This window comes from Azolla caroliniana, unplaced genomic scaffold (assembly GCF_043228905.1).
Source record: "Azolla caroliniana isolate FFs.n. ecotype wild unplaced genomic scaffold, voAzoCaro1.0.p SCAF_14, whole genome shotgun sequence".
NCBI classification, from domain to species: domain Eukaryota; kingdom Viridiplantae; phylum Streptophyta; class Polypodiopsida; order Salviniales; family Salviniaceae; genus Azolla; species Azolla caroliniana.
Genome location: NW_028230449.1, coordinates 1,202,607 through 1,274,695, shown reverse-complemented (window position 1 = coordinate 1,274,695; position 72,089 = coordinate 1,202,607). Strand labels below are relative to the sequence as shown.

At 39.8% G+C, this 72,089-nt stretch overlaps 3 protein-coding genes across 4 annotated transcripts; 2 read left to right on the top strand and 1 right to left on the bottom strand.

Annotated features, from left to right (window-relative positions):
* Positions 1 to 29,551: 29,551 nt before the first annotated feature.
* Positions 29,552 to 35,845, top strand: LOC147855121 (uncharacterized). Of its 2 annotated transcripts, XM_087330554.1 has the most exons (10): positions 29,556 to 29,687; positions 29,778 to 29,826; positions 30,702 to 30,970; positions 31,071 to 31,120; positions 31,202 to 31,292; positions 33,643 to 33,695; positions 33,776 to 33,819; positions 34,285 to 34,585; positions 34,745 to 34,998; positions 35,607 to 35,845. In XM_087330554.1, the coding sequence occupies exons 3-10, from the start codon at positions 30,916 to 30,918 to the stop codon at positions 35,767 to 35,769; spliced, it is 1,011 nt and encodes a 336-aa protein (XP_087186680.1). In that variant the 5' UTR covers positions 29,556 to 29,687; positions 29,778 to 29,826; positions 30,702 to 30,915; the 3' UTR covers positions 35,770 to 35,845. The 2 variants fall into 2 exon arrangements, with proteins under 2 accessions (XP_087186679.1, XP_087186680.1); XM_087330553.1 differs by lacking the exon at positions 29,778 to 29,826 and having other exon boundaries at positions 29,552 to 29,687.
* Positions 35,846 to 37,199: 1,354 nt separating this feature from the next.
* LOC147855120 (uncharacterized) lies at positions 37,200 to 44,421 on the bottom strand. Its single transcript, XM_087330321.1, has 7 exons — positions 43,682 to 44,421; positions 41,897 to 42,094; positions 40,305 to 40,577; positions 39,019 to 39,121; positions 38,816 to 38,934; positions 38,505 to 38,696; positions 37,200 to 38,361 (listed from the first exon to the last, which is right to left on the bottom strand). The coding sequence occupies exons 1-7, from the start codon at positions 43,982 to 43,984 to the stop codon at positions 37,468 to 37,470; spliced, it is 2,082 nt and encodes a 693-aa protein (XP_087186447.1). The 5' UTR covers positions 43,985 to 44,421; the 3' UTR covers positions 37,200 to 37,467.
* Positions 44,422 to 58,835: 14,414 nt separating this feature from the next.
* Positions 58,836 to 62,738, top strand: LOC147855119 (uncharacterized). The gene is made up of 3 exons (XM_087330128.1): positions 58,836 to 58,951; positions 59,561 to 60,255; positions 61,412 to 62,738. The coding sequence occupies exons 2-3, from the start codon at positions 59,632 to 59,634 to the stop codon at positions 62,585 to 62,587; spliced, it is 1,800 nt and encodes a 599-aa protein (XP_087186254.1). The 5' UTR covers positions 58,836 to 58,951; positions 59,561 to 59,631; the 3' UTR covers positions 62,588 to 62,738.
* Positions 62,739 to 72,089: the final 9,351 nt, after the last annotated feature.

The following is a 72,089-nucleotide window of genomic DNA, read 5'->3' as shown; positions in this document are numbered from 1 at the left end:
CCGATCAATCGTAGTAGTCAACAGAGAGGGAGTCGTGGAAGTGGGACTTGGAGTTAAATTCGACTCATCGGTGGGAAGGCCGAGGGGGTGGGAGTTATGAGGAGGAGAAGAAAAATAGGAGGAAGTGGTAATGGTGTTTTTTGGGTTTCTTCACACCTCTAAAGCTTTTTTGTCCCAATCCAGTTCACAAAATGGTTTAGCCTAAATCGGTTCAAGGATCGGTTTGGTTTGGTTTGGCTTAGGTTTGAGAACCCAAAAATGGTTTAGGCTTATCCTAATCGAACTGTTGCCAATTCCTAATCATATCATGGAATTCTCTCTTACCCGTAGGATTGTACGAGGCGCTATAAGTGTAAAACATGATAAAGGGGTTGTTGTATATGTGTAATGTATACGAGTGTGCGCGAGGATGAATATGTGTATGAACACATGCACATAATTATGTGCATATGTACAAGAATGTAACGATCCTTTTGTAACGGTCATATTATGTAGCCGTTATATGATGTACTATATAAACCCCCTATGGGGCATGTAAAGGATATAGAACTTTTCCCTCTCATTTCTATGTCTCATTGTTTCTCTCTCTCTCTCTCTCTCTCTCTCTCTCTCTCTCTCCCTCATGCGTAACTCCCTTGGGAGGGGGGTGGAGCCAAGAATAAACACTTGGCACACCTGAATGACTAACCCTCCCTTGAGAAGATGTCTCACTCTGCGTCTTTGCTCCTCTGTGTCTGTGTGTTGGTGCAGCCGAAGAAATGGTGGGTGTTCCATGAGAGGAGCTTCTTTAGTTTCCCCCACCCCACCCTCCCCTTGAGAGGAAGTCTCTCTCTCTCTCTCTCTCTCTCTCTCTCTCTAGGGTCATACCCCCTCTTGAAAAGAATTCTTGTGCATGTGTCTAAATGATATTCTCTCTCCCTCCCTCTCCCTCTCCATCACCGATCTCTATCTATAAATTCAAATATGAAGAGTTCAAGCATAGCAAGAGGAAGAAACATACATCTATGAGCAATGAGGTTTTCATGTTGTAAGGTGTTTTTAACCCCAATGAAGTAATGGAGAAATGTGGTAACTACCTCATGTTCACAAAGAGATATTTATGGGTTCACAGTCGGAACTCATAATCTAAAATGCTACAAAGAGTATGCTATTATTTGTGAGAAATTAGAGGCAACTTTGTCTACACAAAAGAAGTTCTCAACAACGTGGGAGAGAAGGGCTAGAGAGCTAGGTTGGCGTGATAAGCCAAGTGCTCATTCGAATTTCTTCGACAGGATTGGGCTTTCTGGTGTTGTCGTTGTTAATGTGTCCAAGATTGGATTGGGCTTTCTGATGTTGCCGTTGTTAATGTGTTCGGTCACTATTTTGTTCTTTTTTCTTTTAATAATATTTATTATTAGTAGTAGGTAGTAATATAAAACAAAACGAATGTTTTGTTTCTTTAGTAATTATTACCCTTACATTATTTCTTGAAAAGGGTAAATGTAAGTTACGTTTTTAGTGTGTAAAGAAAAAAAAAAGGAAAGGGAAAACAAAACAAAACAACCATTTTGTTTTGAGAGGTATAAAGAGAAGAGAGAGTGGAAAGGAGATATAGATGGTAAAGAGGATAGAACGGAAAAATAGCTAAGCTTGGTGCTCGACTCATCTACCTTCCACCTCCACTATTCAACGTGAGATCTACATGCTTACTACTTCGACTTGTGGGCTATCTTATCCAGGTTTTATTCTCTCTTCTCTTTCACTCATATGCTTGTGAGTTAGCCTCATTTCTTTGGATTATTGTACCATCTTTGTCGGTAGTATTTTGCTACATATCTCTACTTATCTCTAGTATATCTAGACGTAGAACTTGTATTTGTGTTGTATCTCTTTGGTAATAGTGGATTGGTTTTGGACTTTGTCCCGTGGTTGTTTCCTCATTGAGGGTTTTTCCATGTTAAATCTTGTGTCATCTGTATTGTGTCATTATGTGTGTTTTGTGGTCTTTTTATTTGATCGTTACCTCACTATAATCGAGCATAAACGTGACGATGTTACACCCTTACGTGTCTATACCCCAACAAGTGGTATCAGAGCGGAGGTTGTGTTTTCTACTCAATTATAAATGGAGGCAAACACATCAACAATGGTTGTTTTAAATGGCACGAACTATCAAAAATGGAAAGGAAAGATGAAACATTTACTTTTCGTTAAAAACTTGCATTTACCTGTGTTTGCGAAGAATAAACTTGAAAAGAAAAATGATGAGGAGTGGTGTTTTGAAAACGAACAAGTATGTGGTTTCATTCGTCAATGGGTAGGAGATAATGTCTTGAATCATGTTGTGAATGAAACAAATGCAAAGACGTTGTGGAATAAATTAGAAACCTTATATGCTTCTAGAACTTGTAACAATAACTTGTTTTTACTTAAACAAGCAATGCATTTAACGTATAAAGAAAATAACTCCATTTTTTATCATTTAAATGAATTTCAAGGTTGTTTTGATCAATTGTTTAGTATGGGTATAAAATTTGAAGAAGTTGTTTCTTTATGGTTGCTAAATACTCTTCCCGAGTCATGGTAAATGTTTAGGGTTACTCTAGCTAGTGCGCTCCTAAGGGAGGTATGACAATGGAATATGTGAAGAGTGGAATTCTAAATGAAGAAATGTGGCGGAGGGCGCAAGGAACAACATCAAACTCGGAAGTTTTGGTTGTTGAAAATAGAGGAAGAAGCCAAAACAGAAGTGATGGCCGAAACAACAAAGGTAGAAGTAGAAGTAAGTCAAGGTCTAAATATAAAGATTTAGTTTGTCATTTTTGTGGTAAGATAGGTCACATAAAGAAATATTGCTTCAAATGGAAGAAGGAAAATAAAGTGTCGAACTACATGAAAGATAAGAAGAATGTAAATAACAATATTGATTCTGTTAATGTTGTTTCCTCTAATGATTTACTTGTTGTATGTAATAGTTACAATGAAATTAACACAAGTAGCCATGAAACCACTTGGGTTCTTGATAGTGATGCCTCCCACCATGTTACGTCTAGAAGGGATTTTTAATCATGGCAATGCCCCTTCATCCATGACTTCACAGGGGTGCCATAATGTACCAACAACCATCTAAACAAGATTACTTTTCTAGGAATTTGCATGGCCCATAGCCATTTCCAATAAGCATTTAACCAAGAGTGTCCTACATTACCCAAGTTCCAAAATTTACATGCTGCTGGCGTAACAACCACACACCTCCTTAGCAATTCTCTACCCATTTTTAATGGGATTTGCTTGCCTAACATTCCTTGTGGTAATATGCCTTGTGACAAATGAAGTTTTTATGCGATATTCGAACATTTTAAAGGGGCCTTTAAATTTGATGTTTCAACATTTTTGGGATTCTAATCATATGCCTCAAGCTTGGAAGGTTAGTCTAATTAAATTAGTTCCAAAGGTGGCATCTCTCGATTCATTTCATCAATGGAGACCTATTTCTTTGATGGGGGGGTTGTATAAGATATTTACAAAGGTCTTGGCAAATAGATTACAAAAACATTTGCCAAAGTTGATACATCCCATCCAATATGGTTTTATTGTAGGTAGGAATATATTGCATAATGTGTTGAATGTTCAAATGGCCATGGATTATGCTCGAAACACTCATTAAGAATTGATTATGGTGCAATTAGATTTGGAGAAAGCTTATGATCATGTTAATTGGTCCTTTGTTTTTGGGTTAATGCATACAATGGGCTTTGGACCTCGTATGTCTCACCTCATATTTTTATTAGGACAAGATGCGGTGTATCGAGTAATGCTCAATGGGGGAGTTACATCAGATATTGCCCTCACAAGATCCGTTCGTCAAGGATGCCCTCTTAGCCCATTGTTGTTTGCAATCGTTACTCATCCCTTGTTAGTGATGTTATCAAGGCTTGCAACAAATGGTGACATTCTAGTTCTACACCTTCCGTCTAGAGGGCAACTAGTAGCACAAGCTTTAGTTGATGATTCTTTCATGTTTCTACAAGCCTCACGAGAGAATATTGAGAAGCGGGTGCTTGTATAGAACCAATTTGCATTGGCTTCCGAATTATATATTAATTGGAAGAAGTCTAGTCAAATATCATGTACTGAAAGGGATTTGGAATGTTTAGGATGTATAGAACCAATTTGCATTGGCTTCCGAATTATATATTAATTGGAAGAAGTCTAGTCAAATATCATGTACTGAAAGGGATTTGGAATGTTTAGGATGGCAAGGCTCCATGGTGAAGAAAGACTCTATTTTTCGACATTTGGGCTATCCATTAGGAATGTGTCATGATATGGCAAGACTCGAACCCATGACCTTAGGTTATATGGGTCAAGCTCTTGACCATTAGACCATCTATTGTAATACGTAAGATATTATTTTCATTTCCATTTTATTATAGGAAATTAGTGTATATTCCAGATTTCTCTGGAACATTCTAGAAGCTTCAGGATTACTCCTGAAAACACTATAAAAGAGGGCACTAGGCATTATGTTGAACCAAATTGGTTCAACGCCAGTCTTAAGCCTTTTAGCCACCATTGTATATTCTCTTCATATAATACATATCTTTCTTATCATCACACACACACTCTCTCTCTATCTCTCTCTTTCTCTCTGTCTCGCTCACTTCTTCCTTCTCTCGAAGAAGTTCCACACCTCTCATAGTACTAATCCTTCGTTACTACTAATTCCTTCTTTGTCTCAGTAGTGTTCATGACAGTTTGAACCAATTTTCCCTACCTTTTGTCTCTCTCATTTCCTACTAATCTTTCATTCCTCTTTTCTTTCATCCCATGGACACTGTTAGCGCTGAAGAATATCAATCTGTTTTCTCGGAATTTCAATGCTTGAAGGAGAAGTTCCATGCTTTGGAACAAGAAAACCAACAGTTGCTGGGGGATCTTCAGCAAATCTCCTTAGAAAAGCAGCAAACGCAACAACAACATGGGGAACTTGCGTTACGCGTGCAACAACTTGAAGCCACCATCATAGCAATGCAATAACAAGGGCCCGGAACACAAGGGATTCATAAAGAACCTAAGATTGGCCTTCCCACGAAGTTCGATGGAACACGATCGCATTTTAGAGGGTTCCTTAACCAGGTACGATTAGTTATTCAAATGCATCCTTCCCGATATCCCACCGATGCATCACGAGTGGGTTTAGTAGGCACTTTGTTAAGTGGCTCAGCGTTGTCATGGTTCGCTCCACTATTAGAAAAGGAGTCTCCGTTACTCAACAATTTTGAAGAGTTTCTAGGTGAGTTTAAAGCATGTTTTGGAGATACTGACAGCATCAGGACCGCAATCAACAAAATCCGGCGATTACGCCAAGGTGACCATCCAGCCTCTGCATACGCTGCAGATTTTCGCCTACTCGCCGCCGATATCCCTTGGGATGATCAAGCGTTGATGGAGCAATTCCGTTATGGTTTACGCAACGACGTCAAGGATTTACTCTTGACCTTCCTCGAAGAGCCAAAGTCCTTAACATAAGCAATCAGTCGCGCGGTGAGATGTGACAACCGCCTCTTTGAGCGACGTTCGGAACGACAGCTACAGATGCTGAGGGCAAGATAAGAGCCCACCTACGCCTCAGTGGTAGCAAGACCTTTTCCGAGGGAGTCATATAATGCGCCTCCAGCGAATACTCCGACTCCGATGGAGATTGACACTACACGTCGTCGAGGGCCATTATCCGAAGAAGAAAAGCAACGACGCCGTACAAATCAACTATGTCTTTACTGCGGTGGACCAGGACATATCGCAATAAATTGCCTCCATAGGCCAAGAAGACAGGTAAACCAAATAGTCGCTAGTTCTAGTTGTACTAAATCCGAGCCTATTTTAGTAGGGATATCTGATAGTCCTAATAGTACTAATATCCCAGATCTAGCAAACAAATTTGATGTCCTTAGTCAGTTAGAAGAAGAGTTAAACGACTAAGTCCAGCCAAAATAGGAGCCGTTTGGTTGGATAGCCCTAGATCTGTGCAGCCCATTAGTGGTTCCATTCCCTCTAAGCAAATTAGTGATGTGTTCGTAGCCCAAGTAATAGTTAGTACTAAAAGTACCCCTCCACTACATGTCCTAGCACTCCTAGATTCCGGAGCTAACTCTTGCTTTATGGATAAGAAATTTGCTCAAGCTCATAAGATATCCCTAAGAAAACTCCAATGTCCAGCCTCTGTAGTAGTCATTGATGGACGTTCCATTGCTTCCGGAAATATCATAGAAGAGTCAGAGCCCATTAATATTGTCCTAGATAACTTAGCATGTGTAGTATCATTTAATATTATTAGTATCCCAGAACATCCTATAGTTTTAGGACTACCGTGGTTCGAGTTACATAACCCAGACATAGATTGGAGAACAAGAGAAATCCGGTGTCAACAAACCGAAGGGTCAACTCAGAAGATGGCAACCATTTCGCTACGTCAGTTGCGTAAAGAAGGGCACAAGGAGGAAATGTTCCTCTTTGCAATATCAGTAAACCCCTCCAGCACCACTAAAGAAGAATCCACCGTTCAACTTCCTGAGAAGTATCGTCATTACGCCGATGTGTTCGATAAAGTACAAGCCAACACACTTCCTCATCATCGACCGTACGATTGCCCCATCGATTTACAACCGAGAAAAGAGCCGCCATGGGGACCGATCTACAATTTGTCACCAACCGAGCTAGAAGTCCTTCGGGCCTATATAGAGGAGAATTTGGAAAATGGTTTCATTCGGCAATCGAAATCTCCAGCCAGCACGCCCATTTTCTTCGTCAAGAAAAAAGATGGATCGCTTGGTCTCGTTGTAGATTACCGTGGCTTGAATAAGGCTACAATCAGGAATAGGTATGCTCTTCCCCTTATCTCAAGTCTTTTAGAACGGATCAATGGTGCCAGGTTCTTCACGAAGATCGACTTACGGGGAGCATATAACCTCGTACGGATCCGACCAGGAGACGAATGGAAGACCGCGTTTCGCACCAGATATGGGCACTTTGAGTATACTGTCATGCCGTTCGGCCTCACTAATGCGCCGACAGTCTTCCAGCACATGGCTAATGATATATTCCGAGATCTATTGGATGATTGTTTGATCATCTATTTGGATGATCTACTGGTTTATTCAAAGACCCAAGAAGAACATGATTCTCATGTACTATTAGTACTAAAACGACTTCGAGAACATGGCCTGTATGCAAAGCTGGAAAAATGTAGTTTCGGGTGCAACCAAGTGGAATTTCTCGGCTACATCATTTCGTCAAAAGGCATCTCCATGGACCCAGCTAAGGTCAAAACGGTGGTAGAATGGCAGACTCCGCGTTCGGTGCGGGATGTGCAATGCTTCTTAGGCTTTGCCAATTTTTACCGGAAGTTCATACAAGATTACTCAAAGATCGTTCTACCTCTCACACAACTTACCAGGAAGGGACAACCATTCATCTGGTCTGAAGAAACGGACATGGCTTTCGAGAGTCTTAAAAAGGCATTTACATCGGCTCCAATTCTAGCTCATGTCGATCCGGAAAAACCATTCATTATCGAAGTTGACGCATCGGATTTTGCATTGGGGAGCATTCTGTCACAACAGGGGAATGATGAGAAGCTACATCCTGTGGCTTTTCACTCACGCAAGTTTGATGCCGCCGAAATCAACTACGAAATTCATGATAAGAAGCTATTGGCAATAGTGGATTCTTTTATGCAATGGAGGCATTTTCTGGAGGGATCCTCTCATCCAGTCACCGTATTTAGTGACCACAAGAATCTTGCCTACTTTCAGGATGCTCGTGTGTTGAATCGACGTCAAGCTCGGTGGGCCCACTTCCTCACGCGTTTCGACTTCAAAATTACATATCGTCCGGGGAGGCACCAAGGGAAGGCAGATGCATTATCACGGCGTTCGTATCTAGCACCCCGTCCCGGCGAGCCAACTTTCGATAACCAAAAACAAGTCATCTTGGGACCGGCACGACTACAAGCAACACAAATCTTTGACATGCCTATGGATTCCCACGTTATCGATACCATACGTGAAGACTTGAAGACAGATGCGTTCGCCCAAGCTATACTAGCACAAATTGATCCCTCTCGAGCGTCGTGTTCACAGTCGCAACCACCAGGTACGGACTATCGGCAATTCAAATACCATGATGGATTACTCTTCTTTAAAGAACTTTTGTATGTTCCTAATGGTTCTTGCCGCCTTCGAGTTGTACAAAACTGTCATGACACATATATAGCTGGGCATTTTGGTAGTACTAAAACATTACATTTAGTACAACGATCATTCTGGTGGCCTTGTATGCGACAATTTGTCGAGGATTTTGTTCGGACTTGTGATACATGTTGCAGAGCGAAAATGCCAAGGCATCATCCATATGGTTTATTAGAACTTACCAATTCCAAGCAAGCCATAACAATCCATTGCTCTAGACTTCATCACAGATCTTCCAGTCTCTAAGGGGTTCAATACGATTCTAACGGTGGTCGATCGATATACGAAGATGGCTCATTTCTTGCCATGTACTAAGGAGATCTCCAGTGAAGACACTGCCAAAATTGTCATGCGTGAAGTATGTCAGCATCATGGACTTCCCGATAGTATCATCAGCGACCGTGGACCCCAGTTCGTGTCAAAATTCTGGAAGCACCTTTTTAACATGCTCAAGGTCACTTGTAACCTCTCCTCCGGCTACCACCCACAAACCGACGGCCAAGCTGAACGAACAAATCAAACGCTGGAGCAGTATCTGCGGTGCTTTCTCAGCTATCATCAGGATGACTGGGCAGATATTCTCCACTTCGCCGAATTTGCCTATAACAACTCTATCCACGCATCCACTAAAGTTACACCATTTTATGCTTATACGGGATGTCACCCCCGGTGGACTGTACTTGAAACCCCAGAGGTGTCCACAAATCCGTGCGCGGAGGATCGTTTGGAGCAGTTACGCAAGATACAAGCGGATTTATCTACTCATCTCCAGCAAGCTCAACAAACACACAAGGTCTACGCGGATCGTCATCGACTTCCATCCAGTTTTAATATTGGAGATTGGGTGTGGCTGCTACGACGACACATCAAGACTACTCGCCCATGTGAGAAGTTGGATTATCGGCGATTAGGTCCTTTCCGTATTATTGGAAAGATTAATGATGTCGCTTTTCGTCTCGATCTATACCTCCTCAACTTCGGATACATCTGGTGTTTCATAGTTCTCTCCTCGAACCCTACCATGAGAGCACCATCCCAGGACGTCTTATCCAACCTCCACCCCCGATCAAGCTTGAAGATGGGCTGGAGTACGAGGTTGCCGCCATCCTTGATTCCAAGATTGTTCGCAACAAGCTCTACTATCTAGTCGATTGGCTAGGCTATAGCCCCAGCGAATGTACTTGGGAACCGATCGAGAATGTAACCAATGCTCGTGCTCTTCTTGAAGACTTCCATCGTCAATATCCACATAAACCGGGTCCTCAATCCAAGACGACTCGTGACACTCGTCGTTTTAAAGGGGGGATAGTGTCATGATATGGCAAGACTCGAACCCATGACCTTAGGTTATATGGGTCGAGCTCTTGACCATTAGACCATCTATTGTAATACATAGGATATTATTTTCACTTCCATTTTATTATAGGAAATTAATGTATATTCCAGATTTCTTTGGAACATTCTAGAAGCTTCAGGATTACTCCTGAAAACACTATAAAAGAGGGCACTAGGCATTATGTTGAACCAAATTGGTTCAACGCCAGTCTTAAGCCTTTTAGCCACCATTGTATATTCTCTTCATATAATACATATCTTTCTTATCATCACACACACACTCTCTCTCTCTATCTCTCTCTATCTCTCTGTCTCGCTCACTTCTTCCTTCTCTCGAAGAAGTTCCACACCTCTCATAGTACTAATCCTTCGTTAGTACTAATTCCTTCTCTGTCTCAGTAGTGTTCATGACAGAATGAATGTTACAAATGGTCAATTGATTGAATGAATGTCTAGTAAGTTGAGGGATAAGTTCATGTATTGGAAGTCGAGGGGTGAATGAACTTGAAGACAGATCAAGGATCCAACGAGGAGCACACGAGCAAGCACGAGCAAGAAGCGAACGAACAAGCCGATTCGGGTGACAAGCCAAACACATACTAGCTGAATAAGGTTAGAGCTTGACATTACCTCTGCAAATTCGGTTGAATGCCAACAACCTTGTGTGTATACTTGTAACCATAGAACGTAATATTCGTGTTCGTGCAAGCATTCAAACGTTTGGAAACGAACACGTTTGAAATGGGAAAAATACGTGCTGATTTTTTTCCTGTTTTTCATTTATCATCATTATAATTCAACTCACCCTAGTGGTAAGGAGTCATGCTATTTTTGTCTATGTCTTGGGTTCGATTCCCAATTTTCTCATCTTTCTCTCTCTCTCTCTCTCTCATTAGTACCATTTTTATAGCAAAATTTTATATTAATGTTATAATACTTTTTTCTTGTCTATTTTTATTAGTAGAATTAAGCACAACCTAGTGGTAAGTTGCTATGTTACTATTACTTGTGTCTTGGGTTCAATTCCCAACTTTCTCATATCCTCTTGTTAGTGTCATGGCAAAATTTTATGTTAGTGTCATGTTCCTTTTTCTTCTTTTTCTTTCTTTCTTTGTTATTAGAAATTAGGTCACCCTAGTGGTAAGTTGTTATGCTACTACTACCTATGTTATGTTTTCTTCATATTCTTAAATATACGTTTTATGAGTTTTTGATCGTTTCTTTTTTCTTTTCTTTTTTTCTTTCTTTGTTATTAGAAATTAGCTCACCCTAGTGGTAAGTTGTTATGCTACTACTGCCTATGTCATGTTTTCTTCATATTCTCGAATATACGTTTTATGAGTTTTTGAACATTTGATTATAATTTATAATGACATATTTTGATTCAATCCCTATAGTTCATACTCATTTTTTTGTAAAGTTCTAAAGTGAGGATGATAGAGATGTCTTGATTCTTAAGAAGCATCCCAAAAGTATGCATGTGATACAATGCAAATATTGCAACCATACTTATGTTGGTGGTTCACAATGGATTAGAGTCCACTTATTGGGATTGAGAGTGAATCAATATATAATATAGACCATAATCAATCCAATCCAACTTTGAGATTATTTACCATACACGTTTGATTGATTCATTCTCGAATGCGAATGCATGTATGATACGTATGGTTCATTCTATGCTTGTAACCATAGATTGACATATTTGCATTTGTGGGGTTTCCCATTCGAATGCAAACGAATACGAATACAAATGGGTGGTCAAGTATTCATATAACCCCAAAAAAAAAAAAAGCACATGAACTTATCTATTTTAATTTCTTAGGATAAAAAAAAGGAACTTGACAATAAACAGGGATAATAAAAGAGGGACTTGACACTACTCAATTTTTATAATAAATGTGTAACTTATAGCTATAAGTATTCATTTTATTTTTAATAAATAAAATAAAATAAAATAAAGGCTCATTAATTTTTCACTTTTTATTCCCTCAAAATTAATGGTATTTTTATCTTGACAGCAAAAATAAGACTTCAAAGTTCACAATAATCATATTTTTATAATAAATATAAAAATATTTATTTTTTAAAAATTAATTAATTAATTAGTTAATTAAATAAGTTTCATAAACTCTCCTAAAGGTTGACACAATAATCTTGTTGGGAGACAGGTCCCTCCGGATGGGAAGGGAGAAGAACAGTGCCGATGAACAAACTCGGCCGAGGCCGATAGGCCTCGGCCGAAACCGTATGAGGAGGACCCGGCTACGAAGAGCCGGATGGTGCAGACCCGGTATGAACTGGATGAGGAGTACTTGGCTACGGAGAGCCGGATGGTGCAGACCCGGTGTGAACCGGATGAAGAGTACCCGGCTACGGAGAGCCGGATGGTGCAGACTCGGTGTGAACCGGATGAAGAGTACCCGGCTACGGAGAGCCGGATGGTGCAGACCCGGTGTGAACCGGATGAAGAGTACCCGGCTACGGAGAGCCGGATGGTGCAGACCCGGTGTGAACCGGATGAAGAGTACCCGGCTACGGAGAGCCGGATGGTGCAGACCCGGTATGAACCGGATGAAGAGACATATTAGTAAATATGTTTCTGTTAGTCCATTGCGGCTACATTTGTAAATAGCTGAAAAGTCATATTAGTATAAATATGACTTAGGGCAAACTTTTAGTCATGATGGTTGTCATTCTTGTTGGTGCAAGAATAGAGAGTGTGCGTAACTGTACAGAGAGAGAGAGTGAGAGAACGAGGTCGTTGCCTCCGTGAACTCACTGATTGTACATTCCAACATAGTGATAGTTTGCAGCCTGTGGGCTGCCGTGGTTTTTCCCTCAGTTTGGGTTTTCCACGTAAACATCCTGTCTACTTTTTTCCTCTCCTTTGTGTCGTGCATTTGTTTCCCGTTTTCTGTGTATGAAAAGAATCTCGGTTGTGGCCGAGCGTTGCGCATAAGGAGCGTTGAGTTCCTGTCAAATCTATTAATGAATAATTGTTTTTTTTTTGGTGAAATAAATTTATTTAAATTAATTAATTAATTTTTTTATATTTATTTTGCAAAACGAATGGTTTTATAATATTCTTGGGGTGATTTTGTATTCTTGAATATTGCGAATATCACGCATAAAGAATATCACGAATATCACGCATGTGTCAATCTATGCTTGTAACTATAGATTAGATTTGTAATCTAGGTTCATGGGAGAGATAACCCCAATTATTTGTATACATAGGAACGAGTAGCCCTTCTATGGGGGAGTTTGTTGCCATAAAAGGCCGACTCCACTTTGTATCCGTAGTGTGAACACGTCCTCTAGTTAGGGCTTGAGTATATAAGCTCAAACCTAACATTGTAAAGATATAATCGGAGTGTAAGAGTTACAGAGTGAGAGAATAAGAACTTCCATTAAAGCTCTAAAACCATGTCCATCTTTTGTCTCTCTTCTTATTGTATATCTGTGTTGTTTGTTGTACATCATCTTGAAGGTCCTCATACATATTCTTCCACATATCTATTCTTATACTTTCACCAGTATTGTCTTACGACTAGCAATGGACCCGGTTTGGTTCGCTTTCTTTGCCTTGAAACCAAACCAATCCAAACCAAACCAAACCATTTAGGAACTCTCAGGTGATTTAAACCAAACTGTTTAAGAAAAGGTAAACCAAACCATTTAAACCAAAATCGTTTATGGAAAAGTTGAAACCAAACTGAACCATTGAATAAAAAATTTAAAACTAACCACTTAAGTCAAATGAATTAAAAAACTAAATAAAAAAAAATACATTAAATTAAATAAACATTTACGTTAAATTTATTAAATCAATAAGAAAACATTAATTAAACCAAAAAATTAAATAAACATTTAAGTTAAATTAATTAAATCAATAAAAAAACGTTAATAATTCATTAAGGGGGAAAAACCGTTCACCAAAAACCTTTAAACCAAACCTATAAACCAATAAACTTGAGTTTTAGAACCAAACTGAACCGTTCATTTATAATCCAAACCAAACCAAATCATTAAATTATTTTGGAACCGATAAACCATGGCTTAACGGTTCGGTTCGGTTTGAGTTGAAACTGGGCCCATTGCTACTTACGACTCGTGGAACTCATCGTTGAAAAAGGGAGGATAATGTCATGATTATGTACATACATTTTGGGTTACAAGAATTCGAACCCACAAACTATTGATATATACGTCAAATCTTAAACCATTATGATAACATATACAAAGATATATGACTTATATAATCATAATAATTATATTACTAATTATTATAAGATATTTAGAGTGTTCTAGAACATTCTAGAATATTCCATGATTATCGTAAATATTGTAAATACTCTAGAACATTCTAGAATACTCCATAAGGACCTAGAAATAGGTGTCTACTAATTCATACGAACTCACTCAGTTCAACACCAGTCTTTAGCCCCTTAGCCTACTCTTTGTGACCCTTGTTCCCTTATAATATCAACTCCTTTCCATTTTCATACTCCTTTCTTGCTCTCTCTCTCTCTCTCTCTCTCTACCTTCTATCATCATCTTTATCATCTTTCTCTCTTTCTCTCTCCTACCCTCAAGTCACAACAATCGCTAGCTAAAGCAGAATATATAGCTATACCTAATGCAACTAAGGGAGCACTATGGGTTAGTTAACTAGTTGGCACATTTCAATAGATTGTTGCAATTTTGACTCCAACCTTGTATAATGGTAGGAAAGGTGTTATTTGTTTGGCAAAGAATACAGTTTTAATCATTCGAGATCAAAACATATAGAACATATCATGGTAGGAAAGGTGTTATTTGTTTGGCTATTTATTGAATTATTGGATGTGTTCTGTGAACTAATACTTCAGAAGCAATACCTAATGGACAACCAAGGTATATATGTTGAGCATGACTACTAGCCAGAAATGTATTCTCTTGGATTGCAAGAAGTTGTTTATAGGTTGAGTATGGTCTTTAGTATATGCGGAACCAAATGCAAACATGAAGTTTTCAGACTACCAACCAGGGTGGACATCCACGATAGGTTGAGCATGACTACCAACAAGAAATGTATTCTCTTGGACTGCAGGAATTTGTTTATATATTGACTATGGTTATGGCGAAGAGCTTTAGTATTAGTGGAACCAAGTTCAACCAACTTTGTCTGCAACATGAAGTTTTTAGAGACCCTGACAAGGGGCAAAGGAAGATGTGTTTCAGACACCTCTAACTATATGTGGTCTCATGGAATGCAATGATGATAGAGCTTATAGAACATGGATGTTTCGATGAAACACTAACTTGTTTTCACATGTTGGAGATTGACTGTATGGTCCCCAATTCTATCACCTTTATATGTGGTCTCCTAGCTTGTCGTAACAAAGGTGTTACTGGCAAAGGCTGAGAGTTGTATTCATGGATTATAATTATCCTTATCTTGCCAAATGCCATCGTTTATATTTGGTCATTTCTTTGATGATATATACTTGTGGAGATGGAAAATATTATATATTATTTGTATAGTGCCACTGGCCTTTTTAATTTTAATACCAATGGAACATATTTTTTATGGAAAAAAAACAACAACATATAGTATAGAAATATGATATCTATCGTAGACATGCCACAGAGAAAGGTAAGGATTGAACCCAAGACCTCATGGTCTCTATTAAGCAACCCTACCAATTGAGCTACATATGCATCCTTGTATTAAGGATCCAACTTCATGTAGTGTAGATTGAACATTGGAAGTTTCTAGCTTGCACACATCCTCATACATTCTCTATTGCATGCATCCTCATGCATACTCTATTTCTAGCTAGCTTACATAGCCCTACCTTCTTGCATAAATACTCAGGTACCCCTTGATTGTAATCAAGGTGAACAACACCAGTTACGGATTCTATAAGTTGAGTTCTTGTTCTTTTCCTCCCTCTTGTGTTCTAGTCTTGTCTTCGCTTTGCTCTATTATACTTGTCCGTGATAGTTTATTCACCTTCCCTCTTCTTGCTAGAGAATGAACCAAATCGACAACCTAAACCAAATCATGACATCTTTGCAACAACTTCAGCTAGAGAATGAAATCCTTTGGGAATCATTACGAGAGTTACAATCCGGCACTTCAAGAAATCCACCACCCGCCGAGTCACAACCACCGTCGGCACCTAGCCCGACCACGTCCTCTTCCCATCCATATGTCCTCGAACCAACCATCAGCCTACCGGAAAAATTCAACGGCACGAGGACGTATCTTCACGGCTTCATCAACCAAATTCGGCCAATCATCCTGTTACTGCCCCAACGGTATGCTAGCGACTTTTCTCGGGTTGGGCTTGTTAGCACGCTTCTCTCCGGGCTGACACAAGCGTGGTTTGCACCCTTGATCGAGACGTCATCCCCTCTCTTAGAAAACTTCATCGCTTTCATTGAGGACCTCGAAGCGACATTTGGCGAGACAGACCGGCGACGAATGGCACTCACAAAGCTTTATTCTTTCCAACAAGGCTCACGTCCAGCCTCGGTCTACGCCTCAGAGTTCCGTTAGATTGTGTTGAGATACAAGCTCAACATTGGCCGAATCGGTGCGCAAACTGGTGCGCAACAAGAGGCTGGATCAGTGCGGAAACCAGGAGGCCGTTGAACAAATATTCCGCAAGGGAATATATTTGGGAGTTAGTGTAGGAGCTCAGTTATGAGCATTGAAGTATGTGTCAGTACTTTTGTCAGTCCATTTGGACTTGTATAAAAGTGCCCTCTGAGCACATCCTATGTACAGAGTTTTACACATTATTTGAATTTAGTTTTTTCTGTGTGTTTATCCCTTCTCTGTCTCTCCCACGTACATTGTGTCTTAAGCTCTCCATTAAACCTATTATTTCCCTGTCAGTCTTCTGTGTTTCGTATAGCTTCCGCACGTAACATTTCACATGGTATCAAAGCGCGAGGGTTGAGAACCTCTGCAGCCGACTTCAGCTCGAAACAAAAAAAACTAATCTCGGTGAAGAATAGAGAGGAAAAAAATGGATAGAGGTATGGCTAGCTCGCTTCCAATTGAGAAGCTCGACAGAAGTAATTATGCATCTTGGTCATACAAGATGCACCAGTACCTGCTCAGACATGGATACTAGAGCTATGTCGATGGAGCGAATGATGCAGGACCCAAATCGATACACAAAGACTTCCCGGCCTGGGAATAGTCGGCGAGCAGAATTCTCTACTGCTTCGCGTCCTGTGTGAGCGAACAGCTCTTGAGCTACATTCGGGATGCAAGAATGCGAAAGGATGCTTGGGGAAATCTGAAAAAGATTTTCGCCGCAAGCACCATAGCCAGGAAGCTCCAACTTTGACAAGAGTTGAGCAATGTGCGTCAACGCGACATGACAGTGGTTGACTACACTTCCAAGATAAAGGATATCTGCAACTCCCTCGCCTCCATCGATGTGAACGTTGAGGAGGGCGAAATGGTGCAGATCTGCCTCGGAGGATTGGCGTCGAAGTTTGGAGCTTTCTGAACTGCTATTTGTACAAGGGAGAATACGCCGTCGTTTTTCAACTTGCAGTCGATGCTCCTTATAGAGGAGAATCAAGATGCTATACATGCTGACGAGTACGCACGCCGACATCAAGATGCTATACACGGAGGGAGATAGGCCCCGTGGTCATGGCGGATGAGGCGAGTCGGCGCGCAATGGAGGTGGCCGATGGGAGCAAGGAAGAAGGCATCGTGGTGATGCTGACAACAATTCTGGACCCTCTGGAAGCAGGGGGAGTCGAGGAGGCGACGAGATCCGGCAAGGGAAACACGCCGCGGAGTGTTGGTATTGTGGCAAGAAAGGCCACAAGGAGAATGAGTGTTGGAAGAAGTGTGCCGATTCAGAGAAAACTGAATCCAGATCCGAACCGATCGAACAAGGAAATCGGCAGCGGATGCACTACGCCGAAGGATCCGAAAAAGTTAGACATGAAGTGAACTCGATGAAGAAGACCACCCCGAAATCGGATGAAGTGTGGTACGTTGACTCCGGAGCGTCAAACCATATGACAAGCCATAAAGAGTGGTTCTCATATATGGAAAAACCGGAACAACCTAGAGTAGTCGCAATAGGAGACGGCACTCCACATCCAATCGTACATGTCGGTGAAGTTCCCCTCAGCCACGTCGGGCAAAAAGGGAAGCTAATGAAGGTGTTACACATCCCGACAATTACGAAGAATCTGGTGTCGGTCGGACAGATCATCGACCAGGGGATGCAGCAAGTCCGGTTCACACATCTTGGGTGCTTCATCAAGGAAGAAGGCCAAGTTATTGCGTAAGGGCGTAGAGATGGGAGGATGTTCATCCTCAACACCAATGACGTAGGCACCACCATGTTCGCGAAAGGACAAAAAGTCGAGTCGGATATCGACTTGCGGCATAAGCAGATAGGCCATGTCAACTACCAAAGGCTTCAGGATCTGCAATCAAAACAATTTGTGTTCGGATTGCCGAAATTCAGTGGTCGAAAGGCCCAAATTTGTGAAGCTTGCCAACTAGGGAAGCAACACTGACTTCCTTTCCCAAAAGAGCATAATTAGAGTCGAAATATGCTTGTCCTGATACATTAAGATGTATGGGGACCGGTACAGAACCTGAGTCTTGGCGGGAGTCAATATTTCGTCTCCTTCATCGATGACTACACCCAACACACATGGATATACCTCATCAAAAAGAAGAGTGAAGTCTTTGATTGTTTCTGGAACCTCAAAAATCTTGTCAAAAGGGAAACAGGGAGGAAGATCAAGTGTCTGCGGTCAGATGGCGAAAAAGAGTACTTTTCCGGCCAATTCAATGGTTGTCTGCGACAAATGGGAATTCGGCGTGAATTCAATTGCAGGTATATGCCGGAGCAAAATGGCGTAGCCGATCGGTTGTGGAAGCGGCGTGGGCAATGCTAGAAGAAAAGAGCATGCCCAAGTTCTATTGGGCCGAATCGATCCAAACCGCGGTCTACATCCAAAATCGGATCAGGGAAAAAGTGTCGACACATGAACTGTATTTCGGAAGGAAGCCGAATCTACGACACTTGAGGGTTTTCGGTAGCATCGCGTATGTGCATGTGCCGAAGGAGAAGCAAAGGAAGCTGGACGCAAAAGCCGAGAAATGTATCTTGGTTGGGTACTCGGACGAACAAAAGGGTTATAACTGTCATAACCCTCGAACCAAACAAGCTCGCGTAAGTCACGATGTTGTGTTTGATGAGTCCACGTCTTGGTATTTGCCTCCGACTCCGGAGCTCAACTCCAATCCGAGTTCTGAAGATGAGGTCAGCGAGGTTGAGATGCCTCCTGATGAACGCGAAGTCGGAACTCTTGAAGAGAGTCCAATCTCATTTCAGCTAAGTGGACTGAATGAGCAACTGAGTCAGTTTGACCAGTCAGATGAAGAGCCGGCAAGTAGTGGAGACTCGATCGTGCATTCCCCGCGTAGGAAGCCGAAGAGACGGCTTATGCGCAAAGAAAAGGGAAAGAAGAAGATGTTGGAGTACGGCACAGACAGGGACGAGTTGGATTGACGTAAATCCAACTCCGAGAAGAGCGATGACGGGCCTTCAAGAACGAAGCTCGCATCTACCAGAATGGCCTCAACATCGGTTAATTAGCATTTACACCGATCTACCCGCTAGAAGAACCATATTGTGCAGTTCGGATACAACGAGTACATGGCGCATCACTATGCGTACATGACACGTGTAGCGGAAGTGCGTGAGCCAGAGAGCTACGCAGAAGCAGCAAAGGACGCAAATTGGCGTGCCTCCATGGAGGAAGAGATGAACGCACTTGCGGAGAATGAAACCTGGGACCTGGTTGACGCCCCCAAGGGTGTAAAGCCGATTGGATGCAGGTGGTTGTACAAGGTCAAGTACAACACCGACGGCTCAGTCAACCGATACTAGGCCATGTTAGTACCAAAAGGCTACGCGCAACAACACGGCATCGATTACGGTGAGACGTTTGCGTCGGTCATGAAGATGATGATCGTCCGTGTTTTGCTTGTGGTAGCTACGGCGAAGGGGTGGCACTTACATCAGATGGATGTAAAGAATGTGTTCCTGCAAGGCGAGCTTGAGGAACAAGTGTACATGGTACAACCCCCCGGATTTCACTCTAGAATGAACACTTAAGCGGTATGCTAGTTGAAGAAGTCCCTTTACGGACTAAAGCAAGCCCCACGTGCCTAGAACGCGAAGATCACACAACGATTGCGTCGGATGGGATTTGCGACGTCCAAATCGGACTCTTCATTGTTCGTCCGGCAAGGTCGACTTGGGTCGGTTAGTATTTTACTTTATGTTGATGATTTGGTCATCGCCAACGTTGACTCAGGTGAAATTGACGACGTAAAGCTCCAACTTGCGACATCATTTGATATGAAGGACCTGGGGGACCTTCATTACTTTCTCGGGATCGAAGTGATCCGAAGCCCCGAAGGCATACTGATCAGCCAATGGCATTACGTGCTGAGTATGCTCTTCGAGTTCGGGATGGCAGATTGTAAGTCCGTCTCAACTCCTCTGGACAGAATCGTGAAGCTTCGCCCTGACTCCGGAAAGGTCTGTGACCCAAAAAGGTTCCTACAGATTGTCAGAAGCCTCATATACTTGACTATCACCTGGTCAGACCTCAGTTACCCGGTCAGCCTGATTAGTCAGTTCATGGCGCGGCCAACCGAGGAGCACCTTCAGTGCGCGCAACGCGTACTCAGGTACGTCAGTGGCACTAAGGACCGAGGGCTACTATATTGGACCGGTACTGCCACACAGCTAGTCGACTATATAGATGCCGACTGGGCCGGAAATGCCAGCAATCGCCGATCCACATCCGGATTCGCGTTCTCCCTTGGGAGTGCCGCAATCACGTGGAGTAGCGAGAAGCAGCCGACAGTTGCACTATCGAGCACAGAGGCCGAGTATTGAGGAGCGGTTGTCGCAACATGCGAAGCCATATGGCTGAAGCAGCTACTTAAGGATCTGCAAGTGGAGGTGTTCGGTCTGACTACGATCTACTGCGACAACCTCAGAAGCATCCAATTTGCAAAGAACCTCGTCTTCCACGCCTGGACTAAGCACATTAAGGTGCACTACCACTTTATCTACGAGCGTGTCCTCTCTAGTGAAGTTGAACTTCAGTATGTTTCGACGGATCGGCAGAACGCCGACATTTTCACCAAGCCCCTTGGTCTGGACAAGTTGCGGCAATTCTCGGGTGCGCTTGGATTGCGGCACTTCGACATGCCGAACTTGAGGGGGAGAAAAATCCCGCAAGACCACAGAAAGGAGCAAGAAAGGAACGGAACTGACCGCGACACCAAATCGGATGACGAATTCGATTTACTATCGGCTGAAGAAGCCAAAGGCGGATCCATGAGAGAGTCTGGAAGCGGATGAGAGGGCAGCAGCCAAAAGAAAGAGCCAGAGCCAGCCAAGCATGGGGGAGATGAAGCCAACAAGGGCAAGAAGGCCAGGACTGAGGACGAATTGGAGACAACCAATTCGGACAAAAGCGGAGACGAATCAGAGGCAGCTGATTCGGCTCAGATGTTTGATTCAGAGATGCCAAATCAACTAAAGGCCAAGCGGAAGAAAGGGTAGCATAAGAGGCGCCAACACCGTGACACCAAGGGAGTTGGAAAAGGCCGCATGAACAGACAAGCCGACCGTAAGGGTCGAGGCGCGTGGGATCGAACGGGTCAAGGAGTGCAAGCGAGGCGTGAAGTCAAGAGAAACTGGAGTGAAGGACCAGAAGAGCCTCAAGTTGAGCTTGAGGGGGAGTGTTGGCATACAAGCTCAACATTGGCCAGATCTGTGCGTAAACCGGTGTGCAACAAGAGGCCAGATCGGTGCGGAAACCGGGAGGCCGTTGAACAGATATTCCGTGAGGGAATATATTTGGGAGTTAGTGTAGGAGCTCAGTTATGAGCATTGAAGTAGGTGTCAGTACTTTTGTCAGTCCGTATGGACTTGTATAAAAGTGCCCTCTAAGCACATCCTATGTACAAAGTTTTACACATTATTCGAATTTAGTTTTTTCTATGTGTTTATCCCTTCTTTGTCTCTCCCGCGTACATTGTGTCTTAAGCTCTCCATTAAACCTATTTTTTCCCTGTCAGTCTTCTGTGTTTCGTATAGCTTCCGCACATAACATTTCACAGATTGCCTGCGACGTGAGTTGGGATGACCAAGCCCTATGCAACCATTTCTGTCACAGCCTCTGAAACGGCGTCAAGACCCTTCTCTTAAACTTCTCATCCTATGTACAAAGTTTTACACATTATTCGAATTTAGTTTTTTCTATGTGTTTATCCCTTCTTTGTCTCTCCCGCGTACATTGTGTCTTAAGCTCTCCATTAAACCTATTTTTTCCCTGTCAGTCTTCTGTGTTTCGTATAGCTTCCGCACATAACATTTCACAGATTGCCTGCGACGTGAGTTGCGATGACCAAGCCCTATGCAACCATTTCTGTCACACCCTCCGAAACGGCGTCAAGACCCTTCTCTTAAACTTCCCGGAGCCCACATCGTTGTCTCAAGTAATCTCCCAAGTTGTCTAGTGTGATAATCGTCTCTTCAAACTTTGTCAAGAAGAACAGGGGATTCGTGGGTCTCAGGCTTCTTCCCGAAATGAATCAATTGCTAGGCCCTACTTGTCTGCCACGCCAACCTTACCATCACCCAGGGATAACCATACCACAATGGAGGTCAATTTCCATACCCCGATGGAGATCGACCATGCTCGATTCCAACCACTAACTGAAGCCCAACGCCAAGATCGTCGAGACAATGGACTCTGTCTCTATTGTGGCAACCCCGACCATGTCATCCACCATAGCCCGGTGCAGGGCCCGCGGCACCAATTCCATCATGCACGTCTTGCGGAGGTTCCTCGACAACAAAAAAATGTCCAAGTCCGGCTGCAGTAGGAGCCATGCCGTTGGACGCTTTCCGTTACTCACCTTCTACATGCTCCTACAAGTTTGTTTTGCCATGTGGAGGGTTTCCTTTGCAAGTTTTTGTTTTGGTTCGACTTCAATAAATTCGCATGCCTTGCTCGACTCCGGAGCATCTACTTGCTTTATTGATAAATCGTTTGTCCGTGCACATCCCCACCGTCCGCACATCACAACCCACATCCGTTGAAGCGATCAACGGTCCGGTTCTCTCTTCGGGGACGGTTACTGAAGCCACTATCCCGTTGGTACTTCAAGTCGGGGCGCACCAGGAGGAACTCACGTTTTACCTCATCGCCACCCCTTGACATCTAATTGTTTTGGGGCTATCTTGGTTGGAGACACACAATCTGACGGTGGATTGGTGTAACCGCTCCATCACTTTTCTAGTAAGGCCAATTTCTACTAGGTCATGACACTCTCTAGATTCCATTGTGGTCGAGTCTGGTTTGGTCACTACACTGGTCGTTGTGTCGGGGGACGTCACCGTTCCTGTCAACAATTTACCCGTCCGATATAGCGACTTTTCCGACATCTTCGAAAAGCGGAATGTCGATCGGTTACCGGCACATCGCCCCTACAATTGCCCAATCGAACTCCAAGCTGGCAAGCATCCCCCATTCGGTCCTATCGATGGGTTATTTGAACCCGCACATATCTGGCTGAGAATCTTGCGAAGGCCTTCATTCAACCCTCCAAATCACCGGTCGGGGCACCAATCTTATTTGTCAAAAAGAAGGACGACTCCTTATGCTTATGTGTGGATTATCGGGGTCTCAACAAAGTTACGATGTGTAATCGTTACCCCTTGCCCTTAATTCCAGCACTCCTCGATCAACTCCGAACTAGGCATATCTTCTCCAAAATCGACCTTCGGGGTGCCTACAATTTGGTGCGCATCAAGCCTGGGAACAAGTGGAAAACAACCTTTCAGACGCGCTATGGACATTTCGAGTACAAAGTGATGCCATTCGGCCTTACCAATGCTCTGGCCGTCTTCCAACACATGATGAACAATATTTTTCGAGAGTATCTCGATCATTTCGGGGTCATCTACCTTGACAACATCCTAGTTTTTTCTTCCAACTGGGAGGAGCACACACACCACGTCCGGATGGTTCTCACCAAACACCATGAATATGGGCTCTTCGCCAAAAGTGAGAAATGTGAATTCAATAGGACCTCTGTCGAATTCTTGGGTTACATGATCTCACCTACCGGGATCACAATGGATGAACACAAGGTAGCGGCAATCACTGATTGGCCTCTCCTAACTCGGCTAAAAGAGATACAATCGTTTCTTGGTTTTGCAAATTTTTATAGACGATTTATAAACGGGTTCTCTTCCCTAGTCCGACCTCTCATCCAACTTACCCGAAAAGATACTCCATTTCTTTGGACCCCCGCGGCACACAATGCTTTTAATGCCCTCAAAGCAACTTTCCTCTCTGCCCCTGTGTTAGTCCACCCCGACCCCACCCGCCCTTTCCAAGTTGAAACCGACACCTCCGACTTTGCCAAAGGTGCAGTCTTGTCTCAGCCCGACGACGATGGCACCCTACATCCGGTTGCCTTCGACTCTCGGAAGTTTACAGCCCCGGAAATCAATTATCTGGTCTACGACAAGGAGCTTGCAACTATCATCTCAGCCTTTGTCGAATGGCGACCCTATCTAGTTGGGGCCCAACATCGTATTCACGCGTTGACTGACCACAACAATCTCATCTACTTCACCACCACTCGTACGTTGAATCAGAGGCAGGCTCGCTTGTCATCTTTTCTCGCCGACTACGACTTCGAAATCTTGTTTCAACCTGGCGTTCAACATGGGAAAGCGGATGCTCTCTCTCGGCGAACCGACTTTGCACTACGCCTAGGTGACGACGCATATTCTCAACAATCGCATTGTTTATTGCGGCCCAATCAACTCCACATGTTCACAACCTATATGTTGCATGATGATTCCTTGCTCAACGAGATCACCCAAGCAACCACGTCGGACCCTTTCGCTACTGACATCATGACGCGCCTCAACAACCCATCCCAAGAAATGCAAAGTTCGGATCTCAAACACTTTACAACTCAGGATCGACTACTCTATTGTAATCACCTCCTTTATGTACCAGATGGCACATGTTGCATCCGAGTACTACAAACTTGCCACGATGATCCTCTAGTCGGACACATTGGGGTCGCGAAAACACTGGCATTGGGGGTTTTGGTGACCCCAACCTTGGAAATTGGTCAAAGAATTTATCAAAACTTGTGACGTTGTCGTGACAATTTTCGGCTACGGTGTGAAACCGAGTGAGACGAATAAACCAAGGATGTGCAACATTGCACATACACTTAGCAAATAAGCCCAAGGCCTAGTGGCACTTGAGTTCATACAGAGGAGTGCAAGCAAGGTTTGAACCTTGCACCTCTAAGGTAAAGGATGTTTGCCTTACTACTAGGACAACTATCATATAGTGTAGATTTTATGTATTTCCTTTTCATATACGAATTATAGACGAAACAACCATAGAAAACCATGTGCACAAAACCATGGTTCTAAACCCATGGGTTGTGCATGACATAAGCAAAACCGTGTGCACAAAACCATGGTTTTAGCCCATGGTTTTGTGCATGTCACAAGCATGGAAAGACCTATAAAAGCCTCTACTTGAGCTTGTGTAAGGGGGGCTCAATATGTGATATCACCAACACCACTATCGTCAATTTAATTATATTTGTCTTTATCTTCTTCATATTTTTCTACTTCTCAAGTGTACAATCCTTCTTCTTCTCAAGTGAACAAATTTCATCTAATCTTACATTGATCGTCATCTCTTCGATAATTCTGCGAACATCCTCCCCAGTCCAAGACCCCGGTGGTCGCTCGAGTAGCACATGCACGCGCGAATCTTCGTGACAACGTCTGTGCTCACTCCAAAGCGGCTCACCATTGTCCATACGGCCTTCTACACCCACTTCCAATTCCTAGTTGACCTTGGGCATCTCTCTCCATGGACTTTATCACCGACCTTCCTCAGGTCGGTGACCATGACACAGTGCTAGTGGTCGTCGATCGGTTTTCGAAGATGGCTCACTTTGTCCCATGTTCGAAAACCATTTCGGGGGAGGAGACGATTGACCTTTTTCTGAAAAATGTCATCTGATTACACGGCTTCCCTAAGGATGTCACTTCTGATCGAGGTCCTCAATTTATCTCCCACTTCTGGTGCCGACTTCTACAGACATTCGGGACTTCTGTGAACTTGTCTACCGCGCACCACCCTCAAACTAATGGCCAAAACAAAAGATTCAACAAAATCCTTGAACAATACCTCTAGTGTACAATCAACTACCAACAAGATGATTGGGTGGACTTCCTTCCCATGGCGGAATTTGCCTACAATAATAGTATCCATGCCTCAACTAAGGCTTCTTCCCCATTCTTTGCAAACTATGGTTTCCACCCTCGTTTCAACATTTCCATTCCAGAGACTTCTATCAATACGTCAATCGAGAGGCATGCCCACACCTTACAACATGTCCATCGTGACCTCTCCCTCGAGCTCCGTGCCACTGCCAAACAATATAAAGCTCACGCTAACGGACATCGCTTGGTCGCACCGACCTTCGCAGTTGGTGACATGGTTTTTATCAACGATACCCTCATAAACCGACCGTGGGTGTTCGGAGGCGGTGTCACGGATGAACAATCGGAAGACAAAGAGATGGGTAAGTTGATGAGATAGAGAGATGGAGAGTTGATGACAATGAGTAAGAATATCTATTCCATGACTAGTGTTGATCTCCTTGATGTTAACAAGGGAGAATAACCCTTTTTATACATATAGTGATGCATGATAAGCATGCTCATACCATGTCATACATACTATAATATCAAGCATACTGATTCTTGCATTCCAAGTCTTACATACTTAGTCTTACAAAGTTTGTCTAGGAGAAATATATATATATATATATATATATAAGGACCTAAGGCTCAAATTCAACTTAATGTTCATGACATTATCCTCCCCTTAAGCGCCGACTTCAAGAAGGTGAGGGTTTGTGAGGATATCGGAGATGAAAATCATGAACCACATCTGGGGCATTGAGTAAATTTCTTGCAAGCTCCCATGTGGCCTCGGAAATGGGATACCCTTTCCACAAGACCAGATACTGGAGATTTCGTTGGCTCTTGCACAAGTCTAGAATGGTCTCGACTTCATACTCATCCCCGGTCGCCAATGCCACAGGGGGTGGCGGCTCGATGCTTCTTCCTGGAATTGAGGATGGATGGTAGAGCTCAAGAAGAGATGCATGGAAGACATTGTGAATTCAGTAGTGTGATGGAAGAGCAAGACAGAAAGCTACGGGGTTGACATTGTCAACAATTCAGAACTAACCAAATTTTTTGTAATCAAGTTTGTTACATGGACAAGTTGTCAGAATATGCCGACGTATAGCCAGACCATGTCGCCGACTTTAAAACTAGCGTAACACAGATGCATAGATGGATGCCGCACGTTCTCCTTGTTGTAACGCATATAGTTTGTTGAGTGCAGCTCGTCATTTGTCAGTCTCCCTAAAAGTTGCCTCAAATTCGGTAAGAAATGTGTGGAAGTCATTCGAGAGAGGTGAAGAAGTCTCCACCAGAGGGGCAAACCAAGCTTGCGCTTGTCCTGTTAGCAACGTGCCAATCAGCCCAACTTGTCGAAAGCCATTAGAATATCGTCAGGGCTGAAGACGAATAATAAGGCAGATTTGGTTGATGAAGCCTGTTAATCGTGACCTTGTTCCATTGAATTTTTCTGGCAAGCAGACATTAGGTTCTACAGCAGAAGGGTCAATAATCGGGTGAGGTATAACCGTCGTCGCTGCCTGAAGTTCTTGAACAGAGTTTCGTAAATTTGCATTCTCATGTTGGAGTTGTTGCAGCACCGCCAAAATTTGCTCAAGGTTACTAGATGATTTTGACATGATAGTGTATTGAGAAAGAAGACAAAAAGAAGGAAGGAGATCAATCTGTCATGGATGAACAATCAGAAGACAAAGAGATGGGTAAGTTGATGAGATAGAGAGATGGAGAAGTTGATGACAACGAGTAAGAATATCTATTCCATGACTGGTGTTGATCTCCTTGATGTTAACAAGGAAGAATAACCCTTTTTATATATATAGTGATGCATGATAAGCATGCTCATGCCAAGTCATACATACTATAATAGCAAGCATATTGATTCTTGCATGCCAAGTCTTACATACCACTCTTTATACAAAGGTTTAAAGTCTAAAGTTTGTCTAAGAGAAAAATATATATAAGGACCTAAGGCTCAAATTCAACTCGATGTTCATGATAGGCGGCCTTAGAGGGAGGATAATGTCATGAACATTATGTGCCACAGAGGAAGGTAGGGATTGAACCCAATACCTCATGGTCTCTATTGGGCAACCCTAACAATTGGGCTACATATGCATCCTTGTACCAACTCCAACTCCATGTAGTGTAGATTGAACATTGGAAGTTTCTAGCTTGCACACATTCTCATGCCTTCTCTATTGCATGCAATCTCATGCATTCTCTATTGCGTGCATCCTCATGCATAGTCTATTTCTAGTTGGCTTACATAGCCCTACCTTCTTGTATAAATACTCAGGTGCACCTTGATTGTAATCAAGGTGAACAACACCAGTTACGGATTCTATAAGTTAAGTTCTTGTTCTTTTCCTCTCTCTTGTGTTCTAGACTTGTCTTTGCTTTGTTCTATTATACTTGTCCGTGACAATATCATTTGTCTGGGGATGTGTTACCAGGAAGAGATTCCAACACTCTAATATATTTGATGCCATGACTAAAAGTCTTTGACAAATTTGATTATGAAATCTTTGTGCACTCAAATGGGTTTGAAGTTGATTCCAACATTGACGAGCTAAATCGGCTCAATTGTATATGCCCATCACAAGGGAGTGTTAAATTGTAGTGTGTGCATGATAATTGACACATACATGTTCAAAGGGCTATTTATGTAAATACCTAAATGGGTTACGATAACAATAAATTTGATCTTAAATACATATACTATTAAACTTTCTTTTTTGAAACAGTAAAGAAAGCAATTTTGTGTGCGATACTAGCTAGCAATGTTTCACATATAGAGTTTCTCTCATACCCTAATTGATTCATCCTACATTGTGTTTTCTAATTCACTTAATCATTTTGACCTAATTAACATGCTACATTGTATTTTCTAATTCAGTTAATCATTTTGACCTAATTAACACGCTGACACACAACATTGCTTTACTCCATTCACAACGTGGTGGACCTAGTGTCCTTTTCTTACCCTAGTGACATCTACATGCTTGCAAGTGAGCATAGAATCATGAGTACCGAATCAACATAGGGTTAAGATTGATGAGATTATCATGAGAATTTGCAAACAAAGACATGTTTTGTTGAGCACTTGATGATGATGACGATGATTAACAGTCGGCAACAGTTCGGTTTGAACTGAATCGAACTGCTAAACCGTGGCTTAACGGTTTAAACGGTTCGGTTCGGTTTTAACAGTTTAATGGTTTATTGTTTAAAAAAAAAATAAAATTAATTATTATTATTATTTAAACAATCTTTTCATTTTCATGCCTTATTCTCACGTTTTAGGAAAATCTTTAAAAATTTTGAAAATTTAAAATTTAAAACAATGATATATTTTAAATTTTAAAAATTTTGAAATTTAAAATTTGAATTTTGACCTAAGTTGAACCATGAAACCGCGGTTTAATGGTTTAACGGTTTGACACATTTTAATGGTTCGGTTTAACGGTTTCATGGTTCGGTTTGATTCAGTTCAAGTTTCAAAAATTTTAAACGGTTCGGTTTTGACATTCTCAAACCGAACCGAACCGTTGCCGATTGTAAATAATGATGAAGATGAGGCTAAGGGTATACTTTAGAGATTTTCAAAAATCCTGCGAGGTTCTCTTCTCTGGAAATCCTGTTTCTCTCTGTTTTCCTTGCAAATTTGATGTTGCAACAGAGTCAGTCCCTGAAACCCTAATTCAGACAGACACCCACACGCTGCTTCTATCCTTCTCATAGAGATCGATATGCTCGTGCCTTCTGCTCTTCAAACCAGGTACAGCCATTCTGAAATCTCTACAATTTGTTGGGTTTTGTCTCTGTACAGTGTTAGGATTGATAACTATTTTTTGGATTCTTTTCACAGAACTGCATCATGATTTCAGTAACGCATGCATTTTCTCTTCTTATGCCTGGTATGTACGTATATGTATACTATGTATTCATGTATGTATACATATATAAATAATTTATGCAATGTATTAATATATAAAATGTATGTATGTGTGCTTGTATATGTCATAAATTCATTTGCTCTTGTCACCTGGTCATGCCGTGGCTGTAGTGAATTCAGCACCGTGAACAATTGGCTTATTATTAAGAAAATAATCATATATGCATTAATGTAACTAGCCATCTTATAATAGAATGCATTCTCATTCGCATTTAACAATGCTCTCTGAATACCTATCATTATAGGCAGTAACCCTTTTTAGCAAGAATTTAAGCATAAAATTGATAATTTATCCGCCCTAAATCTCTTTGCAAGAAATTCCTTGCCCTCCTATAGTCGGATAAGAAATTCACCCGACAAGACCCTCTCAAAATTAAGATCTTCAACCTTAGTTCACAAATTTTGCTTTTAGATTTTGCATTTCTGAGCAGATAGATCTTGTGGGAAATGTTGGGGCTTATCTATTATCTCCTTAAAAATGTTACATACTTAGTGCTCTCAATGTCAAAATTATGTACGCTGCTATCCTGTAGCAGAGGCTACAAGTCATATGTGTTTGAAGAAAAAACTAACATCAGAAATATAAGATAACACAAAATTTATGTTTCTTTGAGTTATCGTTTATGTTCATAAAAAGATGATTGTCTTGTGGGCATTTCATGTGTTTACCAAATTCGTTAAGAGAATGAGGGGATGTATTCCTTTATTGCGGGCTTGGAAGACATATATGTGTGCTTTTTCTCATATATAAAATGTAAACGGTCATGTTTACACATTTTCTCTTTGAATTTGTTTCTTATAAAGATCCCTTTTTGATGGTTTTGTCTTCTTATGTAGTGTACAAAATAAGACTACTTGGAGCAAGTTCTCAGTCCATTTCTTTGATTCATGCAAGCCGTCAAAAATCTCATTTTTAAAGCATTGTAATAAGCCCTTTCACGTGGCTGTGTCATTACTATCGTTCCAATCCAAAGATTCATACTTCAGTTTAACACATAATCATCTATCTGTATCTATTCTTCAAGTAAATAACAATAATGTCACTTCAAGTATGCAAATATGCAAGAATGTAGCTGAAGAAGAGGAGAAGAACAATGAGAAGAAAGGTGATACAGATGCTCTTCATCATTTTCCATTTACCTTCAGCGTCGAATTTGATTATCTTTTGTTGATGCTTGATGAACACTTGAATTTCGCATGATGTAGAGGTTATGTCAGACAGCGATAGCTATGTAGAGGTGGAATCAAGAGATGAAGTAAGATCTTTTGTGTGTGTCATTTGTTTTTTATATACTTTTATATTTGTTTTTGGAACTGAATTTATTATCTTCTGATAGGATCACCAAATTGAGGAGAATCGTCGAAGATTTGGTGGCTATGGAAACAAGGGTAAGGTGCCTTGGAATAAAGGAAGAAAACATTCTGAAGGTATATTTTTAGCTGACACAAGGAATACATGTCTTATTCTCATTATCCTTAGCCATCAATTAGTATTCTTTTTATGTTGTAACACATTTAAGTAATAAGTACAATGTAATATTTTTTATAGTGTTTCCTTATATAAAAATAAAAGCATCATTGCATGATGTATATGCCATAGCTTTTAACTTGGATGATGAGTAAATCTTCTTTCCCATGAACATATCCAAGGAGGTCTCAGATAATTTAGGGAATTCATGGACTTCCTTACATGGGTGATTTTATCTTTGTGTGCTTGTTCTTTATTGATGAGCTTGTGCGGTTGTATTGTTGCCCTACAGTTTCTCCCTGTGTCTCTTAAGTTCTAGCAAGATCAGTCCCTAGCACAATTAGTCCTCATATTCCATTACCTTGCATAGTGGGCCAAAAATACTTGATTGAAGAGGCAGTGGTATCTCCCTCTTATTTCATAAAAAACAGTATAGTGGCAAACATAGTATTATTCAGTTTGTACCCATAATTAGTCTTCATATTCCATTACCTTGCATAGTGGGCCAAAAATACTTGGTTAAAGAGGCAATGATATCTCCCTCTTATTTCATAAAAAACAGTATAGTGGCAAACATAGTATTATTTGGTTTTTACTCCATCACGACACAATTGGCAGATTATTTCTTCAAAAGGTGACCATGCATATCTGCCTACCTCAACTTCTAACTTACATGAGGAGCTCTGCAACTGCCTCATCACACTATGCAGCACATATGATAGATATATATCCATATAAGAGGACTGACAAGGAATCCAGCATTTGATGTGCGTAAAAAGTGTGCCTTATCGTAGGCCATCTTTCTACCAAGAGATTTCCATTATCCAATTTGCTGATATCAGTTTGGATTATTCAATACTTTTCCACTTTGGTCATGTTCAAATGGGGGCAATCCAAGCTATATTGGAATGGGTTTATTGTATTTGCGTTTATGTCATGTGATTCAAACCATTCTTCATTTTAGCACAGCAACAATAATTATCTCCATGTTCAACAAGTTGTTTTGATGACATAAGTGCCAACCTTGAGTACCTTCTTTTAGGGAGCTCCAAAGCCATTGGATACTGGTAACTGGTTGGAATAATGCCTTGGTGATTATTGGGGCTGCTTCGATCTTTGCCTGAATTTATCATACGGCACCAATGCTTTGCTCGTTATCACATGGGCTTGTTGCTCCAAACCTCTCTAGTTATTTGCCTTGTGAAGACTTGGTCTGCAAGATCCTATGTGGTAGAGAAGATTCAGTGTGGCAAATTTATCAAATAACTATAATTTAGTTCGTGGCACTTGAAACGGTAGATTTTCTGTCTCTCAAGAGAACCAAGGACTGCACGTCCATGAGAAAGTTGAGCACATGCAGCCTTCTGTAAGGAGAACCAAGGCCCTGTGAACGTTAATCCTTGGTATATGTGGGACTATCTGTAAGCCACTTTTTCCTCTCCCATGAAGAATTCTGATTCTGATCTCATTACCCATGCTTGTGTAGTTTTATCCAAGTTTACCGGCAAACTCTTTGTCCCTACAAAATGATTTGAAGGCATTTAGATGTCTTCGTAGTTCCTCCGGAGAGTTGAAGATCAGCACATAGGAGTATCTTGTTTTACTCCAACCACGACAACCCATTGGGAGATCACATGTTTCCTTCCACAGATTCATACAATGCATATAGATTCCCCATTGCATATCTATGGGGACACCAAGGGATCCTAGCTGTTGCATGAGCCGAGCATGGAGCGTAGTCCCTCCGGAGAGTTGAAGATCAGCACAATGTCATAAAGCAGCAATAAATCCTCTTTTAATGGATTCTGTCCTTTATAAGGGATCAGAGGGTCAATATGTGATCCAAAGTTGTGAACCCTTTATGTAAACTTGCCTGTCCAGCTGAACGGCAGCCATTTCTCTCCAGCCATACACTTATTTCTGACTCTAGGATCAAGCTATATAGTATAGCCAAGTAATGGTCAATCATGATTGTCCCATAATTGCTTGGCATCATGGGTTCTTTGCACTTGAAGATTGGTGCAATATCTGTCCAGTTAGTAAGGAAACATTCACACATAGCTCTATTTTAGATGTGTGCTAGCGACAGCAGCAAGGTTTCATGGTCATAGATAAGGTGCTCACCTACCAATCCATCATGATCTTGGGCCTTTCGAAACGGTAACCAATCAATGACATTTCTTACATTTTGTGGAGTAAAAAAGCAAACCAAAAGAAATGGGGGTTATATACATACTATTAGAACATCCTACAAATGATGTGGAAAGTGATTTTTTATCATTACATCAAATTTCCTCATATTTTTTGCAGAAACGAAGGGACGCATCAGGGAACAAACAAAAAAGGCTATGAAAGATCCAAAGGTGACTGAACATCCTTGTTTTATGCTTAAAATTTTGTCATCAATACATTAATTTTGGTACAAAATGTTCTTTTCCCATAGATACGTGAGAAATTACGGATTAAAGCTGAAGGATGTACTCAAAGGTAAATACTTCTTCATGTTTTAAAATACAAACAATCACAAATTCAAATTGGACTAAACTACCTTGTTATTTGTTAAACTTTGTTTACTTCCAAAAGAATTATCATATTGAGCAGTTAGAGGTAAACATTTTTATCGCATGAATCTAAGGAGTGCTGATTTACAATATCACTATGCTATTGAAATATAGGCAGTGACGACCATGTAAACTTTGAAAGGCCACTAGTTTTTCAAAGACCTTAACATTTGTAAGAACGTTTTTTGCCAATTTTCAATGATGCAAACTTCAAATGTCATTGCTTCTGATCTTCTTTTACATGTAAACTTTGAAAGGCCACTAGTTTTTGAAAGACCTTAACATTTGTAAGAACGTTTCTTGCAAATTTTCAATTTAAGAATATTTCAAATAGAGTATAAAATTGATAACAAACTGAAATTTGAGTTTAAATTGTTTTTACATTGTGTAGTTCAGAGACCAAACTGAAGATAAAAACTGCGATTATGAACATTTGGGAGTCAAAAAGGAGACTGAGACAGCGACAAGAGAGTTGTATGAGGGATTGGACTGAGGTGATAGCAGAGTCAGCAAGGAGAGGTGGTGATGATGATTTTGAATATGAATGGGATAGCTATAAACTCATACTAGCCCAACTGAGAGCAGAACGAAGGTGTCAGCGGCAACGAAGGAAGAAAGACCCATCAAGTGGCAAATCATCTGATCATAGATTGAAGATATCTGAAGCAATCAGAGCAAAATGGGCAGATCCTGTAAGGGACTATGTAGGATTTTCCTAAGGCATGTGTCAAGTTTTATTTGATTTGAAGGGGGGCCCAGGGGAGGGGGTGTAACTAATGATTTTGTTCTACTATGTTTTCATTGACTGTTTTAACATACATTTGACATCCTGTTTTGGGGATTGATATTAGGATTATCGGATAAGGGTTAAGAACGGTTTTTGTGGCTATTTATCAAACCATGGTGGCCGGCCTGTTAGGAAGAGTGTGAAGGTTTCTGATAGAGTGAAGGACAAGGCTCTCATAGAATTACGGGACAGTGTGGTGATTAATAAGTCTCCACGAGCTTATAAAGATCCGTCTATCGTAACCAAGCTTGCAAAACTGAAACAAATGCAAGCCAGTCGCCACTCTACAAGGCAAGAAGACTTTACCGAGCAAGCAAGGTATTATTTTTTCTCGGTGAATAATGAAATCTCTATTTTCTAGTGTAGTGGCTTCAATCATTTATTGATTAGTTCCTTATCTCTATCCATCTATCTATATCTCTCTCTCATTTATTTATTTTGATTTGTTGTTCTCAAAGACAAGACAACACTTAACACGTAATCTCTTGTTTGGTCTTATTGGCCATTTTGGCCTCTGGCCTCTTAAAAGACGTTAATATTTCTTTCTTTCTTTCTTTCTTTCTTTCTCTCTGTCTCTCTCTCTTTGAAGACGATGATAAAATCTATCTGTCTCCCCCATGTAACGATTCTTAGGGAACCTCTCCTTTTATGTTTATTTTGGCTTATTCTGAAAGACGAGATAACATTTTAAGATGTAATCTCTTTATTTGATGTATTATTCCCCTCCTCTTTGCTGAACTTGACTCACCATTATATTCTCTATCTTGAATCATTTATTTCTAACCTCTCATCTTTCATTAGTCTAATCCTCAGAGACAGTTGCAAAGTTGCAAACAAGTAGATGAAGCAAGCTTTGTTTCACCTTACTGTGTAAAAATGCATGTTTCAAGGTTTTGGTTTTGTTAACATTCTTGTGACCATATCAGGGTCCTAATCGAAGAAGCAAATACAGCAGCAACTGCACTTGAAGCAGTGGCAGCCCAAGATAAGATCACATTATACTCTATCTTAGAATCAAGACGGCTCTTAGCCAAGGCTGCACAATCAATTGAGTCTGCTCTGGCAATGAGAAATTCTTTACACCAGTAATGTATATGTATATTTTGAGCCGTCTTAGATCTTTCTATACTAATCTCCCCAACATAAGATGTAATTATTGCTATTATGACGTTTGATTTATGACGTTTTATTTGTTTATATAACTTTGTTGATGCTTTGAGCATGATTTGCATGATGTTGGTCTTGGAACTTCAAAAGTTTTGCTGAATTTCCTTTGCAGATTTCTAATGATAGAATTCCTTTCACATTATATAAGTTCTATTTAGTATTGCACCTTCATAAAATTAGTGGTAATAGCCAATTCCAGAAAGCGGTTCTTTTGCTAAGCTCAAGTTTATAAAGACCTGTTAAATCTTTTACTGCATAATAAGAATTTTAAAACCTAGATCCTTAAATATGGATTTGGCATATTCCCATTTCTGCTTCATCCACATTTGCTTGTACTCTGCTTTTACTTAGTATGAGTCTCTCCGCTTCCTGGTATATTTTGACATCAGATGGCACTTGAGAATTGAAGGAAGGTTATTGAAGTAAAACGACTAAAGACAGGAGATATTAGCAGGTGATGAGGAAGGCTAATATGAACATGTTTTTCCATCTGTATCTGAAATTGTAATTGATTGTTCTCAATCAATATGTACCCACTTTACCATGGAGTTTTCTTTCTTTCACCTAGACAAATAGAGGTATGCAAATGACACAAAAGCCTACATGATAAGATTCCTTAGAATTTTGATGCACTGCTATTTACAGAACCTAGTATACTAAATCTGTAATAGAACCTATTGGGCTTCAAAATTTTAACGTCAACAGAATCATTAGAGAGTAAGCTAAATAAACCTCAACATCACTATAGATGAGTAAAACTAGAAAAATGACAATGCACAGAGGATTCTCATTTTTCAGTATCATGTGGAAGCAAATAGGTATAGATTCCCATAATGTTCACAACCTCCATACACTAAAGATGTATTTTTTAGATATCATTTGACAGCATTTCTGCAATACTTCATGGCAGGAACTGGTAATTGGATTCAAAGCCCATATCATGTTTTAAGTGCTCCATCTGTACACCATCAGAATCCTTTTTAATCCAATCTATATATATAATATATTACATTAAATAAGAATCAACGTTGAGGATAAACTTTATAAACTTCTGTATAAAAAAGGGTGTGCCAATGCGCTCATTGTTGGTCAACACTATGTACACATTTCATATTAAAAAATGTGGGTGTATATTTGTATGAAATGGAATGCTGAGATGGGCTGTGAGAAGAGGAACTCTTTATATAGAGTTTTGTTCATCTTTCACTACACTTCCCACCATTTTCCTGCAATACTTCACGGCAGGAACTGGTAATTGGATTCAAAGCCCGTATCATGTTTTAAGTGCTCCATCTGTACACCATCAGAATCCTTTTTTAATCCAATCTATATATATAATATATTACATTAAATAAGAATCAACGTTGAGGATAAGCTTTATAAACTTCTGTATAAAAAAGGGTGTGCCAATGCGCTCATTGTTGGTCAACACTATGTACACATTTCATATTAAAAAATGTGGGTGTATATTTGTATGAAATGGAATGCTGAGATGGGCTGTGAGAAGAGGAACTCTTTATATAGAGTTTTGTTCATCTTTCACTACACTTCCCACCATCTTCCTATAATTGATTGTTGTGAATAGTGCATGAAATATGCACATTGCAATATAGAGTTGCATCAGTTATGAACTCCTAAGGAAACATTTTGTTCTATGTCTTTCACCACACTTTCCATCATTCTCCTATAATTCGGCATGTAATGATCATTGATCATTGTGCGGGAAAGATGCACATTGCCATAAAGAGCTCGATCGGTTATGAACAAGCCAGCACGTGAGGATCTCCCTTCACAGACTGATGCATCGGTACCTTCTATTATGTTTATATCTGTTTCGATACTCAGCAGATGGATGATCCGCCCAGGAGGAAAGAACCTGTTGAGCTCCCTACCTTGGGTTCTACTATCTGTAACAATACAGTCACTACCTACCTTAGCTGTCTTGGCTGCAACTTCCTCCTCCTCCTCTTGTGTTAATTTCTTCGCTACTTCCTCTTCCTCTTCCCTTTCAGTGATGGACGTTTCTCGCTGTCGGTCTAGTTCATGTTCTAAGTGTTGGAGCAAATACTCCTCAGTCAACTCTGGCAAATGGTTGCTTCTACTCATTGGCAACCCTTCGTCATCATCATCATCAGATTGTTGTTGCTCATGTGGATCATGTACCCGTGCTTCAGAATAAGAGCCTTGATTCACATGATAATTACTCACACTTGAATCAGTAAATCCATGTCTTATTTCAGGACTTGACCACTCAGACATTTGATCCACATGATAAGTACCAACATTTGAACCAGTAAAGCCATGTCTTATTTCAGTATTAGACCAATCGGATGATGTTAGAACTTCCGTTTTCTCAATTACACTATCCTCTAATTTTTCAAATCCAGAATCTAACGATGAATGTGATGCAACTAAACGACGACGTGTTCCCATACATGACCATCCAGCGAGCACAAAAGATTGGGGGGTCTTTACGACAGACTTAACAGCATTTTGAGCATGTCTCATTACAACCTGCAGTACCAAAAGAAACATTCATTCATTAGCATAATCACTAATTATTGATCACATACATCAAGGTTGCCTCAATCTCTAGTAAAAGTTGCTTTAAATTCCTTTCTAACACTCCATCAAGGCTCAATTGCGGCTTAGGGTACCTGTGTTCCACTTGAAACAGGCCTCCACGTTGCAGCTCCAGCTTTTGCAGCATCTTCTAGGTATGGATAAAGAGGCCTTGAAATAGATGAGATGCGACTACCTAGAGCTGATGTAGAGTGCATGACAGCTTTCAGAAATTTTACTCTTTCTATTTGTTCACGAAGATCATTTATCCAAGCAGATGCAGTAACCTGTTAAAAAGATTACAAAGTTAGGCATCCAAGATGCATAAGATAATTAGTGCAAAATTAGGGAATGCGGTGAGGTCTCCCTTGCACAGCCCAAACAACAAAAGTGAGAGAATACTCACTTCAGCACGAAGGTCATCCATCGATGCTGCCGAGAAAGTGGGCACAATATCTGAGCCATTAACCACTGAAGTAGTGAAAGGTCTGCCAGATTCTGCCAGTTCCCACGTCATGCATGCAGCTGGACCACAGATTTCAGAAAACAAATCGTTTCATTAAGCTGATTATGCAAACATGGCAGATTCATATAACTAAGCATCAATACCTGGAGCAAAGCAAATGCAAGTAGCTGAAGAGAATTCTCTCCTCTCACGGAGGATATATGTGAGCAATGCTGCAGTTCCACCTCCCAAGGAATGACCAACGATCTAGACACATCAGTTTACACATATCAATATATTAATAATGGTATGAATAATGTTGACCTCGAGCAACATGTTTATAAAAAGGATACAGTTGGTAATCAACATTGGACAAATCTGGATGCATTCAATTTTGTATAAACTTTGCGTACACAGATGCATACATACTACACACTCATGTGTATCCAGATTCTATATTGTTAACAGAATCCACCAACCTGGGTTAATGGTAAAGGGCCAAGAAGGATACACAAACCAAACGGAGGAAGGGATGAACTGAGCACGCAAAATACCTGGAGTTCTTTTTTGTTAATTTTTATGTGAACTATAACTTGCATAAAAAGTAATGCTCACTTCATTTCCAGACATGGACACACAAGTTCCCAGTAACTATAATCTGATCCAACATAATAACTAATAAAGTAAGGCTTACAGATGGCTGAGCTAAGATTGTTTACAAACTCTATGAAGATATGAATTGCTATCCAGGTATGGATGGCTGAGCTAAGATTGTTTACAAACTCTATGAAGATATAAATTGCTATCCAGGTATGGATGGCTGGGCAGTGATTTTTTTACTAGATACACAAGTTCCCAGTAACTATAATCTGATCCAAAATAATAACTCATAAAATAAGGGTTACGGATGGCTGAGCTAAGATTGTTTACAAACTCTATGAAGATATAAATTGCTATCCAGGTATGGATGGCTGGGCAGTGATTTTTTGACTATACACCCTTTATCACTATACTATCAATCATAAAATTGAACAATCTCACCACAGAATCATAGAACTTAACAAACCAAATGAAAATACAGATCAAAGTTAGGTGGGTAGTGATTTTTCTACAATTCCTACCCTTGATCATCATATTATCAATCATAAAATTGAATAATCTCACCACAGCAGATAAAATCATAGAACTCAACAAATCATCTGAAAATAACTGAGAGTTAGATATTAACCACTAATAAGCAATATATCATCAAGTGATATAACACTGAGGGTCACAACCAAATAATGCTGCATATCAAGAAAGATCATACTACCATTTTTTTAGCAAGGATATTTTTATCACAGAAATTTCATGATACACCTCTACTCTCAATGTCAGTGTCAAATGTGCAGGATTAATACATTAGTACTTTTAAAACATAGGTAAAACCCATAAATATGTGTTTGTGTACCTTAAGATTATATGTTGGATGGTCCTTTTGGGCTTGCAATAGCACAGGAATTGCAAGTTGGGCAATCCATCGGGCAGCTGCAACCATCCCACAATGCGCATAACCAAGAACAATATTGCTGATACCATCTTCATCAAGAAGAGTATGGTGAAATGGAACAATTGCTCCCGTTACAGCCGTTAGTGTGTCCTTCACACTATGTGTTCCTCTAATCAACAAGAGTATGCCTTGCACCTTCTCATCCACCAAGATAGTAAATGCTGGCTTCAAAAGCTGGGAAAAAAGCATTATTTTAATTTCTAGTAATGAAGTCTCTGCATTTGCACATGAACATAATGTCTCTCCCTCCTCCCCTCTCCCTCCTCTTAGCCTTCTCTATCATTGACCACATCCTTACATTGCATTGCTTGGTATTCACATGTGATGAAACAATAATGGCATCATCATCGAGCACTAGCCACCCTTCCAATATCATACACCTCTTAAAAATGATGAACAGAGCAAGTTATTGCGGTAAGATGTGGCAACTCCATGCCAAAACACTTGGATCACACCGAGGGAACCTCATCTCATAAAGCTAGCCTACTACAAAGAGATCATCTTATGGACATCTCACAGTATAAATTATAGACAGACATAGGAATCCAAGATAACGAAAAGAACATGGTATTGCTGCAAAATCTATAGCTATTGAAATGCTCACGGGACTTTGATCACACATATAGAGTTGCTTCCCACAAAGGTGGCTTGCCATAAAGAAATGAATGCAACATTATACCTAAAAGACTTGGATCCCACCAATAGAGCCACTTTCCACATGGATGGCTCACTACAAAGGTCATTTCATTAGCTTCTCAAAGGATGGAATCACATAAATTTGGAAATTAACATACATGGAAAACTATATCTCCTTAGAGCTCTCAAAGAAATAGACCAGCGTAGAGTTTTCTCCAACAAGCTAAAGATTGCAGCAAGATAGTACTTTTTATACCTAGTGCCGACACACTTTGCAAGTTACGTCAACGAGACGCGAAGAACCAAGAACACTTCACCTACAAGTGCCCTGCCTACAAGTATACCAACCCTTACATTAGCACATGGACCACAATGCAATTTGCACTCCATCACTGACTTCATCAATAGGTCCACAACTCCACTAATAACAGAGGAGGTACCATCGTGTGAGAAAAGAATGGTGACAACAACAAAGATCATGAGTAACGGATACAAGGCTGTGGCGCATACCAGCAGCTAATCATGGATATCATTGCTTGCTGTACCTCATCATTGCCTCGTTCACCGTAATAACCAACATTGAACACCATGTACCCTCACCCATCACTTACCCCATACATAGCATTTAATGCACCTTTGTAAAACCATCTCAAAAATCATTACCAATTGCAAAGCAATTTCAAGAGTTAAGATCATTATCATGGTTCTTTGGGAAACTTAAGAGATTTTATTTCAACATCAATATACTCACAATACCCATATTTATAATCATAATATATAATGTTCCTTCTCTTTGAACTTTCACTCTCAAACACAGCTGCCATCTGTAACTAGAGGGGACAAGAAAGGATGCATACCCCTGCTTTAGCCTCTTGCAAAAGAACACACTCCAACGAATATCCTGTGGCCTCAAGAAACTGTGGGAAAGGCTTCTTTGAAAAATGTATGCATGCAGTGATCAAGTGAATCAACTCCTTCAATTCTGCAAGAATCTCTACACCTTTTAGTTCTTGAGTTCCTTCGCCTGCATAAATGCTTGCGGCTTGTAATTGCCCCTACAAAGATATCAAATGTTATCGTTTTTAATCTTCAAACTAATTACCCATAAAAATGGCTTTTTCAAATAGAGATTCATAAACAAATGCCCCTTAAAAACGGGTTTTTCTGAATTTAATTCCAAATAAGAATAATAAATATGAGTTTTTCTGAATTTACATTCATAAGCCAATTCCTAAATGAAGTCCTCATAAAGATGTCAAATTGAGATTCATAATCAAACTCCCATAACGACGTGTGTCTTCTGAAATCAAGATTCATCACCAAATTCCATAAAACAACCACGTTTTCAAATCAAGGAGCATAACTAAAATCAGCATGCGGTACTTCCAAATGGAAGTAAAACACCAGTTTTGCTAAATTTTGATCATGGGAGAAATCTTATAAATGAAGAAACACAAAGTAAGAGTTTGGACTCACAAAGACTCAATTTCATTCATAGGAAGCTAGATTGCTCCAGAACAGCAAAATTGAGTGGAAATTCCCAAGGGCAGTAAAACACCAATGAATCGATCATTTACCTAAAGTTTGAGCCCCAGAGAAATCTTATATACAAATACGCAGCTCTATAAGTGTTGGCCCCAAAGATCGGCACCCCATTCAGAGTTTTGCTATTGATAATTAGTAGAGGATACAGTATGATAGAACCCAAACCCTTAAAATAATATAGCCAGCAATAAAGGACTATTTGAGCAACTAAAACCTGCATGTATAACTGCTAAGGCACTCTCCTTTGAACATAGCAGAAAAGAGACCACCAAAACACCTATGAGATGTGCAGATTTCAGCACTCCAAATGAGCTTCCTTTAGCCCTAAAGCTGAATTTCAGGTTCAACATTTAAACAGGTTTGTTTGAATAAGGTAAGTTTCAGCCCATACTGCCAAAGCGACATCTCTGAAAACAAATTCTTAGCACGCCTCCTTATCCAGTCACAACGCTTTAAGTTATTTCATGTAGAATCTAACCTAAACGGACTTCATAAGGCACAAATTTACCACCTCACAAATCGGAACCCAATGCTAAGTGCACCCACCAATCACGTGCCAATCCTGGGGCCTTTTGGCCTTGGCTCCTCCATATTGTGGAACATTGGTTCTTGGTTGTCCCAAACTAACTATGAAATGTCATATTTTCCGATTTCAAGAGCTCCAAAAGAGAATATAGATAAATAAAGTCATTTCTGAGAACATGCCATAAAAATGAACAAAAATTAACATCCCCTGATGATAATAATCAAATCAGATTTTAAATATGTGTTTCACAAACAATGGGGGTGCATACCCAAATTCAATTAGAAAATGCATCTAAAATGAGTTCGTGAACAAATTCCACAATGAGAAGGTGTCAAATTGAGATGAAAGGATAAATCCTGCATAAAGACATAAATTTGTGATTCATATACACATTCCCCATTAAGATTCATGAATAGATTCTGCATAAATACTTCAAATTGATAGATGCATGACCAGAACCACGGTAAATCTATAAAGTTGAAATTCATGAACAAATTTCCCCATGAACATGTTCTTCTCCCATAATCGAAGACCCATAAACGAATAATTGACAACTCAGAGAGAAACACACCTGGCGCTTCATTAAAAAGTTGATGCCAAAGGCCAAATCCACAATTGGCCATTTGCCTAGAGTCTCAGAGTAGGTGAACCTTAATGTTTCTGAGAGAGTGGCAATAGCTTCAAACCACGTGGAAGGGGCATGACGAGCAAGACCTAATCGAACACGTGCGGTTGTAGAGGCTGAGTTGGGATCATTCACACCCACGCCCTCTTGAGATTGTTCCCCGGATCCATTCTCTGACATGCGGCGCTTGAGTGAATAATAGAAGACCGCAGCAGCTCCAATGGCCGTGGCCATGGTTGCGGTGGCCATGAGGATGAGCGCCCAATAGCATGCACCTTTTTCTTAATCCTTCTCCTTTCCCTCCTTACTCTTTATCCTTCTTCTGACTCCCTCTTTATTCTTCTTCTTAGGATCCTTGGTAACTCCCTCCTTACTCCCCCTTGCCTTTCTGTGTAACAATTTAACTTGATAAATCAGATATAAATGTCAATCAGATTATTGCCTTTCTGTGCAATAACCCTAGCTTGATAACTCCCGTATAAATATCGATCAGATTACTCGATCGCAGAAAACCCTAATTCGATTACAGAGCTAAAACAGGATAAGTTCCTTTCTTAATCCTCCCCACCTTTTCTATCTTCTGTGTAGCAATCCGAATGCAAATGCTTAACTGCGAGTTCTAAAGAAAGAGAGAAACTTGAGTCCGCTAGGAGCAAGGGGCCGGATGCTTCTTTTTGTTTCTTCTCCTGCGCTATATGCAGAGAGACGAATCGGATTCACGTTTCTTCTCTTCTGCTTCACGGAGGGTCTTCTTCTTCTCTTGTTCTGATTTCTTCCAAAATCTGACGACCGCGAAGATGGCGGCGATGATGGCGGCGATGACGTGGCCTGACCTAGGGCAACAGGTTAGGGTTTCCTGTTTCTGTGCAGAACGTTGGGCGTAACAGGGAAGCACACCACAAAACCCTAGGATTTGAGAAGAGCAAGGGGTGGTTGTTGTGGGGAGGAGCAGGGGAGAGCAGGGGAAAGGAATCTCTTCAAGATTCTTTCTGTGTGTGTGGGTTGTGTGTGAGGGAATCTCTTGAAGATTCTTTGGGCTCTGTGTGTGTGTGTGTTGTGTGAAGGAATCTCTTGAAGATTCTTTGGGGTGGGTGGGTGTTGTGTGTGAAGGAATCTCTTGAAGATTCTTTATTGAGTGGGTGGGTGGGTGGGTGTGTGTGTGCTTGTGTGTGTGTGCATGTGTCGCCAGAATCACACTATCCTCGTGCCGGAACTACCCACCTAACCCACCGGACCGATCTATGCGTTCGCCCAGATCTCACGATCCGAGAACACATGTACGAATGTAACAAACCCTAACACCCTGTCTCGTCTCCACTACAACCTACATGTCCTAACCACCCCAATGTCTGTATCACGTGACTATATACATGTGATTTCCCCAATCTGCCCACAATCGCCCCGACTTCGCACATCCCTAGGGGCGCGAGTTTCATTTTGCGCTCCTCTCACCTGGCTACTGCTTCAAATGCTCCCGAACCTCATCTAAGCCATGCGCATAAGCCCGACTTTGATGACTTTGTACTCCTCTTAAGTCGACCATAATTACAACTCAAAAGTGAGTGACCAACTCTGTTATCAACAAGGACACACAATCTGTTCGCATTGGAGACCTCCACGATAATCAATTTCATTCATGCAGGGGAATATAGAATGATTTCATTCACATAGCTCATGGTCTTTGGAAGGTAATCTAACTGCTGAAATTGTAATCAATGTCCTGTAAAGAAGCATCATATAACTAGGTCACATTCACGAATTCGTGAATGTGTTTAGCACGATTATCTCACACAAGGATCAAAACCGTTGTACTACTTACATACCCATTTACTTCCAATATCAAACATTATCTATACAAAATCTTGTAATTTTCAAAATACAAAATATCAGTAGGTTCCCATGTATGTATGTATGTATACATTGTCATCGATGTCTTAACATTTTTTATACACATAATACTCTACGTTTTTATTTGGTCAATTGTTTACGAACTTGTAAGCATGTGGTCAAAATCCTCTTCCAAATGGGGAAGAAAGAGGTTTTAACTTTCACATCCTTACATGATGGCTTCTTTGACATGATTTAGGGTAATACAGTGGTGGGATCAAAGATGGTGGCTCTCATGCTTGATACAAACATTGCCCAATTGGTTGGTATTGGATTCCTCATAAACCGAAGTTGCGGGTTTGACTTCTCTCGTTCCTCAAATTCTCTTCTTTGTAACTTATCCCGTGGAACTCAGATTTGAGATTTGGAAATTTTGTTGCATTCCTCATGGAAACCAGTAGATGATGGCATGTCAATTACCTCAATGTACATATTCAAAACCTACCTCCCATTACGTTAGTTTCAACCAAATCAATCTACAATTATGGTTTATGATATTCTTGGAAATAAATTATGATTTAAATTAAACAAAGCAATTATATTTTCCATAGTTTACATTAGATCATTAGGAATAAATCGAAAATTTCATTCAAAGTTACATAAGATAACCATTTTATTTAGGTGAAGGGGATTAAGAGAAAATATTGGGGGGTGTCCTTAGGTTTTGTGTGACAACTCTACAATTGACAATCACATTGCCTTTGTTGTCCTAATCATCCCACACAAAGCTAGGTGCTTGAATTCCCAATACCGTCCAACTTCACAATGAGATCACTTGCTCATTTTATAACATTTTGGAGCTCCTTGTCGGATAAAAATAGTAGTGCTTCTTTTTGCATGCACTTGATCATATCCTTGTATGGGCGCATGTTACGTGCATAACCGTAACTAATCATGAGATAGGTTTTCCATAGTTCCCCTAATCTTATAATGAGAACATGTGGGTTAATTTTGAAAGTAACGAGGGTATGAATTGAATTACAATTCTGTAGTGTCATGAAACTCACACTTCATGAAGTGAAATTGGTGGAATTTTGGTATTGGCTTTTGTGCTAAGGGGTCATAAAGCGAACCATGTACAAATCGGATATTCAAAGACTGAGTTGTAGCCTCTCGAACATTTGGGCCATGTTTGTAAATTCAAAAAAACATTGGTCTAAAAAATAAGGAAGAGCATTTTCATAATTATGAATAACATAGGCCTATATATTGAAGGCCATATGTGTAATTTTAAGGAAGGTTCTAGAAACTTGAACATAGCCATTTTAATAATTACCACGTATTCTACGCATATTGTATGATAAGTATTCTACAACAACGGCAATAATATGCACTAATTTGGATCCTCATCACAACACCATTATGGTCATTAGAGGTATCAATTATATTTTATGATTAAAAATTAAAGAGAGGTGACATGTGTATGAATGAATGCACGATTGACTCAAAACAACAAGAAGCTACTTCTTCCACCACCTTGGGTTCAAGGGCATGGTAATTCTCTTTAGCAAATCACTAGGTTTGAGGAATGGTGGAAGGAAAGACTTATTATCAAACTCTGGAAATCAATTTTAACTCTTAAAGAGTGTTTTTGTGACGATGTTTATATAACTATAAATCCATGGTAATATCACCTTGAGAAAAAAAGATAATTACCCCATGCCCCCATGACATGGTCTCAATACCATTACTACAATATTCTCATGTTTGATGTTCTAAGCCACGCACACACCCATCCCAAAAGATAAAGGGAAAATTGGATTGTGAGTTGATGATTGTTATATGCACAACCATACGAACCACTTGTATATCTAATTTTAATGGGTTAAAGTTACGCTAGTTAGGAGACTGGTTATCCTAGGATTTGCGACAAACCCATGTGGACCTATGACACATAGGAACATGTGGTGGTTTGGGAGTCTTAGATTTTGAGCTATATAAAAGGAACTGACTACCCCCTTTATTACAACATTTGGAGATGTTAACAAGACTCTATTGGTGAAGCTAAGCTCTCTTATTCGGATTAGTTATTCAACATCCAAGTTATAACATAAGCTAATATTCAATGTTATGGGACACCAATGGTATTTTATGTTCATCTCATGTCCTTTGCTTGGGGGTGGTTGATGTGGTTAAACATCATTAATCTCTTATTCTTTTGCTCATCATTAGTATACTTTGTAATATTTGGTATCATAGTCATTCAAATTATTTTTTCTCTCTCTCTCTCTCTCTCTCTCTCTTTTGTTGTTTGTTTGGAGTGATTAACAAGATTGTTGATCGACATAGGAACATAAAATAGGTATTCTTCTCAAACCCATAACCTCCTCAAAGTGAATGTGTAGCTTCAACCACTAAAATACATCATATTACATATATTAATTTATAAATTCTTAGATTAGATCAAAATATACATGATATTATGAAATGTCACTACCACATAGGCTAACACATGATTACCAAGTGTCATGCTTGCATGAATGCCAAGTGGCGATCATGCGTGCCTATGAGGTGGCGAGCATGCATGTAACCAAACATGCTATATAAACATGTAGCTAAGTATTGATGAACCATTTCAGTTCAACACTAGTTTTCGACATACTCTTGTAAGCATTGCTTTCATTGCTAATACATTGTCATTCCTCTCTTATTTTCTACTTCTCATTCTCTTCTTCATTTAAACTTGTCTTTGGCTACGGACCTGACACATATGATTTTTTATTTAAGGGATAATCTAATTATCAATCGTATTTTTAATAAAATTGTGAATTAATGTTACGATTCAATCATTACTATAAGGTTTTTAGTATTTCATTAGCATTATATATTAATCGATCATACTTATCATGATCTTTGATTTAATCAATGATATCATCATGATTCATTTTTTTTATCAAATCATTAATAGATCATTTTCAATCATTAATTAGTCTTTTATTAATCTTTTTAATTAATCATCATCAATTAATAATCATATGACTAATTACACATGTATGCACATAAGCAGACACATTTCTTGCATATATTTGATTGTTGCGATGCACAAAAGTTTTTTTTAGATGCATGAATGTGTGCGTGTTAATATCATGGTTATTAGTTTGCTTTATCTATTATAGACCTAGCTAGCGTATATGACTAGGTTATTTCACATTTGATGTATATTATATATACAAATTGAAAATGTATTACATGATTTAAAAATATATTTTATTACTATTAAAAAAAACTTTAGAAAAATATATACATCAATATGCATATTAATATACGTAAATATGCATCAATATATATTTTTAAAGTCTTTTTAATATGATATTATTTAAATCTTGCACATATACATACATATAGCTTCCACAATGGCATCTCGTGAATTAAAAGATATGTATGAAGTATCTAATAGAGAGTTGAGAAAGTTTGGGTTTCGAACCCAAGATGTAGTGCTTGTAGTATAACAACTTACCACTAAGGTAATTACAATGAAAAAGAGAACTAAGAGACAAAAGAGGATATTGGTAATGTATTGACAATAAGAACAAGGGTTACAAGAATATGCAGGACCTCCACAAACAAAGTTGACCCCAGATTCTATATCATGTACCGCCTTGTCTGAAAATGATTTCCATCAACTACAAGACTCAAGTTTTCGAAACTACGAAAATCTCATGTTTTTCTTGATTCTTGTAATGCTGACATGCAAACATATGTCAAGATAAAGGATGAACAACATGGTGAGTTTTCATTTGTGGTAAAACCATTTCATGGCGAAAAGAAAGAACCCTAAGCTTGATAGTACAAAAATAACCAAGACTCGTTAGCTAGGTGGGAAATTGCCACTTGGTGGCGTGGTCTTCATACCTCAAAGAAACAACCCAATACATGTGATGATTTCATCGATCTCTTTAAATGACAATTTCTACAACCATCTTCTCAAATTGAAGCAGCACAAAACCTGATGACTTTATCTAGTAAGTCATTCCGCTCTCTAAAACACAAATCATGCATGCACACAAATTCAAAAAACTAGACTTGAGGGAGAAAATTTATTTATTATTTATTTCCTTAATGGCATTCCGAATTTTGACTTTCATTAGATAGTGCATGATAAGGATCTTGAAAAATTTGAAGATGTTGTCGAGATTGCATTTTGATATATACACACTTCAAAGAAGGATAACAATAAACTCGAGTCAATTAGACTAAGTCCGGATCATTCAAGGAAACATTCCAAACCCATTCATGATGCTAGTCAAAACAAGAAGCACATTGTCCATTCTTGTGCATATTGTAAGAAAAAAGGGCATACAAAAGACAATTGTTGGTAACCATAATAGAAAACCAAAAGTTCTACACTATAAAAGAAGAAACAGAAAAACTTCCGACCATAAAGGTCATTTCCATGATATGTATGTAGTTGTCCATATTCTTTTCTTAAACATTTACTAGGACCAAATTATTTGCTTCAAGAGTAATTTGACAAATCGATGGATCTCCAGTACATTACTTGTTTGGTATGTCACAAAAGTTTATTGATGATCACTTATATATTTCATTCAGCCAATGGAGGGATACAATTCATCAATTGATGTTTTGCATAATTTCGTAAGTACAAAAGCTTGTTTTTTAGTTGATGAAATTGAGGTCCATTTATGTAATATTGGGCTATAATAAAAACTCATTTTTATCGATCAATTGAATTTACCAAACAATCACTTTTATATTAAATAATGTTACACACTTTATTCAATGTACAAAAGTTCCTTCAAAATATTATCTCTTCCACTTTTTTAATTGTGTATGTGTGTTTTGTGTGATTGATGCAACGATTCAATATTCTAATTTTAATGTTGATGTGAATCAATTACCTTTCATGAACAAAGATTACTTGATTCAATCATAAATGATTTCAAGCATGTTTTTACTAAGGAATTGACATTGGGATTACCACCTATATACAATGTTCTCATATAGATGTTATTCCCATGAGCATTCCACCTTAACAACTTAGTCAACTTGAAGAGGATGATGTCACGACACAACTTAAGGATTGGTAACATTAGTCATAGTAAATATCCTTGGGTGTGGTAGTTATCTTAGTTCAGAAAAAAGAACGAACATGGTGAATATTTGTTAGTTATCACAATCTTAATAAAGTGACTATAAAAAAATCCTGGCGGTTGCCACATGTTGACGGTTTGATTGATGTTAAGCGCTTGGAGTGCACCACGACCGGTAATGAAGAAGAGCGCACCAACAAGGACGTAGTATGGCTAAAGGACCTATGAAGAGGGAATGGCAAGAGGAAAGAGGGCTAAGAGACATCCAAGTGCGAAAGGTCAATACCCTAGATTTAAATGCTATATAAACCACATTGTGGTGGCTTTGTAAGGGTTCTTCCATTTGTAAAGATCTTCCTATTGATTAAGAGCTAGAGCTTCCTCTCCTCCTTCTTGTAATCTTTAAGCTTAAGAGAGATTAGTGAAGTGTTTAGTTAGAGAACACTAATCTCTCTTCCTTGTTGGTGCTAGACCTCTTAGCAAAGAGGGTTAATAAACATATTCGTTACTCTTATTGTCTATATTCATTACCCTATTGTTTATGAGAGTGAGCTTGAGAGAGTGAGAGAGATATCGTGCTTAATCATCTATTAATCATTAAGTGAGTGTGAGGCTCAAAGGTGTCTGACAACCATCTCCGCCCGATTCGCCATCAAAAGGGTATACGCCGGTTCGAACTCCGCAAACGACATCGAGGAGTTAACTCCATCGATACATAGATCCTACACAATTGATTGTTTGTACAATGCTTGATACTTCATCAAAATTGATATCTGAACTAGCTACCATCAAATAGGACTTGTTAATTACCTTAGTGAAGAAAAAAGGAGCATAGTGAATATGTGCTAGTTATCATCATTTCAATACAATGACTATAAAAAATTCCTATCCATTGACATGCATTAATGATTTGCACAATGCTCAATATTGCACCAAAATTGGTCGTTGAACTAGTTACCATCAAATAATAATTGTTGAGGAAGATATTCCTAAACCTACATTTCATGTGCACTTGGCCATTATAAATTATTAGTCATGCCATTGCTTGATTACTGCTTCGGCCACTTTTCAACGAGAAATGAATGACACTTTTTGAGATCAACTCGGTCATTTTCTTAGATAATGCTCTCATTTATAACTGTCTTTGGATGACACATTCATTTGTCATCCAAACATTGCAAGGCAAACATTTCTATGTCTAAATGCCAAAATGTGATTTATCTAAATATATATTACTTGGGGCATTCAATAATAAGCTAGGGTGTTCAAATTGATCTTTCTCAAATAGAGAAAATGAAATTCTCACCTATTCCTTGTATTGTCTGAGAACTTCATCCATTCTTGGTTTTGTTAGTTTTTTGTACAAATCTATTCGTAATTTTTTGCAATTGACTACAAAATACACAAATATTTTAAAAGGCCAAAAGCATAGTAAAACACAAGGGAAGTATTTCTTACTTTTTGTTCTTTACATAATATTATGTGTGACAAGAAATTGATGTCATTTAACCATGGTTGAGCCTCATAGTTGACATTGTAGCTAGCTTATGTGCGTGGGTGTGAATATCGATCTTTTTCAAGGATAGCATATTACAAGTAATTAAGCATTTGTGATTATGTGGGCATGCAATTTGAATATCTCTAGGTATATCAATGTTTAGAGTAGTGTATTTATAGGTATTTATCAACGAGGGAGAGAGGTGTTATTATTAACCACGACTCTGAGCTCGGGGTTGAAACCTCTTGAGGTAAGTGGAATTATCTACTCGGATTTCACTAATGAATAGGTTGGTTATCTTGAATCCCATATTACTAGTAATGTTTCTTGCTGCGGAAAAAACCAATTGTGATATCATATAACACGCTTTGTAAGGCATAAACTCAGGTGATACAAGTGCTTCTTCATATGAACAACCTTTGATTTGCTCGGCGACAAGCCACACTTTAGCAACTGACATACGAATATTCTTTGCTGAAGCTTGCACTTCTACATTTGATCTTCTTTCATTCTCGATAGAAGGTGATTTCCTAATCATCTACGAGATCCTTTGTCATTTTTAGCATATCCCTAAAAAATTTGGGTACCATACGATAAATTACATAGATTGGTAAGTGTTCTTGCCCGTCATGAACAACAATAGTATGATTGATCATGAGGTGGACTATTGCAGAGGCACCAGACCAAGTTATTACTAACTTTTTTTCTCTCTACGCATTAAGATATTCAATATCACTTAAGTGATTGGCTACAAAAGGACCCTTTTTTTATGAACATGTCGTAACTAACTAAATACCTTTTTTATGACCAAGTTATTACTAACTTTTTTCTCTCTCTACGCATTAAGATTTTCAATATCACTTATTAAGTGATTGGCTACAAAAGGACCTTTTTTTTATGAACATGTCGTAAATAACTAAGTACCCTCTTGCTTGGTATTCCCATTCGTCAATTATAAAAATTGATATTATTTAAATTAATTAATTAATTAATAATAATTTTATTTACTTATTTAGCAAGAGTGGATTGCGTGTTGCAAGAGTGGTTGATGATTCATATGAAGATGCAACCAACATTTGGTTGCACATTTGGAGATCCCATTACTGGTGCATTGGGTCCACATATGCCAAGATGACCTGCTTAATTGTTCTATAATTTACATGTTCGGTGAGCCCATTAGCTTGCGGATGGTATGCCAATGTGAAGATTTATGTGATGCCCAAAGTGGGGCTTAGTATGCGAATGATCTCGGTGCGGAATTGTGATCCTCGGTAAGACAAAAGTTGGGCGCGTGCAACCATGGCACGCTAGTGGGTGAGGTATTCAGTTATTACCAAAATGTACTTGTTGCCATGAATCAAAGTTGGGAAAGGGTCCATGAGGTTGCATCCTTGATGAGTTGTTTGATTTGATTAGAACGTTTTGCGCAAGATGTGGACCATGTAAATTGTGTTCCCTTTAACAATCGGCAATGGTTCGGTTTGAATCGAACCGAACCACGAAACCGCGGTTTAACGGCTTAATGGTTTCAACGGTTCGGTTCGGTTCGGTTCACACTGCTTGATTGATCTTATGGTCATCTAATGGTGAATGTCGTCAAGGTGCCATTTGAATTGGTGCTTAATTGGCTGTGAATAGCATGTTGCACCGGAAGATTGATCTTGGTTGTCTTTGCAGGCTTGTAGAATAGGTCGAGGAAGTGCCAGAGGATACAACGTATTGTGGCTAGTTATATTTGTGGCTGTTCTAAGTGAATTTGTGTGTGTGGTGCCGTGGGCAAAGTGGGTAAGTTCAGTGACCTAACTAAATCTACACTAATTGAAGATATTGTGCTCCCTAAATCTAGGAGGGTTTCATGTGGTGTGTTATTTATTTGTGCTTCTATGGAACATACACTGCACCCGGAAGAGGTTGCGGCTTGAATGTGCAAGAGTTGCTCTTTTGTCAACGTACCGCTCAATGGTTGTTTCCATGCAGAGTCGACCAAATGGATTTGTGCATTCTAATGATGCTTGGAGGCTGCAAACTTACGTTTTAACATGGTTGTACTTGTTACAATAGAAACAACATGCTTGCCTTGATTATTTCTATTTGGTAAGTTGTTTTTAGTGCTGGAAGTGTGCATTCTGGATGTCTATATCCATTAGGATAGCGGTGGGTTCAGTTATCGTTTTTATGATTATTGTTATTTGTAGGTGATGTTGATTGTGATAGGTCGACGTAATCGAGTGCCTCAATTCATTGTGTGATTTGAATGGCCATTTGGAATGTAGTTGGGCCTTGGTCCTTGATACAACGGTATATGTCGTGGCGTGATCATGGGAATAGAAAATAGAGCTTCATGGTTTCCTTCATTTTGGGGTCAATACACAGTAACAACTGTTTCATCTTGACGACAAATTGTACAATTGATCTATATGCTTATTTTCGTAGGTTGTTTAACTGTTGTAGGGTTGTTTGTGTTACGTCATTGTTTGCAAAGTGTTGTATGAGTTGTTCGCGTAAGTAAGTCCAATTTTGTTTGATTTCTTTAGGCTGTTGAATGAACCATGTGGCGGCAACGTGCTCCAACACCATTCGCAACTCCAAGCCTTCTTTCATCGTGTCATGCATGGTAACTCGCAACGTTGTCAAAATGATCCAACCAGGCTAAGACATCTTCTGTAGGGAGACCCAAGAAGGATCTTGGACGGATTCTTGAATCTTTCTATCTGTCGGTCATTGCGCTTGTCGACTGATTAGTAAGCCACATCTTGAGTGTTTGATTCATATGGTTTACTTGCATCATCATTATCGACATTGCATGAAGCATCTACTCCATGGACGTGTTAATGTGTGTCTGCTCGATGAACTTAGGTTGCATACTAACAATGCTTTCATGGGGCTTTCACCTTCATGTTGATGCATAGTGTGTGAGAGAGTGTTCTGCTATTGATGGTGCCAGGACGATGATTGTCAACTGCTAATGCGGAGAGGTGGCTTGTTGTGCTATGTAAGGAGGTCGGTTGGAATACTGAACACCCCTTTGAGTGGGCATGACAAGAGCCTATCATCTCCACCAATGTAGTATACACAGGATGACTAAAAATATGACTAAAAATATGTAGTTAGTAACCGTCTCTATTTATAGCATTTTAGTTATATATTTATCATTCTTGGTCTTTATCCCAACTAACTATTTATTAATCTTGCCACATTATACACAACACGACAATATATATAGGAAAGCGCTATTTGCCACAACTGTCTCTAGTTAGTTTACGAGCCGTTGATATACCACGAAGATTGTCAGAAATAGGATGGTTGTGCACAATAGCTGCCTTTTTAATAGTCCACTGTCCCATTTTCTTTGAGAAGTTTTCTCTAACGAAGAATGGGCAGTCCATTAGACGAGTCCCCGTTTGTCTTTTGCGAGTATCGTCAGTCAAGCCTAGAGGGTTGCGATATTTCCCCCCATAGTAGCACTTGAAAGTGACTTTTCGGTTGTCACTATGCTTATCCAATACAACGATGATATTCTGAGCATGGAAATGGTCCTTGATAAAACTAATCAGAGCCCCTCTCTCGGTGAAGGTTTTACCTATAATTGAAGTTGAAGACGCTTGTTGAGACATGTTGCTGAATGAGGTGAGAACTATTAGAAATTGTAAAAAAAATGGGGGGGGGGGGGGGTGTTGGGTGACGTCGACCAATGTCACTTGAAAGGCTAGCGGCGATGACAATGGTTGTAATGACCGGCAACGACTGGAAGAAGGCAACCATAGTCGTTAGAGGGCAACAATAAGTAGTTGTGAAGTGGATTATACCTCCTCTTATTAGATTTTTCTTATAACAACTCTAAACATACTTCAAATGGATATAGTCCTTTTATGTTGATATATAATTTTCACCCACAAGCTCTAGTAGATGTTAATTTTCATTGAGATGAATTAGAGAGCACACAATAACTTAGGGATATGCTAGAAATGTTGTATATTGCATGAGATAATATTAAGGCTATTGAAGATAGAGCACATTTTTATGTTGATAATAATGTGCATACTCGTGTTCTTAACCTTGGTAAAAAAGTTTTCTTGGATGTACCTCCTAATTCCAAAACTTTATGTATGGGTAAGTGATCTAAATTAGCTCCATCCTATTATGAACCTTTCATAGTCCTAGATTGTAAGGGTTCATTGGTAATGTTCATCCTATTTAACATGTTAGTCACCTAAGCTTAAAGAACTTATGGGATTCAACGATAATATGTTAACCATAAAATATTTGGTAATTCATGACGATTAAACCTCAATTGCCAGAAAACATTCTTAATTCTTGAACTAAAAATTTGAAATCTAAACAAATGGTTGGATCAAACTATATGTGGTGCCACTTGGGAGAAGGAACTTTTTTAAATGTAAGTTCCTTGATTTGATTTTTCATTGCAAGAATGCAATGTTTTGGAAATGGGAAGTATGGTATAGGCATATTCTTACGGACCAATTGTATAGCTAATTTTGATGGGTTAAGGGTAGGATAATCGAGAAACCAATTATCCTAGGATTTGGGACAAAACCATGTGAACCTACCACTTGTGGGAATGCATAGTGATCGAGGAGCCTTAGATGTTGAACTTTACAAAGGGAATTGGATACCCCCTTCATTACAACAACTTTGGATGTTCTCGAGACTCTATTGGAGAGGCTATGCTCTCTTCTTCGGATCCGCTATTCAACATCCAAGGTATAACATAAGATAATATTCGATGGTATTTTAGGTTAACCACCCTTAATCTATTATTCTCGTTAATCTCTTATTCTTTTGCTCATAATTAGTATGATATAATAAAGATGCAAGTGTGGAATGCATATGACTATTTGTGGTGGTCCATGCTACGACTCCATGAGTCACAACTATTGAGAATCGATTCGTAAAACCACAATATCAAACAATACTGAAAAATACACAACATAACCACACAACGACATAGTACACAAATATTTACGTGGAAACCCTAAAACGGGAGAAAACCACGGGAGAGGAAAAACTTCACTATACAGTGGATGTCAAGGACAGAGATTACAACACTCTGATTATGAGTGTATCAACCACACATGGTTCTTAGCGTCTGCTGTTACGCACACAACTATGGTGCTGCTCTCTCTCCTTCTCTCTCTCTCTCTCTTACACACAACTTACCCTTTCACGTCTGTTTGCCCTAGATGCATATCTACTGATACATCGTATGGGTTATTTACAATTGTAGCCACTGCTACATATCATTGATTATTATGATTACTATAATAATAATAATAATAATAATAATAATCCGTTCAAACAATTGACTCTCTGTGCCCACTCTTCGACGATCGGCTATGGGTTCTCGGCTACTTCTGAACAGTTGGTTCCGCCCACTGGAGGGACATATTCCTAACAACAACAAAAAGGGAGTAAGATGTTTATGAAAGAGCAATATGAGACATTTAAAGGTACCTCAAATCACAGATATATTTGCCACCATGACATGGTCTCAACATACACCATTCAAACACCTTCTCTCTAATTGTCTTAATCACATATACCCTGATACCCTAAAGAAGAAAAGGAAAACCATGTTGTGAATGGAAAAATCATGCTTGAAATTTGACAAAACCAAATTTCACTCATGTATCCATGGCCAATGTGATATTGGCAAAGGTCAATGATCTAAGTGCCTCAACCCACATACCCATTGAGACACTACTTTATTTACCTTAACCCACATACACCATGACACAATGCTCTAGGTGTTGTAGGGGCGTTAAGCTAACGAACACCCTCATACACTGCGTTGGGTGCACAAGCTAAGACAAACCATCACAAATTGCGTTTTAAACTGCCTAAACTCATATCCATCTTCCATTGCTCTCGATGCCTATACTCATGGGTGCACCATTAGACGCTACGTTAGGTGCATGATTCACATACACCACCCTTGATGCACCACGGCATATCGCATCGGGTGCTTGAACTTGCAACGATTCACATACACCACCCCTGGGCCCTGGCGCAACAAGTCGGGCACATGTACCACGACACATTACATCGGGTGCTTGAACTCGCAGTGATTCACATACACCACCTGTGGCGCAACAAGTCGGGCACATGCACCATGCCACATTGCATCGTGTGCTTAAACTCGCAGTGATTCACATACGCCATCAATGATGCACCAAGCTGGGCACATGGCACCATGACACATTTGCATTAGGTGCTTGAACTCACATTCACCCCCCCTAACACAATCGCAACAGGGTGTATGAACTCACATACTTATCGACGCGAATGTGTCGGGTGCTTGAAACCCGCATGTGCATGAGGACTGACACGATACACCCCGAGTGTGCTCGAACGCATGTCCACACACACCCGCCTCGAGGCACTGCACTGGTCGGTCGGGAGGGAGCGAGAGTGCGAGAGAACTCGAAAAAGCTTGGCTTGACACACCTCTATGTGTGTGTGTGTGTGTCTGAGGCGAACATGAGAGAGAGAGAGAGAGAGAGTCTATAAAAACCTGATTTGTCGTGTCATATGTCAAGATCACACCTGGCAGCTCATTCCCTCCGATCTTTCCTTATTTAGAAATTCTCTCCTCTTCTCTGAAACACTCCATTCAATCTCTCTCTCTCTCTCTCTCTCCAATTCTTCCTCTCTTCTGCTTCTCCTTCTTCAGTCTTGGGGCGGTTCCTGTATACCTTCATTTGTTCTTCTTCTCTTCTATGAGAAAACCCATCCCGCAGATCCTCTCATGCACGCTCATAGGTATATCTCCTTGCTTTCTTTTATCTTTTTACTGTTTTTTTTTCCTGTTCAAATCCTTGTATCGATGCAATCCTTGTATGTTAGTCTTTTTTGTGGGAACCCATTATGGTCATTTTTTGTTTTTTGGTCTTTTGGTGTGATTATCTGTGTAGTCAGAGATGTGGGCTTGCCCCCTGATTCTTGCATTTCTGGTATTGTCGGTTTAATAAAAAGTTCCATCACTGTAAATTATTCTGTGCTCAAAATTCCATTCTAGAGTATTAACCTATTAGGTTTTGTTTTTTCATGCCTTTTCAAGGTGCAATTATGCCTAGTGAATATTTCTTATATCTTAAGGTTTTCGAATCTTTAGGGTTTTCAAAACATTTTGTAGATGACAATATAAACCCATCCTTGTTCTGGAGCTAAAACTTGAGGCTTAGTAGGGTTTATTTAAATGCCTTGCTTTCTGTGCTTGTGGGTTTAATGGAAGGATTCCTATTAGCGTATTTTTTATGTTTAATGATTAATTATAAAATGGATTAGCATATTTAATGCAATCACCAAATATTCCAGTCTATAAAGAATCTAATGTTGGTTTCTGGGTTCTGTTTGTTTTCTTCATGGTAGTTGCATTAGCGACTGCATATGATTGATAATACTGAAGAAGTTCTCATTAAGGAGGAGGTCACTTATCTAAGATGGGCCGCGCAAAGATTGAGATCAAGAAGATCGAGAATCCAAGTGCGAGGCAAGTATGCTTCTCGAAGAGAAGAGTGGGTCTCATAAAGAAGGCAAGCGAGCTCTCAATTCTATGTGGGTCAGAGGTGGGCATAATAGTGTTCTCACAAGCAGGAAAAGCTTTCTCTTTTGGACACCCATGCATAGATTATGTCATAGATAAGATCATGAAAAGGCCAGTGTCTGTGGATAAGGAGAAAATTGAGCTTATTCGGCGCCTAGAGAATGAATATAACAGTCTTCTTCAAGATCTAGAGCTTGAGAAGGAGAGGCACCATGCATTGGAGCAACAACTTCATGCTGATTATATTAATCATAGGCATTATATGGGCAACTGGTGGCTCCAGCCTTTGGATGGTATGAGCGTGATTGAATTGAAGCAGCATGCAGAGAGATTAGAGACCTTCTATGGGCTTATCATCGATAGGATTAGATATTTGCAGTATCCAAGCCTGGAAATGCCATTGATGCCATATCAAATGATGTTTCATGAACAACAGCCACCACATGCATTATTACCCCCTGTCATGGAACAAAGGCTATCACCCGATCCACAAAATCAAAATTTCAAACTGATAAGCAGTGTAAGTCCGAAGACTCATTTGTTTCTTGTTTGTTTTTGACTATCCATTAATTTATGAATGAAACTTTATTGCTGTAAATTCTTAAGAGATTGTGTATGTCACAGAAACTGAGATTAGATATGGATGTGACATGATAAAATCTTTGCTGATAAGTAAGTAAAAACTAAATGGAGATTATATGAAGCTAATTGTTAATGAAGAAAGAATTGGAGAAGTTCAATTTTAACTCTCCTGTCAATGAGCTAAATAGAAAGTCCAGAGTTGATTAGTGGAAACAGACGAAATTTAATGGAGAGATTTAATCCAATCAATAAAAGGGGTTGTTAATTTTGCTAATTAAGTAAAGAAAGCTTACAGAGCTATTTGCTTACTTTGCTGAAGAGGGTAGAACTGCATAGAATCAATTTGAGGCAAACTTAAATGATGATGAGATCAGAAAGGGAGAGCACATTTGACAATGTTATTGGATATACTGAATCCATTTGATAATATTATTTGATGCTGAGCCAGATAGGCTGCAAAGTTATTTGTGAATGAGGGAAGCAATGGAGAAGATCTGTTTGAGAATGATAAGGTCATTGGCCAAAATGAACCGATTTGATTATATGAATGGATTGTTGAGCATGTAGGTAAAAGTACAATGTTGTTTTATTCATGAATATAGAAATGGAGAGTTTAGTGTCATTTTTACACAATGTAGCCAATGAGCTAAATAGAAGTCTTATTTGCTAATGAAGATAGAATCAGAGGTTACAGAAATTACTAAATAGACAATATTGCAAGGGAGGTAAATTGAAATAATATTTGAGAATGCAAATGAAGTTAAAAGGGGAGTATGATTGTCTTATTGGGAATTGTATTGGAGTTCTTACTTTCTAACAAAGGTAGAATGTCATATTGGGAGTTTTTATTTTCTAAAGAAGGTAGAAAAGAGATGATATTGGTCTGCTGAATCATGAGATATATATGATTGTACATGGAAAGTATTGAAACAGAGGCTTTTGATGATAATTTTTATTTGTTAGCAAAGGACGTATTATTAATATCATGAATATAAGTAATTGTGTAATCTTGGCGAGAAATGACAAGCTAAATAGAGAGAAATTTGAACTAAGTGGAGATTACATGGAATGATTGTGTTTGTTTGCTAATGAAGGTAGAAATGGAGAGGAATTCTGAGTCCATGGTTTGCACTGGAGCTTCTTTGGAGGCAACATGTTCCACCATTTGTGATAACACTTATAATGGTATGCTCCTCATGAAGGATCCAATGCATGCAAATCAAGGGACGGCTACCTGGACCAACGTAGAGCAATCGTGCATCATTGATAAAGAAAACTTATTGCAACATGGAAGTGAAGGAATAGAAGACGAGAAGAATCGAAACTTTGGGCAGCATGAACGATCCAATCAGAACCAATGGCAATCAGCTCTTTTGGTTGATCATCCCCCAGCTGAGCTCTATTTTGGGAAAGCGTATCCTGATGTGCATTGCCATCCTATGCATCAGCAATATGATCATATGTCTCTCAACAATGTGCTACTTTTAGAGAACGAGGAGGATGATAATGAGAATGAAGAAGGATGGGCTAATGTAGAGCAATCATGTATAATTGACCACGATCAATGCACTTCACAGCATGAGAAGGATCTAGAAGGTGGGGATAGCCATGACGGACAACATGATAAGCTCCAATGGCAATCATTGCTAGTCATGGATTCATCACCTTCTTCGATTCCTGATAGTAATGATGGCCAAGATAGCACTCTAGGTTCACATGTTCTTTCCACATCTTGCAATGCACTTACCGTGAATGATGTTCTTGATGCTCTTGAAGGAGGCAAGGCCAATGATGGTGGTGACCATAGAAGCATCTCAAGAGACAACTCTCTAGTCAATCTGGACATGGCTCACCAAGAGATTGGCAATAATAATGATCACCAAGTGATCAATTCTAAATTTGGCCACCAATCAGATGATAATCATGTCGTCTGCCTTGACGGTGTGAACATGGTTGATCCTTGTAGTCTATATGTGAAGGATGATGCCGATCTTGGAAGTGTTTACGGCAATGGCCATGCCAGATTTGTCACAAATGGTAACCTCACTTGTGAGGATCGAGGTGATCAGCATATGATTAACTTGTCTGTGATCAATGATGCGAACAATCATGACAAAGCACAGGATAATCATGTTAATGATGCAAATATGTGGGGGTCTGGTGATAATACAAGTTTATGTGAAGGCCCTTATGCTCGATGTGAAAAGCAAAGTATGTTAGTATCTGGTGATACCTCCTTGTGCATGGAAAACCCCTCTACTCAATGTTAAAAATCGTTATTTGAATATGAGATCCTCAAATGAAGATTATGGCCCTATCATGAGAATGGTTTGGCAGTCTTGAGTAAGTCCAGTTCGAGATTGCCTCTTGTTACAAAGTTTTATATACAAGTCTAATCACTAAGACACTTGGTTTCATTTACACCTGGTTCCATGTTGTCTAATATTGGTTGATACACATACATGAAGATTGCTATGTGATACATTAAGAGGTGCCCTTTTGCTGGTTAATAGACCAAAAGACCTACCGTTCATACAGAGGCAACATGCATAAGAAAGTTCATAATGCACTCGGTTATATGCATGCAAGGATTTTGCTTATGTTCTTTAAACACTTATATGCATGATATCCTCTCTAATATCTAGGAATCATCAAGCAATGACTCATAAAAAGAAAAGTTACTTATTTCATGAGCCATTGTAAGGCCTTGCATATTGTAAATATATTGGGATCATCGATGAGTTTATCCATGAGACATAGGAAACATAGTTTATTTTGCTTTATTTGGATGTATATATATACTAGATTTTTGTCTTTGACAGTGCTGTATATTCAAATTGACACTTATTTTGCCAATCTCATTCATACTTATATTGGGATCATTGATGACTTTATCCATATTGGGAAACATAGTTTATTTTGCTTTTTTTGGATGTGTATATACTGGATTTTTGTATTTGACAATGGTGTATATTCATATTGACAGTGCTCCCTTATTCATATTAAGTGATTTTGGAGTGTCTTATATCCTTTACATTCCTGCCTATTATTGAAAGAGATGGCAGTATTGATTTTTATGGTTTGATGTTTGGAATCTACAATAAAGTAGAATGTTGATAGGATGATTCCATACTACATAAATCTGGCTTAAGATTTCTTAACATTTGGAGTTCATGTTTAAAATCAAGGTAATCTCAATCATATGTAGTTTGATATTTGAGCCAATCGTGATCATAAGAAGTCATAATCACGTGGAGCAATTTTTTTCAAGATTTGGTGATTGTATTTGAAATGAAGGCCTTATTAAACCAAGCAAGACTCTATGAAATAAGAGACTTGTGGATATAAGAGATGGACTTACAACAATACGATGTTTGACCAAATCATTCAAGACTCTACAAGAACACAATGGAAAAAATATCAACCAATGGAAAAACACTCAAAATGGAAGATAATTGAGAGAGTTAGCATACACGTCGGTATCTTTTTTGTGAAGAAAAAGGACGGCTCCCTTCGTTTGGTCGTGGACTATGAGGCTTAAATAAAGTCACCGTAAGGAATAGGTATGCTCTACCTTTAATCTCCAGTCTCTTAGAACACATTGGTGGGGCAAAGCATTTTACCAAAATTGATCTAAGGGGTGCATATAATCTTGTTCAAATTCGACTGGGAGATGAGTGGAAAATTGTATTTCATACTCAATATGGTCATTTCGAGCATACAGGCATGCCTTTCAGGATCACAAATGCACCCGCAGTATTTCAACATATGGCAAATGACATTTTCCGGGATTTCTTGGATATCTTTTTAATCATCTACCTAGATGATCTGTTTATTTACTCTAAAACATAGGAGGAGCATGATATACATGTGCGGAAAGTACTTGAACGCCTAAGAAAGTATGCTCTTTATGCCAAACTTGAGAAATGCAGTTTTGATTGCAAACAAGTTGAATTTTTGGGATACACTATTTCATGATTGTCATTTGGCGCACATGCATTACATGTGATGCATGATAGCCATCATGCTCATTTGAGCTCTCATGTATGAAAATAGATATAGGATAAGTACAATGATGGAAATATATTTTAAAAAATAAATAACCTAGCTTAGTGGTGTATATCTTGTGCTTGGTATACAAGGCAAGGTTGAGGTTTCAAGTCTCTCAATTTTACTCAATCAATATTTAGCTTCATTCTTATATCATGAAGCATATTCTTTACAATACTTCTAAAAATAAATAGCCTAGCCTAGTGATATGTATATTGTACTTCGTATATAAAAGTGTGGGTTCAAGTCTCTCAAGTACTACTTAATACAATATTTAAGTTCATTTTTATATTGTGAAGCACATTCTTCATGACAGCGTCGCAGTTGCCTGGAGCAGTAAGAAGCAACCGACATTAGCACTGTCGAGTACCGAGGAGCGACTATCGCGACATGCCAAGCCATATGGCCCAAGATGCTCCTAAAGGATTTATGAGTGGAGGTGTCTCATCCAACAACGATCTATTGCGACAACCTCAACAACATCTAGTTGACGAAGAACTCTGTCTTTCACACCTAGACTAAGCACATCGAGGTGAACTATTGTTTTGTCCGAGAGCGCGTTCTCTCCGGTAAAGTGGAACTATTGTATGTTCTGATGGATCGGCAAGTGGCCGATATCTTCACCAAACCCCTTAGCTTAGACCAGTTGCGGCAATTTTCCGATGCATTGGGTGTGCAACACCTCGATATGCCGAACTTGAGGGGGAGGAATGAAAGGAAGAATGATGAGGACGACCGAAAAGCCGAGTTGAAAACCGATTTCGACTTCGGCCCGACTGAAGAAGTCGGAGTGCACGGGACGACTGAAGAAGCCAAGACTGGACGCAAGGGGAGCCACCAGAACGGAGAGCCCGAGCCAAAGCCAACCAAACAAGGGGGAGGTAAAGCTAAGAAGGGCAAGAAGACCAAGACACAGACGTGAGCCGATGTCGTGAAAGGTTTGGGAACCAAAGACGGATTGGAGACAGCCAATCCGGACAAGAGCTGGAATGAATCAGATGCACCTGATTCGGAAGAGGTGGTTGACTTGGATGAACCGGATCAACTGAAGGCCAAATGGACAAGGAGGCAGCGGATGTCGACACTGACATGTAGAAACTGATGGGTCGAGATGCGTCGGAGTTGTAATAGCAAAAGAGCTGAGATGGGCCTTATAAGCAGACAAGCCGATCGAGAAGGTCGAGGTGCGCGGGAATGGACAGGTCGTGGGAAGCGGAAGCGGACGGGTCGAGGAGTGCGAGCAAGACGGGAGGACGCCAGGGGGAGCCGGAGGAGAGGGCCAACTACCACAGACACAGACACTGCGATCCGACCTCAAGTTGAGCTTGAGGGGGAGTGTTGAGCGGACAAGCTCAACCGGATCTAGATTGGTTGAATAAGCTAGAGCCGTATCGGAGTTCAAAACGAAGAGCCGTATCGGTGTCCGGATGGTATCTGGAACCAAGAGCCAAATCGGATTGTAACCGGTAGGCCGTTAGAGGCCTACAGATCTAGCCTAGTACATAGGCATATTTTTGGGAGTCAGTGCCAGTGTCGAGACTCGTGGGTAGAAGATAGAGTGAGAGCGAGAGCGAGAGCGAAAGAGAGGGTGTGTGTGTGCGTGAGAGAGAGAGAGAGAGTGAGAGAGATAAGACTTGAAATAGAAATGAGATTATATTATGATGAAACAAGATTACAATGAGTAGTCTAAGGGCTAAAGACTGGTGTTGAACCGAATGTATAGACAGTTATTTATAGGTCCTTATGGAGTAATCTAGAATGTTCTAGAATATTTTAGATTTTATGATAAGAAATATAATCATGAAATATTAAAGGATGTTCTAGAATAATCTAGAATGTTCTAGAATATTCTAATATCTTGTAATAACTAGAAACATAATTATTATAATTACACAACATATATGTTATTATAATGGTTAAGGGTTCAACACATAGATCAAGAAGTCGTGGGTTCGGTTCTTGATAACCAAAATGTTGTCTTCATGACATTATCCCCCCCTTTCGATGACGAGTTCCACGAGTCGGAAGACAAGAGTTCGGACTTGGTTTATGGGGATATTTGTTGTGAAATGCAACAACCATGTCAGAGGCATTAGCAAGATGCTCGACAGGCTCCCATGTTCGATCATTAGGTGTATAACCTAACCAATCAACCAAATAATATAGTTTTTTGCGGATGATCTTGGAGTCGAGAATAACAGCAACCTCATATTCACAGAGCCATTAGAAACTTCAATTGGAGGTGGGGGAGGTGTAAGACAACCCGGAATAGAGCTTGTTGTGTAGGGCTCCAAAAGTGAAACATGGAAGACCGGGTGAAGACGCATATGAGGAGGGAGATCAAGATGAAATGTCATATCATTGATCTTACTAGAGATCACATATGGGCCGAAACGTTGATAATCCAATTTGTAGCAAGGTCGAGTGGTTTTAATGCTACCTTGTAAGAGCCATACACGATCTCCTACTTGAAACGTAGTCGATGAATCATGCCGATGACGATCAACAATCTTCTTTTGAGTGTTTTGGGCATCACATAAATGATGCAAAAGTATATCTTGAATTTCTTGGAGTCGAGTGAGCCGATCTTTAGCAATCGGGTTTTTTGGGAGTTCGGGATGTTCAAGCATCGTCCAACGAGGATGGTACCCAATGTTAGCAAAAAATGGGGAATAGCCAGTAGAAGAATGTTCGGAGTTGTTGTAAGCAAATTCCGCCAAATGTAATAAATCCACCCAATCATCTTGTTGATAGTTGACAAAACAACGTAGATATTGTTTGACTGTTTGGTTGGTGCGCTCACTCTGCCCATTAGTCTCTGGATGGTAGCTGGAAGAGAGTTTACAAGAAGTATGTAAGAGTTTGAACATGTGCCGCCAAAATTTCGAGATGAATTGGGGACCCTGATCACTGATAATATAATCTGGAAGACCATGATGGCGAAACACCTCCCGCATGAGTAAATCGGCTGTCTCTTGACTAGTAATGGTCTTCGTGTATGGAAGGAAATGTGCCATCTTCGTAAAACGATCGACTACCGTGAGAATAGAATCAAATCCCTTGGAAGGTGGAAGATCCGTAATAAAGTCCAAGGAAATAGATTTCCATGGGCTCTCCAGAATAGGCATTGGCTATAATAGGCCATATGGATGATGTCGAGGCTTTTTTGATCGGCAACCTGTATCACAACTACGAACATAATCCGTAACAAAATGGCAAAGCCGTGGCCACCAATATCGGTGAGAAATCAACTCAAAAGTCTTGTGGATGCCGAAATGTCCAGCCATTGGCGTGTCATGACATTGTTGCACGACTTTGAGTCGAGAAGGACCGTCAGGCACATACAAGAGAGTTTGTCAAAAAAGCAAACCATCATGCCAATTGAATTGGGTGTAGTCTAGATGAGGATTTTTAGATTGAGAGCTGGAAGCACGATCTGGGATAATATGACTCAAAACCTCTCGGGTGAATGCATCTGTCGCAATCTGCTCCCGAATGGAATCAAGAAGCCTCGAATCTCCTGGTGTGTTGATAGTATGTATTGCCATTACTTGTAGACGATCAGGACCTAAGAGGATTTGCTTTTGACTTTCAAATGCGGCCTCTCCGGGTTGAAGTTCCATATATGAACGTCGAGATAAAGCATTTGCTTTTCCTTGTTGCATCCTAGGGCGATATAGAATTACAAAATCAAAACGAGTTAAGAACTGCGCCCAACGAGCTTGTCGATGATTCAAGACTCGAGCACTTTGGAAGTATGTTAGATTTTTGTGATCATTGAAGACAATAATCTGTTGAGAAGAACCCTCCAAAAAATGACGCCATTGTTGAAAAGAATCCACAATGGCAAGAAGCTCTTTGTCGTGAATCTCATAGTTGATTTCTGCGGCTTCAAATTTCCGTGAGTGAAAAGCCATAGGGTGCAGTTCGCCATCTTCACAAATCTGGGATAGTATCCTTCCGAGTGTGAAATCAGATGCATCAGCTTCAAGTATAAAGCGCCTCATTGGATCGACATGCATTAAAATTGGTGCAAATGTAAACGCTTGCTTTAAACCCTCAAATGCAGAGTTCGCATCTATACCCCATACAAATGGTTGATTCTTGCGTGTTAGTTGAGTGAGGGGCAATACAATCTTTGAATAATCTTTGATGAACTTGCGATAAAAGTTTGCGAACCCCAAAAAACATTGTACATCTCGCACAGACTGTGGTGTTTGCCAATCCAAAATTGTTTGGACCTTTGATGGATCCATAGAGATGCCATTTGAAGAGACTATGTACCCCAAAAATTCCACTTGACACTAGTCGAAACTACACTTCTCGAATTTTGCATAGAGACCATACTCTCGTAACCGCTGCAAAACTTGGCGAACATGTATCTCATGCTCCTCTTGAGTTTTTGAGTAGATCAAGATATCATCCAAGTAAACTATGATGAAGATATCGAGGAAGTCTCGAAAAATGTCATTCGCCATATGTTGGAAAACTGCCGGTGCATTCGTGAGACCAAATGGCATCACTGTATATTCAAAATGACCATAGCGAGTGCGGAATGCGGTCTTCCATTCATCCCCCGGACGAATTCGAACAAGGTTGTAGACACCTCGAAGATCTAACTTCGTGAAATACTTTGCTCCACTGAGGCGTTCTAGAAGGCTTGAGATCAATGGTAGAGCATATCGGTTTCTAATAGTCACTTTATTCAAGCCCCGATAATCCACGGCCATACGAAGTGTACCATCTTTCTTCTTAATGAAAAAGATGGGTGCACCAACAGGAGATCTTGAATGTTGGATAAAACCATTTGCCAGGTTCTCATCTATATATTCTCGAAGAACCTCTAACTCCGTGGGCGAAAGGTTATAAATTGGCCCCCATGGAGGCTCTTTTCCTGGCTGCAAATCAATTGGGCAATGATAGGGTCGATGCTCTGGTAATCTATTAGCCTTCACCTTATCGAACACATCGGAGAATTCTATGTACTTCTTTGGTAATTGGACCCCCAATTCTTGTGAGCTAGATGAGGGAGTTGCTAAAACCGCAAACACCATCATGTCTTCCTTCCTTCCATCCTCTCGTAACTGATGTATAGAGATTGTTGAAATCATGTGGGATCCTAGATCCTTTGTTGCAGTTTCAAGAGACTCGGAATGTACTATGACCTCTTCAATAGTTCTTTTTCTCCAATCAATAGTTGGGTTATGTAACTTAAACCAAGGAATACCAAGAACTAGAGAGTGCTCTGGACTACTAATGATGTTGAATGAGATGATACTAGCCAAATTACCTAGGACTACACGAATTGATTCAGACTCTTCGACTATATTACCTGATGCTATAGGGCGACCATCAATGACTCCTACAGCTGCTGGGTTCGGGAGCTTGTTCAAGTTGATGTTTTGGGTCAATGCAAACTCGCGATCCATGAAACAAGAATTGGCTCAAGAATCTAGGAGGGCAGAGGCTAGGACTCGATGACCTGTAGATGTGCTAAGTTCGACTTGTGCAAAAAAAACTCTACTAACTTGATTTGATGAAATGGAACCACAACTAGGTACAAACTCTACATATCTAGGATGGTCCAACCAAATGGCTCCTATTTTGGCCGGACTTATTCGTTTAACACATCCTCTAATTGGCTCAAGACATCAAATCTATTCTCATGGCATGGGTTATTAGGCTTAGTAGTTAAGTTATTAGAAGTGATAGTAGAACTCATGGTAGGGTTGTCATGTGCACTTACTTGGTAAACTTGTCGTTTGGGTTTATGTGGACAATTCACAACAATATGTCCTTGACCACCACAATAGAGGCAGAGGTGATGCGCCCGACGTCGTTGTTTCTCAGCATCTGATAAAGGCCCTCGACGTTGTGTTGACTCTATTTCCATCGGAGTGGGACCATCCCTCGTAACGGGTCTGGGAACTTGTGGCGGTGTTGCGACTATTGAAGCATACGTCTGTTCCGGTTGACGGCATAGCATTTGTTGACGTTCAGAACGTCGCTCAAATAGGCGATTATCACATCGCACAACTCGACTAATGGCCTCTGTAAGAGACTTTGGATCTTCGTGGAAAGTAAGAAGAAGATCTTTGACATCATTACGCAAACCCTAACGAAATTGATCCATTAAGGCTGCCTCATCCCAAGGGATGTTACATGCCAAGAGACGGAAATCTGTTGCGTAGGCTGAAGCGGGACGATCTCCTTGTCAGAGTCTTCGAATCTTGTTTATTGCCGTTCTAGTGCTATCGGTGTCTCCAAAACTAGCTTGAAACTCTTTAATGAATGCCTCGAAATCCTCCAACAATGGTGATTTCTTCTCTAGAAGTGGTGCAAACCATGCTAATGCGGTACCGCTTAGCAAGGTTCCTATTAATCCCACACGAGCAGCATCAGTTGGGTACCGATTAGGATGTAATTGAATCACCAAACGGACTTGATTCAAGAAACCTCGAAACAAAGATCGGGTACCATCAAACTTGGTAGGGAGGCTAATCTTTGGTTCCCTTGGGGAGTTTTGAACCCCCGCCGCTTGTTCTCGTAATGTTAATATAGTAGCCTCGAGTTGATGAACCCGTTGTGATAACTCCTCATATTGATGAGCTTTCTCGGTACTCACTTGTTGTAAATCCCCGAGTAGCCTATGATTTTCTTGCTCTAATGCCACAAACTTAGTTGTGAGCATGTCGAGCTCAGAAAGGACACGCATATACTCTTGCTTGCTGACGGATTCCATAACTGAGGGAGAAAAAGAAAGAAGGGAAAAGAAGAAAGCTTGCTAGGGTTATTGGAAAAGGAAACAAAAATATTCGGTTCAAACTGTCGAGACTCGTGGGTAGAAGATAGAGCGAGAGTGAAAGAGAGAGGGTGTGTGTGTGTGTGCATGAGAGAGAGAGAGAGAGTGAGAGAGAGATAAGACTTGAAATAGAAATGAGCTTATATTATGATGAAACAAGATTACAATGAGTAGGCTAAGGGCTAAAGACTGGTGTTGAACCGAATGAGTTGAAACGAATGTATAGACAGTTATTTATAGGTCCTTATGGAGTAATCTAGAATGTTCTAGAATATTTTAGATTTTATGATAAGAAATATAATCATGAAATATTAAAGGATGTTCTAGAATAATCTAGAATGTTCTAGAATATTCTAATATCTTGTAATAACTAGAAACATAATTATTATAATTACACAACATATATGTTATTACAATGGTTAAGGGTTCAACACATAGACCAAGAAGTCGTGGGTTCGATTCTTGATAACCAAAATGTTGTCTTCATGACAACCAGTCGCTTGTATGAGCATTGAAGTACTTGTTAGTACTTTTGTTAGTCCGTATAAGGACTTGTATAAAAGTGCTCTCTTAGCACATTCTATGTACAAAGTGTTATTATTTTAAATTGAGTTCATGCTTTCCGGTGTCTCTTTTGTGTATTCTAAGCTTCCATTAAACTTTTCTCTGTTTTTCTATTGTTGACCGGATAAACCAGTATGGCAAAGCTTTCGCATATTAACTTTGACAATCTACTTAGCCATATCCGGGATGCCACGATGCCAAAGGAAGCTTGGAGAAACCTGAAGAAGGTCTTTGTCGCAAGCACTACGGCCTCGAAGCTGCACCTCCAACAAGAGTTGAGAAACGTCCGACAGAAAGACATGTCAGTGGCCAATTATACAACCCGAATCAAGGAGATTTGTGACTCTCTTGCATCC

What these genes read in the sequence shown, in the direction of transcription:
- LOC147855120 (XM_087330321.1), bottom strand. Translation starts at nt 43,984, where the DNA reads ATGGCCACCGCAACCATGGCCACGGCCATTGGAGCTGCTGCGGTCTTC. An exon ending in ACTTTTTAATGAAGCGCCAG is followed by an intron (nt 42,095 to 43,681) that starts GTGTGTTTCTCT and finishes ATATCTTTGTAG; the next exon opens with GGGCAATTACAAGCCGCAAG. An exon ending in TTGCATTTGCTTTGCTCCAG is followed by an intron (nt 38,935 to 39,018) that starts GTATTGATGCTT and finishes TCTGTGGTCCAG; the next exon opens with CTGCATGCATGACGTGGGAA.
- LOC147855119 (XM_087330128.1), top strand. Translation starts at nt 59,632, where the DNA reads ATGGGCCGCGCAAAGATTGAGATCAAGAAGATCGAGAATCCAAGTGCG. An exon ending in ATTTCAAACTGATAAGCAGT is followed by an intron (nt 60,256 to 61,411) that starts GTAAGTCCGAAG and finishes TTGCTAATGAAG; the next exon opens with GTAGAAATGGAGAGGAATTC.
- LOC147855121 (XM_087330553.1), top strand. Translation starts at nt 29,659, where the DNA reads ATGCTCGTGCCTTCTGCTCTTCAAACCAG. An exon ending in AGGTGGAATCAAGAGATGAA is followed by an intron (nt 31,121 to 31,201) that starts GTAAGATCTTTT and finishes ATCTTCTGATAG; the next exon opens with GATCACCAAATTGAGGAGAA. An exon ending in AGGAAGAAAACATTCTGAAG is followed by an intron (nt 31,293 to 33,642) that starts GTATATTTTTAG and finishes TATTTTTTGCAG; the next exon opens with AAACGAAGGGACGCATCAGG.